Raw genomic sequence first — 72089 nt, forward strand, 5'->3', positions numbered from 1 at the left:
GTACAGATGCAGAGCACTGTGCACTAGCGCTGCAAGACCAAAAAAATTTCTCTATCTACTCCTATATAGTGTGTTTGGAACCAATTTAACTGAATACGGATGGAACCACCACACTAATAGGAGATATCAGGAAAAATTATGAATTGGCAAAAAAGGACAATGTATGAGGCAGTGACACACACTGAGTGCACTACAACCAGACGTGGTTGAAGCACACACTACAGGGTGAGCTGCACTCACACACAGAGACCTTGCAGAAAGCGGTGAACAGTACAGAGAACTGTGCACTAGCACTGCAAGGCACAGCGATTTATAAAGTAGCTTGGGTAAAGCAGAATAGACCAAATAGGTAGCTAAAACTGTCCCTCAGAACAACAGCGTCCTATCCCTAACTGAATTCACAGCAGAGTGAGCTCAAAATGGCGGCGGCGGCTTTTATAGTGCATCATGACATCATTTCAGCAGCCAATCACAGCCATGCCATTAGTTAAGATGCCTACATGCCTAACAGGATGTGCCCACACTTCTTAGGATCCTCATTGGCTGAATAAAATGAAAATGGCTCATTGCATTATGGGAACTTCCGATTCCGGTATACGATATTGCAAAAGTATCGGAATTAAGTATCGGAATTCCGATATCGCGAATATCGGCCGATACCCGATATTTCAGTATCGGAATGCTCAACACTAATCATAAGATATCCATTTTAACATGCAAAAAGGGGTGAATGGCTCTGGTAGTATTTTCCTGTTTTACAGATTTTATTGATCAGTAATAGATAACTGTCATCTTACTACTTTTTAATCATAGTGGTTAAAAAAAAACTAGCTGTCAACTCTCCCTGAATTTCAAAACGGTTCCTGGAAAAAAGAGGGCCTCTCAGACTGTCAAGCATTAAGACATCTCCAGGGCACATTTTGACTCTTCCTGAAGCCTATTGGTAAGCAGCATGAAAGAGGTATAGTGCAGGCATGGGAAAAGTAGAGTAGAATTATTGGATGGGTATGTAGATGCTGTGATGCCATGTCCTGAAAAACTGGCATGGCTAATAATAATAATGAAAATAATTAAATTATATTTATAGAGCACCAACATTTTCCGCAGTACTTTACTATTGAGCGGGGACATGTACAGACAATAAAGACATTATAAAGAAGTACGTAGTTCAACAGTTACAGGAGGAGTGAGGTACCTGCTCACAAGCCTACAATCTTTAAGGAGCTAGGAAAGGACACAATAGATAGAACATGCTTGTCATTTATAGTCCAGCCATCATTATAATAAATAGGGATTTTGATATAAAGCTGCATAAGACAGTCATAAGCAAGTTTCTCTCTAAGTACAGCTACCAAGTGCTATTTTGTGCATGGAGGATGTGTTGATAGATGAATAATAGGATCCACTTTCTGTGGAAAAATTAGAAGGGGAAACAGGCAGGAGTTAAATTGGTGAAGTGAGCTGCCTAAAGAGATGTGTTAAAAATGTGGGATCTAGGTATTAATCGGATCTTCCGGGGTCATGCATCCCATAAAACTGGTGCAGCATGAAAGAAGTCTGGGAGATTGAAATGAGAGGTTTAGATTAGTTTTAGATCAGCTGCTGAATGGAGAGCACAGGTAGGGTGATAGACAGAAATGAGGGTGGAATTGTATGGTTGTGGAGAACTTCTTGGGTGAGAGAGATGAGTTTATTATGTACTCTGTAGCATATGGGTAATCAGTGCAATGACAGGTACATTGTGGAGGCATCAGTGTACTGGACAGAAATACAATCCTGGCTTCCGCATACAGGATGGATTGAAGAATGTTTGGTAAAAGGTAGACCAATCAATAAAGATTTGAAGTTGCTCAAATTAGAATGAATAAGAGCAACAATAAGTTATTGCAGTTTAAAAAATGAGAAAAGGTCAGATTCTCGAGATGTTTTTTAGATGCGGTTAACATGAACTAGTGAGTTATCGGATGTGAGGAATAAAGGAAAATTCTGTGTCAAATATGACCCCAAGACAGCAAGCATGGTTGAACCACTGAAGGAAATTGCCATATTGAGTATAGGTATGTTAGTAGAAGGGGTAAACACAATAAGTTCAGTTTTGGAGAGATTCAGTTTCAGATAGAGGGATGACATGATGTTAGAGACATCAGGCAGACAATCCTTTGTATTTTGTAGTAATTCATGGGTTTTGTCATGAAAAGATGTGTATAATTGGGTATCATCATCATAGAGATGGTTCTGGAAACCAAACCTGCTAATGATTCGTCCAATAGGGGCAATATATAGGGAGAAAGGAGGGGGCCTAATACTGAGCCTTGGGGAACCTTGACAGTAAGGGGAAGAGGAGAGGAAGATGAGCCAGAAAATTATACAGTGAAGGAAGAGAGGTAGAGGAAGAACCAAGAAAAGCAGTTTCTTTGAGGCCTATAGAGCACAGCATAATGGGGAGGAGCTGGAGGTCCCTAGTGTCAAATGCAGCAAAGAGATGTAGGAGAGTCAGCAGGGAGCAGTGACCATTATATTAAGCTGTTAATAGATCCTTAGACACTTTAATGAAGACAGTTTCAGTAGATTGTAAAGATTGGAAACTGGATTGTAAAGGGTCAAGAAGAAAGTTATCTGAGAGAAGTTTAGCCGAAAGTGGATCAGTTGTTCCAAGATTTTAGAGATGAAGAGAAGATTAGAGACAGGTCTATAGCTGGCAGAAAAGTTCAGGGATTTTTTTTAGTAGAGGGGTTATGATGAAATGTTTAAATGAAGAGGGAAAGATTCTAGAAGAAAGAGAGGTTAAATAGTGTGGTGGGTAGTGACAACCGGGGAGAGAGACTGAAGGAGATGTGAGGAAATAGGGTCACCGATGCAGATTGAAGGGAGAAAAAAAAGTGAGGTGCCTGGTAGCTTTCTCTTCTGTGACAGGTTCATCAAAGATGGAAAGTGAACTTGAGATGCGTGAGGGAAGGGGATCCAAGCTCTGAGGGAGTGGGCAAAATTGTCCTGACTGATGTGGCTGAATTTTTCTTGGAAGTGGCCAGATAGTAAGCACTGGGGTTGGTGACAGGGGCTTGTACTTTAGGGCTCAGAAGGTAGTGGAAAGTTTCGACAAGTTGTTTTGGATGGTCGGGGTGGTGATGTAGGCTTGTTTGGCGAGATAGCGAGCAGAGTTATAAGTTTTGAGCATGAACTTATAGTGGATGAAGTCTTCTGCTGAAAGTAATTTTCTCGACTAACACTTGGAACACCTATAGCACTGCTGATGTTTGCAGCGTGTGCCAGGGTTGCTGTCATCTGTGTTGGATCTCTTTTCATGTGGATGGCATTACTTTATCCAGGGCATTTTCCAATGTCTTATTCTAAAGTGACAGTGATACCTCTGAATAGCAGAGGGAGGAAATTGAAGCTAAGGATGGCTGTAGATTGTTCATAAGCTGCTGGGTATTGATGGCACATAGATTTCTGAAGGGATGTCCTGAGTTGGGTGACAGTTCTTAACAGAAAAATAAAGAAAGTTGTAGTCAGAGAGAAGGGAGTTCGTAAAGTCATGCAATGAGCAGAGCCGGTAGAAGACCAGGTCCAGTGTATTACTGTACTCATGCATAGTAGAGTTAGTAAGTTGTGACAGACCAAGGGAGGAGGTTAGAGAAAGATGAGTAGTAAATGCAAAGAGTGGATTATTAATGGAGATTTTAAAGTCCCCCATGATCAGTGCTGGCATATCACCGAATAGGAAATGTAGAAGCCAGATGGCAAAGTGATCCAGGAACTCGTAGGTTTTGTCTGGAAGGACCCAATGCACAACTGCCACTTGCAGGGAGAATGGCTACAGACAGATTGCCAGAAGAAAAGGTTAAAATGGTCCATTGTGTTGCATAGATTTCTGCAATGTATAGGTGGAAAAAGATTATATCAGCCTCAATTTTAGTTAAATAATTTTTCTAAACCACTTTTTACAGTTTGGTCTTGGTCTCTGACTTTTCATTGGGAATTTCATGTAATATTACACATACCATATTATTATCTACGTAGCAATGCCCTAAGGTCAATAAGGTTTATATACCCCAGCTCATAATGGGTTTAAAATACAATTTTACAAATAAAGCAGAAAAATGGAAAACATTTCAGATAAAATCTGTTTGGAGATTTTATGTGCTGTAGTGCAGGATCAGCTATTATCCAAACAGTTATCACTGCTATCAGCTCTAATAGATTTTATCAGAATATGCAGTCTGTGTCCCCAAAGAAAGCATTATGTTGAGAGCTGTATACAGTCCACCAAGTTTAGAACTCACAAACACTGATTATGTTTAGTATTCATTAAACCTCAGAGAATTCCGATCATAAAAGTAATTATGGTATCATAAAGCTGTTTGTTTAAGCAAATCCGTGATGCTCAATTATAGAAATTGAGTAAGTCATTACTTTTCATTCTGTCTCGGTTTCACTAACTGGAAACCTTCATTTTGTTGATTCTTTTCATTCTTACTTCAGTTAGATCAGGTTGCAAGAAAACTAGTCAGGGGTGATTGCATTTGTGAAATGCTAGCCTGTCATATTTCAATGAGATGAGTCCCCCTCAGAACACAGACATTCCAAGCTTCAGTGACCTCATACCTTTCACCAAACCTCCTTCCCACACCGGAATTATTTTATTAACACAATCAGCTTCTCGTGAATTACAAGCTTTTCTAGCCTCATAATAGTATATGAAAAGTTCATCTACATTTCCTTCAGAAATAAAGATAACTGTGAACAATTGTAATAAAAAAGATAATGATTAGTAATGAGTATTGATATCCTAATATACTGAAACAATCAGTTATATGTATGCCAGCATATTGTTGCAGTTGATTGTGTATAATGCTCCTCAATACATTGCATTAAATCTAAAAGAAAAAAAAATAACATTTTATGTAAATGTAGCAACTCTGAGTGTAAGCGGAACTGCTCACTTTGGCGAGATGTGCTTAGAACAGGCACAACTCAGCAAAGCATTTGATAAAGCATCTCATACTATCCTTATTGAAAAAATTACCAAGTATGGGATTGACAAGGCTACGGTGAGATGGATTCATAACTGGCTCAGTGATTGTACTCAAAAGAGTGGTAATAAATGGTTGCACATCCAATATTTGAAGAGTGTTACAAGTGGGGTAACAGATGGCCCCAGCGTTCTTCAACATTTTTATAAATGATCTAGATAAGGGAACTAAAAGGTAAACTAATCAAATTTGCAGATGATGCAAAGCTAGGATGGATAGCTAACATTAGAGAAGACAGAGAAAAAATTCAGAAGGATCAAGATAAGCTTGAACAATGGGCAGCAACTAATAGAATGGTATTTAAACTAAGCAGAAATGCAAGATTCTACATCTGGGCAAGGAAAAGGAAAATTACATCTACAGAATGGGATGAATACAACTAAGCAACGGCATGTGTGAAAGAGATGCTTATACTAATAGATTACAGACTTCACATAAGTCAACAGTGTGATGCAGCGGCAAAAAGGCAAACACAGTTCTGGCATGTATTAGGAGAAGCATAAAGTTTAAATCATGTGAAGTAATTATCCCCTTCTAGTCCTCCTTGGTCAGATCTCATCTGGAATATTGTGTCCAGTTCTGGGCACCACATTTTAAAAAAGATGTCGAAAAGCTGGAGAAAGTTCAGAGAAGAGCTACCAGGATGGTGAGCCGACTGGAAACTATGTCCTACGATGAACATTTTAAAGGATCTGGGAATGTTTACCTTGCAAAAAAGAAGGCTAAAAGGAGATTTAATAACTGTCTACAAATATATGAAGGGATGTCACATCATTATTCTCATTTCCACATGGAAACACGAGAAGCAATGGCATGAAACTTAAAGAAAGAAGATACAGATTAGATATTAGAAAAAGCTTTTTGAAAGTGAGGGTGATCAATGAGTGGAACAGGCTGGCATGAGAGGTGGTGAGTTCTCCTTCAATGGAAGTCTTCAAACAGAGGCTGTACAGGCATCTCTATTAGATGGTTTAGTGAATCCTACATTGAGCATTGGGTTGGACACGATGACCCAGGTGGTCCATACCAACTAACATTCTATAATTCTATGAACTCTGTTTGAGCGTTTATAAAAGAGTGGCCCAACTCCTCCTTGTGCCAGCTATGCATGATGGCAGCCACATTGAGTAATGCCGGGTGTTCAAGAAGAGCAAAGTACCACTGGGCACTGCTGGAAAAAAGACAGCTCATGGGTAGAGGTACAGACACCTTATTGAGGCTATGCATTTCAGCACTGTACATGTGCCATAAGGCTGTATGAATGAAGAAATACAGACATTATATTTATATATACAGTGCCTACAAGTAGTATTCAACCCCCTGCAGATTTAGCTGGTTTGATAAGATGCAAATAAGTTAGAGCCTTCAAACTGCAAACGAGAGTAGGTTTTATGAACAGAAGCATAAATCTTACAAACCAAAAAGTTATGTTGCTCAGTTGAATTTTATTACATTTTAAACATAAAAGTGTGGGTCAATTATTATACAACCCCTATGTTTAATATTTTGTGGAATAACCCTTGTTTGAAATTACAGCTAATAATCGTCTTTTATAAGACCTGATCAGGCCGGCACAGGTCTGTGGAGTTATCTTGGCCCACTCCTCCATGCAGATCTTCTCCAAGTTATCTAGGTTCTTTGGGTGTCTCATGTGGACTTTATTCTTGAGCTCCTTCCACAAGTTTTCAATTGGGTTAAGGTCAGGAGACTGACTAGACCACTCCAACACCTTGACTTTTTCCCTATTGAACCAGGCCTTGGTTTTCTTGGCTGTGTGCTTTGGGTCGTTGTCTTGTTGGAAGATGAAATTACGACCCATCTTAAGATCCTTGATGGAGGAGCAGAGGTTCTTGGCCAAAATCTCCAGGTAGGCCGTGCTATCCATCTTCCCATGGATGCGGACCAGATGGCCAGGCCCCTTGGCAGAGAAACAGCCCCACAGCATGATGCTGCCACCACCATGCTTGACTGTAGGGATGGTATTCTTGGGGTCGTATGCAGTGCCATCCAGTTTCCAAACGTCACGTGTGTGGTTGGCACCAAAGATCTCGATCTTGGTCTCATCAGACCATAGAACCTTGAACCAGTCTGTCTCAGAGTCCTCCAAGTGATCATGAGCAAACTGTAGACGAACCTTGACATGACGCTTTGAAAGTAAAGGTACCTTACGGGCTCGTCTGGAACGGAGACCATTGCGGTGGAGTACATTACTTATGGTATTGACTGAAACCAATGTCCCCACTGCCATGAGATCTTCCCGGAGCTCCTTCCTTGTTGTCCTTGGGTTAGCCTTGACTCTTCGGACAAGCCTGGCTTCGGGACGGGAGAACACTTTCAAAGGCTGTTCTGGCCGTGGAAGGCTAACAGTAGTTCCATAAGCCTTCCTCTTACGGATGATGCTCCCAACAGTGGAGACAGGTAGGCCCAACTCCTTGGAAAGGGTTTTGTACCCCTTGCCAGCCTTGTGACCCTCCACGATCTCATCTCTGATGGCCTTGGAATGCTCCTTTGTCTTTCCCATGTTGACCATGTCTGAGTGCTGTTCACAAGTTTGGGGAGGGTCTTAAATAGTCTGAAAAGGCTGGCAAAAGAGATCTTTAATCCACACAAGTGAAGCTCATTATTCTTGGTGCCTGAACTACTTCTTAATACTTTAGGGGGACCAAACAGAATTCTTGTGGTTTGAGGGGTTGAATAATAAATGACACTCTGAATTAACTTTTTACGTTTTAAAAAAAAAGAAAAAATTTGCTGCAGTGCATTTCCCACTTCCAGGCTGATCTACAGTACAAATGTCACAATGCCAAGTTAATTCCGCATGTGTCAACCAGCTAAATGTGCAGGGGGTTGAATACTACATGTAGGCACTGTATATATAGCTCTGGCAAAAATTAAGAGACCACTGCAAAATTTTCACTTTCTCTGATTTTTCTATTTATAGGTATATTTCTGAGTAAAATGTACATTGTTGTTTTAGTCTATAAACTACTGACAACATGTCTCTGAAATTCAAAGCTAAAAATTTTGTATTTAATTGCAGCAAATGATAAAGCGTCAAAATACTAAAAAAGTAACAGTGCTTTCAGACCTCAAATTACTCATGTTTAAACTCAGCAACAGTTCAGAAATCAATATTTGGTGGACTAGCCATGATTTTTAATCACAGCTTTCATGCGTCTTGGCATGCTTTCTACCCGTCTTTCCATGCTTTCCAATAGAAAACTGTTCAGTGGTCTCTTAACTTTTGCCAGAGCTGTATAATAAATATAAATAAATAGATAAATATATATATATATATATATATATATATATATATATATATATATATATATATATATATATATACACAGGACACACCTTCTCATTTAAAGATTTTTCTGTATTTTCATGACTATGAAAATTGTACATTAACACTGAAGGCATCAAAACTATGAATTAACACATGTGGAATTATATACTTAACAAAAAAGTGTGAAATAACTGAAAATATGTCTTATATTCTAGGTCCTTTAAAGTAGCCACCTTTTGCTTTGATGACTGCTTTACACACTCTTGGCATTCTCTTGATGAGCTTCAAGACGTAGTCATCGGAAATGGTTTCCACTTCACAGATGTGCCCTGTCAGGTTTAATAAGTGGGATTTCTTGCCTTATAAATGGGGTTGGGACTAGAGATGAGCGGTGTTCGACTCGAATTGTTCGCCAATCTCAAATTAGAGCATTTTGAGCGGTGTTCGAGCCGTTCGGCGAGCAGGAACGATTTGAAAAAAATCCGGCTGTTCGAGGTTATGTTCGATAAATGTTCGTGCACCAAAATCATAACTGGATTTTTTCACAGTAATGCTGATAATCAATGTTAATACGCAGTTTGAGTGTACAGCGGGGCGGGGGGAGGGGCAGGGGATGGATCTCTGCATAAATAATGAAGATCTCCATTTTTTTTTCTCTTTCCCGCATTTACAGTGGGGAGGTGCAATCTGTCAGCCTATCAGCAGCGCACACACGGAGCAAAGTGCTTTTTTTCACACAAGCAAGGGCATGTGTCATTGGCTGTGTATGACACATGTACTTGCCCTATAAGACCCAGCAATTTTCCCCGTCGCCACCATTTTCTCACTGCTGCAGCAGCGTGTTAGACGGCACCGCTGTTGCTGTGTGCGCTATACTTTTAGTGTTAATTTCAAGCCAATTTTCTAAGAAATATACAGATAGCTTGGGAGTAGAGAATAGTTGTGATTGCAGTCCTTTTGAGGACTAGGTTACAGCATTTCCCACGACTTTCAGCAGGCAGGTCTGTGCTCTTAAATAGATAGGTTGGGAGTAGGGTCTACTTGTAATTGCAGTCCTTTTGAGGACTAGGTTACAGCATTTCCTACGACTTTTAGCAGGCAGGTCTGTGCTCTTAAATAGACAGATTGGGAGTAGGGACTATTTGTAATTGCAGTCCTTTTGAGACTAGATTACAGCATTTCCTAGGACTTTTTGCCAGGCAGGTCTGTGCCAGTGCTGTGCAAGTGTTTTTCACAGCATTTGGCTAAATCTAGCTAAGCAAATCCTTTTTGGCCTCTTGCAGTGTGTGTTAGTCAGTGGAGTAGCGTATCTGTGTTGCAAGCTACACCACCTGTGTATAGAATACAATTTTTTTTACTGCACCTAGCCAAGTAAAACCTTTTGGGCATAGCATCATTCTATTAGGTCATCTATACTAAGCTCCACCAGCTTGCAAATTACTAATAATTTTTATCTGCATCTAGCTCGGAAAATAATTTTGAGCTTGTAGCAGTGTGTGGGACTTATTCTATTAGTCCATCTATACTAAGCTCCACCTGCTTGCAAATTACAAATAATTTTAAGCTGCATCTTTTCTGGAAAATAATTTTGGGCTTGTAGCAGTATGTGGGACTCATTCTATTAGTCCATCTATACCAAGCTCCACCAGCTTGCAAATTACAAATAATTTTTATGTGCATCTAGCTCGGAAAATAATTTTGGGCTTGTAGCAGTGTGTGGGACTTATTCTATTAGTCCATCTATACTAAGCTCCACCAGCTTGCAAGTTACAAATAATTTTTAGCTGCATCTTGTCTGGAAAACAATTTTGGGCATAGTAGCAGTGTGTGGTACTCATTCTATTAGGCCATCTATACTAAGCTCCACCAGCTTGCAAATTACAAAATAATTTTTAGCTGCATCTTGTCTGGAAAACAAATTTGGGCATAGTAGCAGTGTGTGGTACTCATTCTATTAGGCCATCTATACTAAGCTCCACCAGCTTGCGAATTACAAATAATTTTTATCTGCATCTAGCTCGGAAAATAATTTTGGGCTTGCAGCAGTGTGTGGGACTCATTCTTTTAGTCCATCTATACCAAGCTCCACCAGCTTGCAAATTACAAATAATTTTTATGTGCATCTAGCTCGGAAAATAATTTTGGGCTTGTAGCAGTGTGTGGACTTATTCTATTAGTCCATCTATACTAAGCTCCACCAGCTTGCAAGTTACGAATAATTTTTAGCTGCATCTTGTCTGGAAAATAAATTTGGGCATAGTAGCAGTGTGTGGTACTCATTCTATTAGGCCATCTATACTAAGCTCCACCAGCTTGCAAATTACAAATAATTTATAGCTGCATCTTGTCTGGAAAATAATTTTGGGCATAGTAGCAGTGTGTGGTACTCATTCTATTAGGCCATCTATACTAAGCTCCACCAGCTTGCGAATTACAAATAATTTTTAGCTGCATCTAGCTCGGAAAATAATTTTGGGCTTGTAGCAGTGTGTGGGACTCATTCTTTTAGTCCATCTATACTAAGCTCCACCAGCTTGCAAATTATAAATAATTTTTATCTGCATCTAGCTCGGAAAATAATTTTGGGCTTGTAGCAGTGTGTGGGACTCATTCTATTAGTCCATATATACTAAGCTCCACCAGCTTGCAAATTACAAATAATTTTTATCTGCATCCAGCTCGGAAAATAATTTTGGGCTTGCAGCAGTGTGTGGGACTCATTCTATTAGTCCATCTATAATAAGCTCCACCAGCTTGCAAATTACAAATAATTCTTAGCTGCATCTAGATCGGTAAATAATTTTGGGCATAGTAGCAGTGTCTGGTACTCATTCTATTAGGCCATCTATACTAAGCTCGACCAGCTTGCAAATTACAAATCATTTTTAGCTGCATCTTGTCTGGAAAATAATTTTGGGCTTAGTAGCAGTGTGTGGTACTCATTCTATTAGGCCATCTATACTAAGCTCCACCAGTTTGCAAATTACAAATTATTTTTAGCTGGATCTTGTCTGGAAAATAATTTTCGGCATAGTAGCAGTGTGTGGTACTCATTCTATTAGGCCATCTATATTAAGCTCCACCAGCTTGCAAATTACAAATAATTTTTAGCTGCATCTTGTCTGGAAAATAATTTTGGGCATAGTAGCAGTGTGTGGTACTCATTCTATTAGGCCATCTATACTAAGCTCCACCAGCTTGCAAATTACAAATATTTTTTAGCTGCATCTAGCTGGGAAAATCATTTTGGGCTTGTAGTAGTGTGTGGGACTCATTCTATTAGTCCATCTATACTAAACTCCACCACCTCTGTATGTAATAAAATTGTTTTTCTGCATCTAACCCAGCCATTCCTTTTGGGCTATGACCACAGTTTGGCAACTCAGCTCTGCTCGGTTCCCATCCATCGTTTTTTGTGCAAACAACTCCAGAGTTGTCAATTAGTTAACCACCAAAATGAGTGGAAAAAGGCCTGCTGCTGGTGGAAAGGGGAATAGGCGTGTTTGGAAGGGAAAAAAAGGTTGTGTCCGTGGGGTAGGTGTTAAAGCAACAGTAACATCTGCAGAAGAAAGACCATCTTCCAGCCAAACTAAGATGTCTACTTCTTTTAGCGGACAATGTGATACGATCCCTTTCTTACAGCCACGCCAAAAGCTACAAATTCCAGATGAGGCACAAAAACAGCAGGTGCTCCAATGGATATCAAGTGCTACTTTAAGTGGGCTCTTCTCCACCTCAACTTCAACATCACAAATACTCCAGTCCTCAGAGGTGTCACCCCAATCGCACTTGCTTCTTCACAGCTCCCAAGTCTCCAGCTGCCCGTCTGAGTATGGGGTAGAACAGATGGTTGAGTCTGCAGAGCTGTTTACTCATACTATAGCCTGGGAATCAGAGGATGGCTCCAGATCTTCTGTGAATCCAGACGAGGAAATGATCTGCACTGATGCCCAGAATCTTTAGGAGTTGGATCCAGGACCAGACGCAGAAGGTTCTGACCATAATGTAGACCCTCGCACCTAAACTGTAACTCCTGTTGGTGGAGACAATGAGGAAGACAATGATGAGACTCAAATACCTGATTGGAGCGACAACTTGAGTTTTTTGTCAGGGCAGGAACAGTTTGGCTCTGAGGACGACGGGTGTGAGAACACACAGGGTGATGATGACGAGGTTGCAGATCCCACTTACTGTCAACCCACAGTCAGCCAGTCGATGAGGTCAGCAGAGGAGGTGGAGGAGGATGCTAGTGACGACGAGGTCAGGTTGTGATTTCCTGGACAGAGACGGAGTACTGGAAGCACGTCAACAACTGAATCCTCAAATACAACTCTGCCTCTGACCACAAGTCGTGGTGGCTCTTCAGGTCGCATGGGTGCTAAGCCTTGCATAGCCTGGGCTTTTTTTCAGATCGATAAGGATGAGCCAACTTGTGTTATCTGTAACATTTGTCACTAAAAGCTAAGTAGAAGCCATAAAATCCTTAGTTTGAGTACTTCATGCTTGAACCGTCACATGGATATGAAGCATAAGTTGCAGTGGGAAGCTCACTGTGCTACAATGCGGCCTAGCGGGCCGGGCCAACCACTGTTAGCCCCATCTTGCGCATCCACGGCCTCTTCATCCTCTGTGACTGGGGGGACAGCAGTCACACCTGTTTTGGGACGCAGACCTGCCATCTCTTTACCCGCAACAGCCAGCGTGATTGGCAGGTCATAATTTTCTTTGGAGGTGGAAACACCAGCTGGTGTTCAGCGCTCTCCGACATCGAGAGCACCACCTTTGGATCAAGGCAACCTAACATGTCCACCTGCATCTTCCTCACAGACCGGCAGTTTGCCGGGCACACCCTACTCAACCCCGTCTAAGCACAACAGACAGCCCTCGGTCCCTCAGATGTGGACAAGTAAAAGACCATTTCCTCCTAGCCATGAGAAAGCTAAGAGGTTGAATTTCACCATCTGCAAGCTCTTGGCTACAGAAATGCTGCCTTTCCGCCTGATGGACGCAGAGGATTTTCGAGACCTTATGTCCGTCGCAGTGCCCCAGTACCAGATGCCCAGTCAGCACTACTTCTCAAAGAAAAGTGTGCCTGCGCTACACCAGCATGTCTCACACAACATCACCGCTTCTTTGAGAAACTCTGTGTGTGACAGGGTGCATTTCACCACAGACACTTGGACGAGTAGGCATGGACAGGGGCGTTACATGTCGCTGACTGGGCACTGGGTAACTATGGTGACAGCAGGACAAAGGGCTGCTGTCCAAGTCTTACCGTCCCCACGAGTTGTTCAACAATCCTCCTTATCTCGAAGTTCCTCCACTGCTTCTGCCTCCTCAACCTCCTCTCGGTCCTCCACCTGCACCCAAAGCCTGTCTGGTCATGCCACAAGCTTTCTAACTGCGCAGAAGGGATCCTGCTCACCTCCTTACTATGCTGGCAGCAGGGCTCTACATCATCAGGCGGTTTTTACTTTGAAATGTCTGGGAAATGTGAGTCACACAGCTGAGGAGTCGTGGTCAGCTCTGGAGAACCAGTTTGATGAATGGTTGTGTCCACTGAACCTGAAACCAGGTAAGGCCGTGTGCGACAATGCTACAAACCTCGGTGCGGCCTTTCGCTGGGGCAATGTCACACACGTGCCTTGTATGGCTCACGTGTTGAACCTGGTTGTCCAGCAATTTTTAGGCCACTATCCCGGACTAGATGGCCTTCTGCAGAGGGCATGGTCGCTGTGTGCTCACTTCCACCGTTCGCATCCCGCAGCTCAGCGACTTACATCTCTACAGAAGTCGTTGGGCCTGCCACTTCACTGGCTAAAATGCGATGTGCCTACCAGTGGAATTCAACTCTGCACATGTTGCAGCGACTGTGGCAGCACCGACAAGCCCTGTTGCAATACATTCTGACGTATAGCCTGGGCCAACGGGATCCAGAGGTGTGGCAAATCACGCTGGAGGAGTGGTCTCAGATCAGGGACCTATGCACCCTTCTGCACAGTTTTGAAATGGCGATGAAGATGTTTAGTGCTGACGATGCCATTATCAGCATGGCTATTCCGGTGATTTACATGCTGGAGCACATGTTAAATAGAATTCGGAGTCAGGTGGTGCGACAAGAGGAGGTGGAGGAAGTAGAGGAGGAGGAGTTGTATGCGGAAGGGCAAACATCTGCAAGGTCCAGACGGTCGGCAGCACCAATCCGGCAGGCATGTGAGGGTGGGGGAGATGGATTTACTAGGGCGCAAGGTAGCAGCCAAACTAGTGAGGAAGGTGCAGGAGCCCAGGAAGAAGTGGAGGACGAACTGATGGAAGACTCATCAGATGAGGGAGACCTTGATCACATTTCTGTTGTGCGAGGTGGGGGGAGAGGGCAGAGGAAGGAAGCATGATTGTTACCTCGCCACCAACACAACAGGGACGCGCAAGACACATGAGTGCCTTCTTGCTGCACTACCTGCAACATGACCCTCGAATTGTCAGAATTCAAAATAATCCTGACTACTGGGTTGCCACACTCTTAGATCCCCGGTACAAAAGTAAATTTGCTTAAATAATTCCTGCCATAGAAAGGGATTCACTCATGCAGGAGTATCAGCAGTAGTGTTGATCCACCCCCGTAGTGTTCGAGTTCGGTTCGGTTCGTCGAACACTAGTGAGTTCACCGAACTGTTCGTCGAAATGTTCGTCGAACACCTTCGAACACCATTAAAACCAATGGCAGGCAAACAAAAACACATAGAAACACATAGAAAACACCTTCTAAGGTATCCAAAAGGTGACAATCTGCTCAGAAGACATAACTAACACATGGAAAAGTGACAAGTACATATAGTCATGTGAAAAGAAAAGAGGTGGAGGAGTAAAAGGAGGGGGAGACACAGATATAGGCATGTCATGCCCTTCTAAAATCCAAAAAGTGAGAAGCCGACACGGCCAGTCCGTTCCTGCCCGTGCTACCTCCGTTTCGGCGGGTTTGTGCCAGAGCCGCGGTGGACGTTGACGGTCAGCCCCCCTCTCCCAATACTGGTGCCTGTCTTCTGGTGGGTCGAGCGAGCCCACATGTGGTGGAGGCAGGTCTAAGCTTTTTAATTTAAATTGTCTCTCTAATTTGAATGAATACACTTTAAATCCTTTTACTAGAATCTATTGGAGGGCAAGTCTCATGCCAGCAGCCGCGTAATTCCAGCTCCACTAGCGTCCACTAAAGCTGCTGCAGTTAAAAAGCTTTTATAAGGATCGAGCTCGGCGGTCCACCGCAAGGCGTCCTATCGCCAGTCCCAGCCCCTATGCCTTGGGGTGCCTCCTGATGATCTTCACTGAGTATCCCAGGGTCGCGAAGCATTTCCTTTGAAAAAATTAAATGTCCATACTACAGGTGGAGTAGCTTGCTTAACAGCTGGGATAATCCGCTGACTAGCAGACACTGCTACTGTTAGAACCTTGCTGTTAGGTTTTTTTTCCTTTGCTGGTCACATGACCTTGTTGGCCTATTTAATCCTGCTCCGCCCTTCTGGCTTTGCTGGACTTCATTGTATATCTACTTTCTAGCTAGCCTGTGCTCTGTATCTAACTCTGTTAGTTTGCTTGGTCTACGGACCTCTAGGTTCTATCTATTTTGTTTGTTCGTCTGTCTGCTGCTATTTCTGTTAGGAGGTGTCCCATATTCCTCCCAGTCCTTAGTACTTGTAGGGATTCCCTCCCCAAATCTATAGGTCTCCGTACAGACTAGATTAGGACTTTAGCAGGTCTGATCGCAGGATCAGGTTCCCTGTTACATCGTAGGGATTCAGCTGAGTCTTATAGTAGGGACAGATCTCCTCTCTTTCCTTAGCTTTGGTAGCAGAACATAACAGTAAGTCCAGCCTGTAAATTCTCTAAGGAAAGATTTTTTTTTTGTTCCATCATGGTGTCGGTTCAGGATTTGGCTAAACACCTGCAGGGACTCTCTCTGGAAGTGGCCGAGCTCCGTCAGCACGTGAGTAACTGTCCTGGAGCATATTTCTTGGAGCCTAAGGTATGTTTGCCGGATTTATTTTTTGGTGAACATCGAGAATTTTTTTCATTTAAAAATGCTTGCTTATTGTATTTTCGTTTGAGACCCAAGTCCTCTGGGGATGAATCCCAGCGCGTAGGGTTCATAATGTCACTTTTGCGCAAAGAGCCTCAGGAGTGGGCCTTTTCTTTGCAACCTAGTGATACATGCTTCAGATCAGTGGATAGTTTTTTTTCTGCTTTAGGACTATTATATGATGATCCTGACCGTGTGGCATCAGCTGAGACTGAGTTGAGACGTTTAAAACAAGGATCAGGTAATATGGAAAAATATTGTACACATTTTCGTCGTTGGTCCACTCAAACAGGGTGGAACGATTCTGCTCTGAAAAGTCTATTTCTTGCTGGGCTCAGTGAAAAGGTTAAAGACCTGCTAATTGCTTATCCTACACCTGAGGATTTGCAACAGGCTATGCAATTAGCTATACGGGTGGACAGAAGACTGCGTGCTAGGGTTAATGAGAGCAAATCCTCTGCTATGTCAGTTTCTGGTTATGATAATGTGTGTACTAACAGTGGTGAACCGATGGAGATTGGATCGGTGGCACCTCGCTCTCAAGAAAAACACCGTCGTTTTTCAGAAGGCTTGTGTTTCTATTGTGGAAAATCTGGTCATTTGATTAAAGGCTGTGAGCTTCGTATGAAGAAAGAAAAAAAAAATGGTCAGTCACGCCCGTATTGCCTGTTTAAATTCCAAGGGTATATTTTTAGCTGCTTCCACGATTGCTCAGGAAAAATTAATGGAATTTCGGGTGTTTGTTGATTGCGGGTCTACACTGAATGTTATTGATGGGGGATTCGTGGAAAAACTCAATTTAAAACCTGAACCTTTATCATCCCCCATTGCTGTGGTTTCTGTGGATGGCTCCCCTTTGAAGAATATTACTCTCAAGGTCAGTGAATTTCCTCTCACTATTAATGGTGTTCACCATGAGAAATTGGATTTGGTAGTGTTGAATAACTTGCCTTCTCCAGTAATATTGGGTTTGCCCTGGTTAAAATTTCACAATCCTGTACTGGATTGGTCTACCAGTGAAATTAAATCCTGGAGCCATAAATGTTATGACAAGTGTTGTAACGGGCGTATTGCAGCTTTGGATAGGGGAGAATTGCCTGTTCCTATTCAGGATTTTTGGAGAGTTTTTTCTGAGAAAGAATCGCAGGTTTTGCCTCCCCATAGAGACTATGATTGTTCTATTGAATTTGTCCCTGGAGCGACTCTTCCTAAAAGTCGTTTATTTAACCTTACTATTCCTGAGAGGAAGGCTTTGGAGGAATACATACAGACAAGTTTGGCCGCCGGTCACATTAGGCCCTCTAAGTCTCCTGTGGCGGTTGGATTTTTTTTTTGTAAAAAAAAAAGGACGGCGGTTTACGTCCTTGTCTGGATTTTCGTGAGATTAACAAAATTACGGTACGCAATCCTTACCCACTGCCATTGATTCCTGATCTGTTTAACCAGTTATTGGGGGCCAAGTGGTTCTCTAAAATTGACCTTAAGGGGGCATACAATCTGTTGCGCATGAAGGAGGGTGATGAATGGAAGACTGCTTTTAACACTCCTGTGGGTCATTTTGAGAATCTGGTTATGCCTTTTGGTCTTACTAATGCTCCTGCATTTTTTCAGAATCTGATTAATGACATCCTTAGACCTTTGATCGGTAAAAATGTGGTTGTGTATTTGGATGACATTTTGATTTATTCGCCAGATCTGGAGTCTCATTGGCGGAGCGTGCGTGAGGTATTACAGTTATTAATGGACAATTCGCTTTTTGCTAAGCTGGAGAAATGTGAGTTCGCTGTACAGAGAATTAGTTTTTTGGGCTACATTATCTCCAGCAAAGGTTTTGAGATGGATCCGGTTAAGGTTCAGGCTGTGCAGGAATGGCCTAGGCCTATTGGTTTGAAATCAATACAGAGGTTTTTGGGTTTCGCCAATTACTATAGAAAATTCATAAAAAATTTTTCTAGTATTGTCAAACCTCTGACTGATCTCACCAGGAAAGGTGCTGATGCGGTTCAGTGGTCTTCTGAGGCCATTGAAGCTTTTGTGTATCTCAAGGAGAGGTTCACCTCTGCTCCCATCCTTATGCAGCCTGATGTTTCTAGGCCGTTTTTGGTTGAGGTTGATGCTTCCTCTGTGGGGGTTGGCGCAGTATTGTCTCAGGATAACGGGGATGGATTACATCCCTGTGCATTTTTTTCAAAAAAATTTTCGGAGACTGAATTGAATTACGATATTGGTAATCGGGAATTATTGGCTATTAAACTCGCATTTGAACACTGGCGCCACTTCTTGGAAGGTGCGGAATTTCCCGTTCAGGTTCTTACGGATCATAAAAATCTGATATATCTTGACGCTGCCAAGCGCCTGAATGCCCGTCAGGCTAGGTGGGCACTGTTTTTCTCGCGGTTTAATTTCTCCGTTACTTACATCCCTGGTACTAAGAATGTTAAGGCGGATGCCTTGTCTCGCAGTTTTTCTCCCATAGTCGGTGCTGAGAAAGAGGAAAACATTTTACAAGAAGGTGTTGTGATAGCTGCTTTAGACTCCGTTTTGGAAGATGAGATTCTTAAAGCTCAGGAGAATGCCCCATCTAACACTCCTCATGGGAGGTTGTTTGTGCCTCGGACCTTTAGGAGAGATTTGTTTGTTGAGTGTCACGAATCTCGGTTGGCAGGTCATCCCGGAATCTCTGAGACCAAGAGACTGGTGGGTCGCAGTTTTTGGTGGCCTGGATGGCAGAAGGAAGTCATTAAGTGGGTGCGCCAATGTACTATATGTGCTAGATCTAAGTCCTCACATACTCCTGCTGCGGGGTTGCTTTGTCCTTTGGAGGTCCCCAGTGCTCCTTGGACACATTTGGCTATGGACTTTATAACTGACCTTTCCCCCTCTGAGGGTTTTACTGTCATCTGGGTGGTCGTGGACCGTTTTAGCAAGATGTGTCACTTGGTTCCCTTCGTCAAACTGCCCTGCGCTAAAACTCTCGCTAAGGCCTTTGTCAAGGAAATTGTCAGACTTCATGGCGTTCCTACTGACATTGTTTCTGATAGGGGTCCTCAGTTCGTGGCTCGTTTTTGGCGTGCCTTTTGTGACAGGTTGGGAATTCATTTGTCGTTTTCGTCCGGATATCATCCTGAATCTAATGGCCAGACAGAAAGGAAAAACCAGGATGTTGAGCAGTTCTTGCGTTGTTTTGTGGCAGACAATCAAGAGGGGTGGTCTGAGTTTCTGCCACTTGCCGAATTTGCTCTGAACAATCATACATCTTCTTCTGCTGGTTGTTCGCCTTTTTTTTGTTGTTCTGGGAGACATCCGTCGTTTGGGTCGTTCTCCAAGTTGGGATCTGCCGTGCCTGAGGAGGAGAATTTTTCCGGTGATTTGGAAAGAGTTTGGACGGATGTGCGTGGTAATCTTCAGGAGGCCAACAGAAAATCTAAAGACTACTTTGATAGGAAACGACAGGAGGTTTTGTTCGCTGTTGGTGACATGGTTTGGTTGTCCTCTAGGAATCTGCGGTTGAGGATTCCTTCTAAGAAATTGGGTCCCAAGTTTGTAGGGCCCTTTAAGGTGCTTCAGGTTGTCAACCAATCTGCTGTTAGGTTGGAGGTTCCTACCTCCTGGAGAATTAATCCGGTCTTTCATGTCTCTCTGTTAAAAAAAGCTGTTGTGTCGGATGGTGACGCCTCTGCCTCTGTTCCTCCGGTGGTGGAGGACGGGGAATATGAAATTTCTCGCATCCTTGACTCTAGACGGTATAGAGGTAGTTTGCAGTATCTTGTGGCCTGGAAAGGTTTCGGACCCGAGGATAACTCTTGGGTGAGGTCAGATGATGTTTCCGCGTCCAGACTTATCAGAGCGTTTCACAGGAGATTTCCTGATAAGTCTGGTCCTAGGGGATCCGGAGGATCCTCTTAGAAGGGGGGGTACTGTTAGAACCTTGCTGTTAGGTTTTTTTTCCTTTGCTGGTCACATGACCTTGTTGGCCTATTTAATCCTGCTCCGCCCTTCTGGCTTTGCTGGACTTCATTGTATATCTACTTTCTAGCTAGCCTGTGCTCTGTATCTAACTCTGTTAGTTTGCTTGGTCTACGGACCTCTAGGTTCTATCTATTTTGTTTGTTCGTCTGTCTGCTGCTATTTCTGTTAGGAGGTGTCCCATATTCCTCCCAGTCCTTAGTACTTGTAGGGATTCCCTCCCCAAATCTATAGGTCTCCGTACAGACTAGATTAGGACTTTAGCAGGTCTGATCGCAGGATCAGGTTCCCTGTTACATCGTAGGGATTCAGCTGAGTCTTATAGTAGGGACAGATCTCCTCTCTTTCCTTAGCTTTGGTAGCAGAACATAACAGCTACTAGGCACAAAGTATTTCCTGGGCTAGATGCAGTTAAAAATTTGTAATTAGATACTCTCGTTGGATGCTGAGAAAGCATTCCATAGAGTCTCCTGGCACGCCATATATTATTCTCTTAAAAAGCATGGGGAAGGGGTCTAGGGGACCCTTTTATAGCCAAAATCACGGCCCTGTATCGCAATATGCCACCTAGGCTGAAGATAAATGGAACTGTACCACCCCGAGGGCTCGGTTGCTACAGAGGTATTGCACCTCACCCAGAGGTGTGATATCTCACTCTCAGGTAAGGATGGAGTGTGGATCAGGACCCCAACACCTGCATGCATTACACCACATTGCCGTGGGGCAGGGCGACCAATATGCCCCTGAGATGGGCACGACAGTCCCTGTCCCTGGCTGGAGTGGGGGGAGGGAATACTGAGGAAGGGGCACCCTGTAGTGCAGGAGCAGGGAGGAAGCAGTTCCTGGGTGCATTGAGAAGGGAGTATAAAAGGTGGGCACCATCTTAGTTCAGTGCAGAGAAGTCTGAGCAGAAGTGACAGGGAGCAGGGGCTCTGCATGAGCTCGGCTCCGGAGGCGGGCCTAGTAACAGAGGCCCAGGCCTGGAAGAGGGAGAAGGAAGGAAGAGGAGTGGAGAAGGCTCCAGGAATGAGGAACGAAGGGATCCCAGGCATGCGGACGGGGAGTCACCACCACACGCCCGAATCCACCTGCGTGGAGGGGTCAGGCCAAAGGGGGAGACCGGTCCCAGAAACTAGTGGAGGCGGGAAACGACCCTCAGCTAGAAAATGGAGGCTGTGACATTTTATGTGGCGCAGCCTCTCGCTACACCCGCTAGGAGGGCAGCACATACTGTCAGGGAAACTGGCGCCAAGTTTACCAAGAGGAGGCCCGAGGCAGCCGGACAGAAGGGTTGGTAAGAAAGGCCAGACAAAGGACACACAAAGGGGGTCCTGTGAAGCGCTCCAAAGTTATCTGGGAGTTGTCTGAGCCCCTCACCTGGTGAGCACAGTACGACGTGGGCAGCCGTTACCTGCAGACGTGGTCTGGATAATAAGAACTGTGAGTAAAGGCCCTGGACTGCATCACTGACTCCGTGTCGTTACTGCTGCTGCCCTGCACCATCACCCCCATCCTCCGCATACACTGCCCTGAGGCTAAACTCCTCCCGTGGGGAGTTATGCTACGCTCTGCTGCACCCACAACACCAGCCTCAGCGGTCTGCCCTGGAGCGGCGGTTCACACTGACCGCAATCCACGGCTGGCGCAGTCGGACATTTAAACATCAAAACCACATAAATAGTTCCGCCACTGGTTTTACCACCCTGAGCCACGGAACCGGGTCGCCGCCCTGAAGACTACAACCACCAGCATCCACCAAAAAGGGTCCGGCTCTGGGTGTCCCAAGGCCCAGGGGGTGCATCAGAACATTTTCATCACCTTTCACAATCACCAATGGGACAAGGCAGGGATGTCCTCTGTCCCCTCTCTTATACATCCTAGTGACGGAGCACCTGCTCTTATCAATTCGCCAGAACCCCAATATTAGGTGGATTGAGGTGGGAGGCACCGAGTACAAGTGCTCTCTATTTGCTGATGATGTCCTAGTATATATCACTCAATCACATATATCCATCCATGCTGTTATGGCTGAAATAGATCACTTTGTTACATGGTCAAATTTTAAAATCAATGCAGCGAAGTCTGAGGCCCTCGATGTCTCCCTCCCCAAATCCATACAGGATTCCATCCAGTCCAACTTTCCCTTTGCCTGGCCCTCACAGGGTATCAAATACTTAGGAATTCCTATTCATAGAGACCTCTCCCATCTATGTTATCTTAATTTTGGGCCCTTTATTGAACAACTCCATACAGACCACGGTTGGCAAGTTAGAACTGTAAGATTCACTACGTGAACCACTGGTGTTTTGTGGAAAAGCACATGTACACTGTGTTCCAAATTATTATGCAAAAAGTGTTTAGGAGTGATAAGGGAAGAATTTGTTTGTTTGTCAGTTAAACTCATTGATGGTGATGTGTGTCAGGGCTCTTTATATCACTGTAAGCAATTGCAGACACCTGTGCTAATTAGTTTGGCAGGTGTGTCCAATGAAAGGCAAGACTACTTAAGAAGGCTGTCTCACATTATTAAGCAGCCTACATTTTCTGCCAAAATGGGAAAGAAAAAGGATGTGTTGGCTGCTGAGAAGCAACAAATTGTGGAGTGTTTAGGTCAAGGCATGACTACAATCAACATTGTGCGATGATCAGGATGAAGTGTCTTGGCAATCAAGAAGTATGTAGCTGATTCACAGTACACACGTGTGCGTGCTGATAAGGGCAAATTGAGGACTCTTTCCTACAGGCAATTACGTCAGGTTAAAAGAGCAGCGGCAAAAAAGCCTTGTCATAGCAGCAGACAAGTTTTTGAAGCTGCTGGTGCCTCCAACGTCCCCCGAACAACAAGATGCAGGGTCCTTCAGAGGTTTGCAGCTGTGCATACGCCATCCTGTCGACCTCCTCTATCCACTTCACACAAGCAGAAACGGCTCCAGTGGGCCAAACATTACATGAAGACTGATTTCAAAACTGTTTTGTTCACGGATGAGTGCCGTGCAGCGCTCGATGGTCCAGATGGATGGAGTGAAGGATGGCTGGTTGATGGACACCCCATGCAAACACGGCTACAGCGCCAACAAGGAGGAGGTGGAGTAATGTTTTGGGCTGGAATCATGGGGAGAGAGATTGTCGGCCCCTTTAGGATCCCTGAAGGTGCTAAAGATGAACTCCATAATGTATGTGGATTTTCTCAAACAGCACTTCCTGCCATGGTTCAAGAAGAAGAACCGTGTATTTCACAGCAAGATCATTTTTTTGCATGATAATGCACCATCTCATGCTGCACATAAAACATCTGCATCTCTGGCTGATATGGGCATAAAAGGGGACAAACTTATGGTGTGACCCCCATGCTCCCCTGACCTCAACCCCATTCAGAACCTCTGGAGCATCATCAAAAGGAGTGTCTATGATGGCGGGAGGCAGTTCACATCTAAGCAACAGCTCTGGGAGGGTATTCTGTCCTCATGCAAAACAATTGAAGCAGAAACCATCCAAAACCTGACAAATTCAATGGACGAGAGAGTTCAGAAGCTCATTTCGAACAAGGGGTCCTATGTGAAAATGTAACATCACCTAGAATAAAGTTTTGAGTTGAAAACTGTTTGATTTCAGTTTCTAATAACCTGCTAATGCTTATAATTTCAAAAATGACCATTTTTTTGGTCTTTATTAAAATGAAAAGGTTGATCGAAAAGTTTGGGGGATCTAAGAGTGTGGCAACCCAGTAGTCATGATTACTTCGAATTCTGACAATATGAGGGTCATGTTGCAGGTAGTGCAGCAAGAAGGCACTTATGTGTCTTGCGCATCTCGGAGCCCCAAAATTATTTTCCGGGCTAGATGCAGCTAAAAATTGTTATTAATTTTAAATCTGGTGGAGCTTAGTATAGATGGCCTAATAGGATCAGTGCTGCACACTGCTACAAAGCCCAAATTATTTTCCAGTCAAGATACAGATAAACATGATTAGTAATTTTAAATCTGGTGGAGCTTATTATAGATGGCCTAATAGAATCAGTGCTGCACACTGCTACAAAGCCCAAATTATTTTCCAGCCAAGATACAGATAAACATGATTAGTAATTTGAAAGCTTAAAACGGTTGGTAGGGTGATTTTAACCAATCATCAAGCTTTTACTCTCCCCAGGATGACACAGGGGTAGAAAAGTCGTTTCGGATCCATGATTTGTTCATCTTTATGAACGTGAGTCTGTCTACATTATCAGTGGAGAGCCGCGTGCGCTTATCTGTCAGCACACCACCAGCAGCGCTGAACACACGTTCAGACAGAACGCTGGCTGCGGGGCATGACAAGATCTTCAAGGCGTAAGTGGCTAGCTCCGGCCATTTATCCAGATTGGAAGCCCAAAAAGAGCAAGGGTCCAGGAGATACTCCTGTACCATCGTCTCTAGGCGTTGACTATGTGTCAGACTTCTTGTCTCCTGTGGCATTGCAAAGGATGGGCTAAAAAAGTGGTGAAATGATTTTGCAAAATTGATGTTACCAGCAGATACTGTGGTTCTGTTACGGTTTGAGTGCTGAACACTTGACGGTCCCATGGTTGGCAAGTTGGAACTGTGAGATTCACTATGTGCACCACTGGTGTTTTGTGGAAAAGCACATGTAAGATTCTGCAACAGTCTCTGCTGATACTCCTGCATGCGTGCATCCCTTTCTATGGCAGGAATAATTTCTGCAAATTTACTTTGGTACCGGGGATCTAACAGTGTGGCAACCCAGTAGTCAGGATTATTTCTAATTCTCACAATTCGAGGGTCATGTTGCAGGTAGTGCAGCAAGAAGGCACTCATGTGTGTTGCGCATCCAGGAGCACCAAGTCCCTGTTGTGTTGGTGGCGAGGTAACAATCATGCTTCCTTCCTCTGTCCTCTCCCCCCAACCTCGCACAACAGAAATGTGATCAAGGTCTCCCTCATCTGATGAGTCTTCCATCAGTTCGTCCTCCACTTCTTCCTGGGCTCCTGCACCTTCATCACTAGTTTGGCTGCTACCATGCGCCCTGGTAAAACCATCTCCCCCACCCTCACATGCCTGCCGCCTTGGTGCTGCCGACCGTCTGGACCTTGCAGATGTTAGCCCTTCCGCATACAACTCCTCCTCCTCTACTTCCTCCACCTCCTCTTGTGCCACCACCTGACTCCGAATTCTGTTTAACATGTGCTCCAGCATGTAAATCACCGGAATAGTCATGCTGATAATGGCATCGTCAGCACTAAACATCTTTGTCGCCATTTCAAAACTGTGCAGAAGGGTGCATAGGTCCCTGATCTGAGACCACTCCTCCAGCGTGATTTGCCCCACCTCTGGATCTCGTTGGCCCAGGCTATACATCAGAACGTATTGCACCAGGGCTTGTCGGTGCTGCCACAGTCGCTGCAACATGTGCAGAGTTGAATTCCACCGGGTAGGCACATCGCATTTTAGCCGGTGAAGTGGCAGGCCCAACGACTTCTGTAGAGATGTAAGTCGCTGAGCTGCGGGATGCGAACGGCGGAAGTGAGCACACAGCGACCGTGCCTTCTGCAGAAGGCCATCTAGTCTGGGATAGTGGGCTAAAAATTGCTGGCAACCAGGTTCAACACGTGAGCCATACAAGGCATGTGTGTGACATTGCCCCAGCGAAGGGCCGCACCCAGGTTTGCAGCATTGTCGCACACGGCCTTCCCTGGTTTCAGGTCCAGTGGAGACAACCATTCATGAAATTGGTTCTCCAGAGCTGACCACAACTCCTCAGCTGTGTGACTCACATTTCCCAGACATTTCAAAGTAAAAACCGCCTGATGACGTTGAGCCCTACTGCCAGCATAGTAAGGAGGTGTGCAGGATCCCTTCTGCGCAGTTAGAAAGCTTGTGGCATGACCAGACAGGCTTTGGGTGCAGGTGGAAGACCGAGAGGAGGTTGAGGAGGCAGAAGCAGTGGAGGAACTTTGACATAAAGAGGATTGACGCACAACTCGTGGGGACGGCAAGACTTGGACAGCAGCCCCTTGTCCTGCTGTCACCATAGTTACCCAGTGCCCAGTCAGCGACATGTAACGCCCCTGTCCATGCCTACTCGTCCAAGTGTCTGTGGTGAAATGCACCCTGTCACACACAGAGTTTCTCAAAGAAGCGGTGATGTTGTGTGCGACATGCTGGTGGAGCGCAGGCACACCTTTCTTTGAGAAGTAGTGCCGACTGGGCATCTGGTACTGGGGCACTGCGACGGACGTAAGGTCTCGAAAATCCTCTGTGTCCACCAGGCGGAAAGGCAGCATTTCTGTAGCCAAGAGCTTGCAGATGGTGAAATTCAACCTCTTAGTTTTCTCATGGCTAGGAGGAAATGGTCTTTTACTTGTCCACATCTGAGGGACCGAGGGCTGGCTATTGTGCTTAGACGGGGTTGATAAGGGTGTCCCCGGCAAACTGCCGGTCTGTGAGGAAGATGCAGGCGGACATGTTAGGTTGCCTTGATCCAAAGGTGGTGCTATCGATGTCGGACAGCGCCCAACACCAGCTGGTGTTACCACCTCCAAAGAAAATTATGACCTGCCAATCACGCTGGCTGTTGCGGGTAAAGAGGTGGCAGGTCTGCGCCCCAAAACAGGTGTGACTGCTGTCCCCCCAATTACAGATGATGAAGAGGCCGCGGATGCACAAGATATGGCAGACGGTGGTTGGCCCGGCCGGCTAGGCCGCATTGTAGCACACTGAGCTTCCCACTGCAACTTATGCTTCATGTCCATGCATGAAGTACTCAAACTAGGTATTTTTTGGCCTCTACTTAGCTTTTGCTGACAAATGTTACAGATAACACGAGTTGGGTCATCTTTATCGATCTGAAAAAATGCCCAGGCTATGCAAGGCTTAGCACCCATGCGACCTGAAGAGCCACCACGACTTGTGGTGAGAGGCAGAGTTGTGTTTGAGGATGCAGTTGTTGACGTGCTTCCAGTACTACGTCTCTGTCCAGGAAGGCGCAACCTGACCTCGTTGTCACTAGCATCTTCCTCCACCTCCTCTGCTGACCTCATCTCTTGGCTGACTGTGGGTTGACAGTAAGTGGGATCTCCAACCTCATCATCATCACCCTGTGCGTTATCACACCCGTCGTCCTCAGAGACAAACTGTTCCTGCCCTGACAAAAAACTAAAGTTGTCGCTCCAATCAGGTATTTGAGTCTCATCATCGTCTTCCTCATTGTCTCCATGAACAGGAGTTACAGTTTGGGAATGAGGGTCTACATTATGGTCAGAACCTTCTGCGTCTGGTCCTGGATCCGACTCATAAAGATTCTGGGCATCAGTGCAGATCATTTCCTCGTCTGGATTCACAGAAGCACTGGAGTCGACCTCTGATTCCCTGGCTATAGTATGAGTAAACAGCTCTGCAGACTCAACCATCTGTTCTACCTCATACTCAGACGGGCAGCTGGAGATTTGGGAGCTGTGAGGAAGCAAGTGCGATTGGGGTGACACCTTTGAGGACTGGAGTATTTGTGATGTTGATGTTGATGTGGAGGAGAGCCCACTTAAAGAGCACTTGATATCCATTGAAGCACCTGCTGTTTTTGTGCCTCATCTGGAATTTGTAGCGATTGGCGTGGCCGTAAGAAAGGGATCTTATCACATTGTCCGATAAAAGAAGTAGACATTTTAGTTTGGCTGGAAGATGGTCTTTCTTCTGCTGATGTTACTGTTGCTTTAACACCTACCCCACGGACACAACATTTTTTCCCCTTCCCAACACGCCTATTCCCCTTTCCACCAGCAGCAGGCCTTTTTCCACTCATTTTGGTGGTTAACTAATTCACAACTCTGGAGTTGTTTGCACAAAAAAACAATGGATGGTAACCGAGCAGAGCTGAGTGGCCAAACTGTGGTATTAGGCCAAAACTATTGGCTGGGTTAGATGCAGAAAAAAATTATATTCAATTTGCAACCTGATGGAGGACAGTATAGATGGACTAATAGAACAAGTCCCACACACAGCTAGAAGCCCAAATATTTTTTCAGAGCTAGATGCAGACAAAAAATTATTTTTAATTTGCAACCTGATGGAGGTCAGTATAGATGGACTAATAGAGAAAGTCCCACACACTGCTAGAAGGCCAAATATTTTTTCAGAGCTACATGCAGATATAAATTATTTTTAATTTGCAACCTGATGGAGGTCAGTATAGATGGACTAATAGAGAAAGTCCCACACACTGCTAGGCCAAATATTTTTTCAGAGCTAGATGCAGAAAAAAATTATATTCAGTTTGCAACCTGATGGAGGTCAGTATAGATGGACTAATAGAACAAGTCCCACACACAGCTAGAAGGCCAAATATTTTTTCAGAGGTAGATGCAGATAAAAATTATTTTTAATTTGCAGCCTGATGGAGGTCAGTATAGATGAACTAATAGAACAAGTCCCACACACAGCTAGAAGGCCAAATATTTTTTCAGAGGTAGATGCAGATAAAAATTATTTTTAATTTGCAGCCTGATGGAGGTCAGTATAGATGGACTAATAGAGAAAGTCCCACACACTGCTAGAAGGCCAAATATTTTTTCAGAGCTAGATGCAGACAAAAAATTATTTTGAATTTGCAACCTGATGGAGGTCAGTATAGATGGACTAATAGAGAAAGTCCCACACACTGCTAGAAGGCCAAATATTTTTTCAGAGCTAGATGCAGACAAAAAATTATTTTTAATTTGCAACCTGATGGAGGGCAGTATAGATGGACTAATAGAGAAAGTCCCACACACTGCTAGAAGGCCAAATATTTTTTCAGAGCTAGATGCAGATAAGAATTATTTTTAATTTGCAACCTGATGGAGCTCAGTATAGATGGACTAATAGAGAAAGTCCCACACACTGCTAGAAGGCCAAATATTTTTTCAGAGCTAGATGCAGAAAAAAATTATATTCAGTTTGCAACCTGATGGAGGTCAGTATAGGTGGACTAATAGAACAAGTCCCACACACAGCTAGAAGCCCAAATATTTTTTCAGAGGTAGATGCAGATAAAAATTATTTTTAATTTGCAACCTGATGGAGGTCAGTATAGATGGACTAATAGAGAAAGTCCCACACACTGCTAGAAGGCCAAATATTTTTTCAGAGCTAGATGCAGACAAAAAATTATTTTGAATTTGCAGCGTGATGGAAGTCAGTATAGATTGACTAATAGAACAAGTCCCACACAGTGCTATAAGGCCAAATATTTTTTCAGAGCTAGATGCAGAAAAAAATTATATTCAGTTTGCAACCTGATGGAGGTCAGTATAGATGGACTAATAGAACAAGTCCCACACACTGCTAGAAGCCCAAATATTTTTTCAGAGCTAGATGCAGAAAAAAATTATATTCAATTTGCAACCTGATGGAGGTCAGTATAGATGGACTAATAGAATGATGCTATGCCCAAAAGATTTTACTTCACTAGGTGCAGTAAAAAAATTGGTATTCTATACACAGGTGGTATATCTTGCAACACAGATAGGCTACTCCACTGACTAACACACTCTGCAATAGGCCAAAAAGGATTAGCTTTGCTAGATTCAGCCAAATGCTGTGAAAAAAACTTGCACAGCACTGGCACAGACCTGCCTGGCAAAAACTGATAGGAACTGATGTAACCTAGTCCTGAAAAGGACTGCAATTACAATTAGTCTTTACTCCTACAATCTATCTATTTAAGAGCACAGACCTGCCTTATAAAAGTCGTAGGAAATGCTGTAACCTAGTCCTTAAAAGGACTGCAATCACAACTATTCCCTACTCCCAAGCTATCTGTAGATTTGTGCGAAAATTGGCTTGAAATTAACAAGGTATAGTGCACACAGCAACAGCGGTGCCGTCAAACACGCAGCTGCAGCAGTGAGAAAATGGTGGCGACGGGGAAAATGGCTTGGTCTTATAGGGCAAGGACATGTGACATACACTGCCAATGACACATGCCCTTGCTTGTGTGAAAAAAAGCACTTCGCTCCGTGTGTGCGCTGCTGATAGGCTGACAGATTGCACCTCCCCACTGTAAATGCGGGAAAGAGAAAAAAAATGGAGATCTTCATTATTCCTGCAGAGATCCATCCCCTGCCCCTCCCCCCACCCCGCTGTACACTCAAACTGCGTATTAACATTAATTTTCATCATTACTGAGAAAAAATCCAGTTATGATTTTGGTGCACGAACAGTTATTGAACATAATCTCGAACAGCCGAATTTTTCTCAAATCGTTCGTGTTCGCCGAACGGCTCGAACACTGCCCAAAACAGCTCGAATTTGAGATTGGCCAACAGTTTGAGTCGAACAACGCTCATCTCTATTTGCTACAAGAAAAAACTTTTGTGTAGTCTGCCTAGCAACAGAAAATAAAATATATTTTTACTGTGCATACAGCTAAATTTCACCCACCAAAAAATGACAAAGTGGGCTACTATAGCTTGCACTATCACATTAGCAAATGAAAAAAAAGGTTGTTGTGCTTTGCACTGAGAAGCTCTGCAGAGTCTGCATACAGCAGAATTTCAACCCCACAAAATCAAAAGGTGGGCTAAAAGGGCTTGCTTGATCACATTAGCAAGTGGAAAAATAGATTGAAGGCATACTTGTATGTAGTAGTGGGGAAGGGCGTAGCTTCCCTCTGGTACTGAAAGAGTTAAAAGAGATTGTTCCTGAGAGTTAGATCTCTCTGGGCTTCAGTTAAGTCCAGTTAAGGGGTTAGCTGTGATAATCCAGCCATGTAGAGTTAAAGGGAACCCAGTGCTTTGGTTAGGCATTAGATGTTAATAAATGCCTTGTTCACAATATGTTTCCTTGTGGGCTGTAGTATTGGTAACCAGCCACAAGATGCCACTTTCCTGGGTGCAGTTGACAGGTTAAGTCTGCCAGTAGGATTGCAGACATGAATGACAGTGAATGGGTTATTTGTGTGTCAGGACAGCCCATAGATGGTGGGCACTTTAGGAAACCTGTGGCGAGTTTGCAGAAAGAGTTCAGAGTGTTGTGTAGTACCTGGGACAGGCCAGACAGGCTCTGTATACTGGTTGCTAGGGCAGACGTGGGCCCCGTATCCCAGACAGTAGGATCACCAGAGCGATGACTCCCTCCATAAGAGTCCCCTTAGCCAGCCGGAGAAACTCAACAGAGCCATTGAGGACCCGGTGGCACATTCTTTCTGCAGGCTGCATAAGAAGCTAGGACTCTAGGATGTGGGGAGATCTAGGATCCAGATTTACTTTCTGGCACTGAGAGAACATGGCCACTTTTTATATAGAGAGGACATGTGATTTCAGCAGCCAACGGCAGAAGCCCTTGTGTCTGGATAGCGTGGATGCTTCCTGCACACTGATTGGCTAGCCGCGCTTTCCTGTCTTAAAGTTACCGCTTACAGGAAAAAAAAAAAGGTTACAAGCGCACCTGTTTTGAGTTCTCCCCAGCCCCTTCACTCATCTGTGTAGCGTCGGCGTCCCTGCCTCCTGCTAGGCAGGGACGCTGTTCCCCTCACCTCTCCGCTCTGTGCCCGGCGTCTTCCTCCCGCTGTGCTGGCAGCGCGCGCTCCTACCCGGTCACTGTGCTTAGGGCGCGCGCGCTCCCCCTCTCTTAAAGGGGCCGCGCGCGCCGTCCTAAGGAGTCCCTGGCCAATGGCCGGAGGATCTCTCCATATATAAGGCACCTCGTCCAAAATGGAGGTGCCCGAGCAATGTTGTAGCATAGTTCATCACTCTGCTTAAGCCCTCAGGTCCCGTTTCCAGTTACCTGCCAGTTACCTGCCAGCTACCTGCCAGTTTCCTGTCTGATACCTGCCTGACTCGTGTCTATCTGCTGTTATTCCTGCGGTCCGACAGTCTGCCTACCAGCCCTGCCAGTCTGTCTATGGATCCGTCTGCCCGCTCACCTGGGAGCGCTCACCTGCTACCTGCCTGCTAGCCTACCTGGAGGCTCTGCCGTCACGTACTGTGACCACCTGCCCGTCCAGTGTCTCTTGCCCGCTCACCTGGGAGCGCTCACCTGCTACCTGCCTGCTAGCCTACCTGGAGGCTCTGCCGTCACGTGCTGTGACCACCCGCTTGTCCAGAGACTCTCGCCCGGTCACCTGGGAGCGTTCACCTGCTACCTGCCTGCTGGCCTACCTGGAGGCTTAGCCATCACTTGCCGTGACCACCCGCTTGTCAAGAGACTGTCCCCGTCACTTGCCGTGACCTCCTGCCCTCTTACCCAGAGACTGTCCCCGTCACTTGCCGTGACCTCCTGCCCTCTTACCCAGAGACTGTCCCCGTCACTAGCCGTGACTGCCTGCCTGCCTTCCCTGGGTGTCACCCGCTTCCTTACAAGGACTGCCCCTTTGTATTGTTGCTCTGTGGTTCCACCTCCCAGACCCGTTACAATCTGACACGTCCCCCCGCTCATCATACACAGACACTATGCTAGCTAAACTAATAAAAACATTATAGTTGCCCCACAATCACGTTCCCGCACTTATTCGCCGAACGGTGCCGATTATTTCCGGATTTAAGTAAAAATGCTTGACTTTCCAATCATGAATCCGAATGTGCCACATTTGGGTCCAAGTTAACTTTAGAGATCGGATTTCGAACATATTTGCTCATCACGAGCAATAACAACAATCAAAGTACTTTTTCAATAAAGGCAAAGCAATAACAGGGTCTTATCCAGACAGCAATTCAGATTCTGCTTTAGGCTCAGCTTGCTCACATTAAATAACAGGGTCTCACCCAGACAGCAATTAAGGTCCTGTTTTAGGCTCAGTGTGCTCACCTTCACTGGTTACTCACCAGCTCCAACAGCTGACACTGCTCAGCTTCCCTGGGAGACAGAGACTCAAATGAACACCTGAACTGGTTCTAGTCATAGCTAACTAGGTGTACCTAATCAGGACCGCTAGTGCTAGGATTTAATTCTGACCTAATTGGCTCTCCTACAGTGTTAGCAAACCACATGCTTGCAGTATTGTGATTACAAACTGACACAGGAGTCACTAATGCATACATATACAGTGCTCAGCATAAATGAGTACACCTCCCTTGAAAAGTAAGATGTTAATATCTCACTGAGCACAAAAACATTTTCTAACATATTGATAAGTCTGAGTTTCATAGAACACTTTTTTATTCACAACATGAAAGTAAGGTTAATAATATAACTTTCATTGCAACATCTTCACTTTTACCCAAATTAATTAATGCAAAAATGAATACACCACACATCAAAAAAGAATACATCTAGTATTATATGCAGTCATGGCCGAAAGTGTTGGTACTCTTGAAATTGTTCCAGAAAATGAAGAATTTCTCCCAGAAAATTATTGCAATTACTACTCAAAAACAAACAGAGAAAAAAAGGCAAATTGGACATAATTTCACACAAAACCCCCAAAATGGTCCAGACAAAATTGTTGGCAATTTGTGAAAAACAGCTTGGTTTCAAGCATGTGATGCTCATTCAAACTCACTTGTGGCAAATAACAGGTGTGGGCAATAAGAAAATCACCCCTGAAACCAGATAATCTTTGCATTGTGTGTCTGTGTGTGCCACATTAAGCATGGATAACAGAAAAAGGAGAAGAAAACTGTCTGAGGACTTGAGAACCAAAATTGTTGAAAAATATCAACAATCTCAAGGTAATAAGTCCATCTCCAGAAATATTGATGATCCTTTGTCCATGGTGAGCAACATAATTAAGACGTTTACACCTCATGACACTGTAGCTAATCTCCCTGGATGTAGATGGCAGAGAAAAATGGATGAAAGGTTGCAACGCAGGATAGTCCTGATGGTGGACGAGCAGTCCCAATCAAGTTCCAAAGAAATTCAAGCTGTCCTGCCAGCTCAGGGTTAATCAGGGTCTGCAAGAACAATCCATTGAAACTTAAATGAAATGAAATGCTATGGCAGGAGACCCAGGAGGACTCTAGTGTTGACAAAGAGACATAAAATAAAGGTAAACTGCAGTTTTCCAAAATGTACCCGAGTAAACCAAAATCCTTCTGGGAAAGCATCTTGTGGACAGATTAGACCAGGATACAGCTGTTTATTAAAGCACATCATTCTACTGATTTTTAAGCGCAGCACCAAGTCTTCTAGGCACAGAATTAACAAGTTGGTGTCAAACTGCAATATCTATCTTTTCCATTCTTGAAGAATGACCTCTTTTAGAGTCTGGATGATGACTGAAGACTGATACTCAAATTTTCTCTTCAGAATTCCCCATAGGTGTTCGATTGGGTTTAGATCAGGAGACATACTTGGCCACTGAATCACTTTTACCCTATTATTCTTCAGAAATGCAAAAATGGTCTTAGATTTGTGTTTTGAATTGTTTTCATTTAGAAAAGTGCATATCTACCAAGGTTATGGATTGATGGTATCATCTTATCTTTGAATGTAGAGTAGTACGCTGTGAAATCATGATCCTATCAATGAAATGTATCTTCCCGACACCAGCAACACTTTTGCAGCCCCACATAAGGACACTGTCACCACCATGTTTCACTGCAGGCACCATGCATTTTTCTTTATACTCCTCCAATTTGCAAGGCCATTCAGTTTTGAAGCTATCAGTTCCAAAAACATTTATGTTGGTCTCATAACTCCAGATAAAGTTCCAGAAGTCTACATAATTTTCACCATGGGCCTTGATAAATTGTAAGTGAGCTTTTTTGGTGCATGGAATGTAGGAGAGGCTTTCTTCTCGGACGACACCCATGCATACCATTTCTCTGAAGTGTACACCGCATTGTGTCATGGGAAACACTCAACCTGATTTGGCTTTCTACTTCTTTGGCTCACGGCTGTGAACTTGCATGTCGATTTCTTTTAACCATTCTCATCAAAAGATGCTCCTGTTTAGATGTTAACTTCTGTGGTTGGCTTGGATGTCGCTGTGAGATGTTTGCAGTTCTCTCTTTGAATTTTTGTATCACTTTTTCTAAAGTATTCTGACTGTGCAAAGAAATTATTTTCTTTCACAGGTAATATTTCTTTTCTATGTGGTGCCATTGTTGACAGAATGAAATGGGAATGTAGTTTTCTTTAAGTAATACCCTTTTATTGTGAATTAAACGTTAGCTTTGCACCTAAGACATTCATTGGGGTGCACTCATTTTTCCAATATGGTCTTGAATTAATTTGTTAGAAAAAATACTTTTTTTGTTGTGCAAAATAATAAATTGTGTTTGCACTCTATTGTCCATATTTTTAGGAGCATTTTGTTGATAATGTTGATAATGTAAGCAAACTAAAGGTTTTCTGTCAAATCTGTTGGGGTGTACTCATTTATGTTGAGCACTGTACAAGTCCCTAATCATGCTACAGTTAGCATATGTAGTGCAGCATGGGGTGGTAGCTGTGGGCGAGGCACAAGTAATCTTTTTCGACCCCAGCACGATACATGAACGTATGGGTCCAGGCTGAGTGCTGTGAGGCCATCACATCTGTTACTTTTGGTATTGCAAGCTCGGGGGTTCATAACTCGACATCCTATCCATGGATGCCTCCTCCGGAAGGCAGCTGTGACTAATCAGTCACCTCTTCTTTAGGATCTCGCTATCCCTGGCCTTAGTCTCCTCTTACTGTGGATCACCACAACAGTAGCACTGCTCACGTTACACTCCAAACTCCCGCTCCAACTAACTATATCCAGGAAGCAGTCATTTGCCCAAACACTTATCCCCTCCCTCTTTGGGCTAGTCCAAAACATTACCGGTATTTTACTTTAATGTCATCGCCCCACTCCTGCTGCCGCCAGCCTCCTAAAGCAGCGACACTGCCTTCTAGGACCCCACTTCACCGCTACCCAACCCCAACTCCCTTCATGGTAAGCTACCATTAAAACAAACTATAAGACACCATTTTATTTAAAAAAACATCTCTAATACATAAGTAAGCTGAATTGACACTTTTTCTGCATTTTACACATATCATATTGCCTGGTCTGAAATTGGCTTTCATGTAATCATTTGTGCTTAAATTTATAAAAATATTTTTATTTTTGTGTGTTCTGCCTTATTGAATTTGTGTTATGTTGAATCTAATAAAATATTTCTATTTTTTGGTAATTGGTGTATGCAACCACTTTACATTTATTTGTTACGCCTATGCACTTTGACCCTGCCTAACCTGCTAAATATACACACGTGGTCAAAATTGTTGGTACCCCTCATTTAATGAAAGAAAAACCCGCAATGGTCACAGAAATAACTTGAATCTGACAAAAGTAATAATAAATTAAAAATCTATGAAAATGAACAAATGAAAGTCAGACATTGCTTTTCAACCCTGCTTCCACAGAATTTTAAAAAAAATTAAACTCATGAAATAGGCCTGGACAGAAATGATGGTATCCGTGAAAATAATGTGACGAAAGGGACATGTTAAATCAAATTGTGTCCACTAATTAGCATCACAGGTGTCTACAATCTTGTAATCAGTCAGTGGGCCTGTATATAGGGCAATAGATACTCACTGTGCTGTTTGGTGACATGGTGTGTAACACACTCAACATGGACCAGAGGAAGCAAAGGAAACAGTTGTCTCAGGATTTTAGAAAGACAATTATAGACAAGCATGTTAAAAGGAAGAGGTTATAAGACCATCTCCAAGCAGCTTGATGTTCCTGTGACTACAGTTGCACACATTATTCAGAAATTTAAGATCCATGGGACTGTAGCCAACATCCCTGGACGTAGCCGCAGGAGGAAAATTGATGACAAATCAAAGACACGGATAATACGAATGGTAACAAAAGAGCCCAGGATAACATCTAAAGAGATTAAAGGTGAACTTCAAGCTCAAGGAGCATCAGTGTCAGACCGCACCATCGTTGTTTCATCCAAAGTGGACTTCATGGGAGACGACCAAGAAGAACACCATTGTTGAAAAAAAATAATTAAAAACAGCCAGACTGGAATTTCACAAACTACATGCTGACAAAGACACAAAGCTTCTGGGAGAAGGTCTTACTGACAGATGAGACAAAAATGGAAGTTTTTGGCAAGGCACATCAGCTCTATGTTCACAGAGGGAAAAATGAAGCATATCAAGAAAAGAACACTATCCCTACTGTGAAACATGGAGGAGGCTCTATTATGTTCTGGGACTGATTTTCTGCATCTGGCACAGGGTATATTGAATCTGTGCAGGGTACAATGAAATCTCAAGACTATCAAGGGATTCTAGAGAGAAATGTGCTGCCCAGAGTTAGAAAGCATGGTCTCAGTTGCAGGTCATGGGTTCTGCAACAGGATAATGACCCAAAACACACAGCTAAAAACACGCAAGAATGGCTAAGAGGAAAAACATTGGACTATTCTAAAGTGGCCTTCTATGAGCCCTGACCTAAATCCTATTGAGCATCTTTGAAAAGAGCTGAAATGTAGTAGAGGCAAGAGAGCCTTTAAGAGAATTCTTACAGGATGCTTCAAAGATGGAGAGGGATTGCCATCTGCTGGTCAGGTACAGACAAGCGGAACCAAAATGTGCAAGGGAAGTTGAAGGGGGAGAAGATTTAGACCCTGGACCCAGTCAGGTGACTTCCAGGAAGGAGTTCCTGGGTATAGGAAGCCAGCGTGCCAAGTCTGAGGTGGTTTTGGAGCCAAGCAGCAGAGAGGAGCAGATGTGCTCCCTACAGGCTGAGAAGCCCCGCGTGGCAGGCCTAAGCCAGAGGCCTGCGAGGTGCCACAGCCGGACACCGGTGGATGAGCTCCGGATCCCTCACAGATGTGTCCAGAGTGCTGTGCCTACTGAGGAGTGTCAGAACCTGCTTGCGGTGCTGAGTGAGTTCGCAGAACCAGACGTCGCCCGCCGACCCCCCCCTATCCAAGGCTAGAGAGACTGCCTCCAAAGGCCAGGAAGAGAGGAGTTGGGAGACGGCTGCACCAGGAAAGTCATGTCAGTGAAAGCAGAGGAGATGCATATGTGAACAGGGCCGTCACTTCTACTGTTCACTCACGGTGCCGGGGCCAGTTCTGCTTAGGTACTCAGGTTGGGAGGGAAACGGTTGGGACGGGAGAAGCTAAACATGATTTAATTGACTTTGTCCGGAAAAGACTTTCGGCCTAGCGGGAATAACCGGGTGAACCCCGCTAGGGCTAGATACAGAGTTAAAGAACTGACGTGGGGATTCCCATGACTGGGTGCACCACACTACCTTGAGAGACTTCGCATTTTGTTGCCATTCCCTTGTTTAGAATGCCTGTTATATCTAAATATAAACTGTTTATATTCATCTCTGACTGTCTTCGCCTTGTGTATCTGTGTGTTGAATTCCGACACCTGCATTACAGAAACATGCCATCTGTAAAAGGCAACCTTCAAACACGAGACAACTGGAGCAGTTTGCTCATGAGGAGTGGGCCAAAATACCTGTCGAGAGGTGCAGAAGTCTCATTGACAGTTACAGGAATCGTTTGATTGCAGTGATTGCCTCAAAAGGTGGTTCAACAAAATATTAAGTTAAGAGTACCATCATTTCTGTCCAGGCCTGTTTTATGAGTTTCATTTTTTTTTAAATTCTGTGGAAGCAGGGTTGAAATGCAATGTCTGACTTTCATTTGTTTATTTTCATAGATTTGTAATTTATTATTACTTTTGTCAGATTCAAATTATTTCTGTGAACATTGTGGGTTTTTGTTTCATTAAACGAGGGGTACCAACAATTTTGACCACATGTGTATATATTTTTAAAGGAGATGGGGCAGTTGGCGGGCAATTAGGGCTTTTACTAAGGGGCCCCATGGTTAATATGTATGCCCCCAGAGTGACTGTGGATATGTGAAAGTGTGAGTGTATATATTTGATTTTTGCATATTCATTAGTATCCTTTTACTGATTGGGAGAGTATTGAAAAAGTAAGTAAACACACATATACACATATATATTTATTTACTTACTTACACACATAATTCCATATACTGTAACATGCAGGATCTCCTTCTCCCGCCACTTTTTAGGTTTTAATTTTCATGTCTGTTTGTCAGAGTCAGAACAGTTTTATTTTTCTATTGACAAAGCTGTTTGAATCGTCGTTTATGGAATCACCGGGCTCGGAGGATGTTCATTCAGTTGTTTAATGTTGTTGAAAAAAAGCAGATCACAGACATGGCACAAAACTAAAGTCATTTCAAATGGCAACTTTAGGGCTTTAAGAAACACTAAAAGAAATCAAGATAAAAAATGTGGTACTCAGTAAGGGTAATTTTTTTCAGACTAAGCCGAGGGAAAAAATTATGGAATCACTCAATTCTGAGGAAAAAATTATGGAATCACCCTGTAAATTTTAATTTCCAAAACTAACACCTGCATCAAATTAGATCTGCTCGTTAGTCTGCATATAAAAAGGAGTGATCACACATTGGAGAGCTGTTGCACCAAGTGGACTGACATGAATCATGGTTCCAACACAAGAGATGTCAACCGGTGATTTCATAATTTTTGCCAGGGGTTGTATTAGCTCATATAATACACCGCAATACCTCTGTATTGCAATATATTATGTCTATTAGTGTAAAGCAGCCTGCAGCAGTAGTTATATGTTTTAATATAACACAGAGGACATGCTCAGGTGATGTATCGATGGAACCCCAATCCAATTCTGCAAAGACAGATGGTTTCTGTGACCTAATGAAAAATTCTAAGTGTTCAACAATCCACTACATGTGTCATTTATAGTGGAAATTGTATTGTTCCCTAAGTATAAAAATGAGAACCATGTATGTGATACATATTTTGTTGTGTAATAGTTAAACTATAATGTTGTTGGCGGAAATTGGATCAATATTTTCAGTCTATTTCTATTATGTTAACTACTTTCGAAGTAAGTGATTTAAATTGATGAGAAGCCTATAATCTTAATGAGACCACATGAAAAAAAGCAGTTCACGCTGAAGAAACATGACTGTTAGGCTGTGTGCCCACGTAGCGTTTTTCAAGCGTTTTTGATGCGGAATTTCCGCAGCGGAAACGCTTGTAAAACGCTTGGTAACCCGCACCCCATGGTCCCCAATGGGATTCCGCAAGTTCTATGCACATGCTGCGGATTTTTCCGCAGCGTTTATGCTGCGTTCAAAAATCCGCAGCATGTCATTTAATTTTGCGTTTCCGCAAGCAGAATTGCCTTTGTCCAATGCATAAAAAACGCAAGGCAATTCCGCATGTGGAAAACGCGTGATAAACGCGCGAAAAATGCGCGATAAACGCGTGCGGAATTCCGCATGCGTTTTTCCGGGAGAGGACTTGCAGAAATGAAGCAGAAATTTTCTGCTTCATAAATGCAACGTGGGCACATAGCCTTACATTTCTAAAATTGTAATCACAAGCAATACACCACTGTCTCCAGAAACCTCACAACTAGCATGACTACCAAGGCACATTAATGAATATTTAAATAGAAGAAGACAGCAAGAAATAATTGAAACTAATGTCAGGGGACAGAAAGAGTTTAAACCAAGCAGCAAGGAAAGAGAGCACAAAAGTCATTTTTGCTAAATAGTGTCCATTGAACTTTGAGAGGCAACTGTCCAAGGATGATATTACCCCTGTCAGGCTGCCAAACTTTGTGTCAGGTTGGTTTATCTGCGATTTACAGTAAGCACTGCTCATTTAAGCAAAGGCAGCCCAAGGCAAATTTACTTGCCTATTCTGACTTTTCTGAAATGTCCTCAGTGTTTCATGCATGAATCTATATAATTTTCTGATATATTCATTTTTCCCTCTATTTCCTTTTTACCCTGACCCACTTATCTAGCACCCTATTATGTATGCTTGCATTTTGACAAGCTGCATCAGTTAGTAATGTTAAACTAAAATAAAAAAGGTATAAGCTCTGCGTCTACTCTACTGTAAAAATCTGATGTCCAGTTATTTTATTTGTAGCATTTGAACCATAAAGTACGGTAATAGCTCATTGAACTAGCATCTACAAGAAATGATGATGAACAAATAAATAATAATTTTGTAAAAAAAATCATTGGCTTAAATATTTGCATTCTCAAATTAATGTGGACTATCTTCATCATTGTTTTTATTTTATTCATACCTTTTTTCACCTTTTTTATTTTTCCTTCATTTTACATGATCGATTACTAATTACAGGAACCCACAAGGGCAGCTATTTCATTAAACTAAAGTTGGTAGACAATTTCTATTATAACCAATATTCATATTACAAGATTTAACAGCAAAAAAAATGTTTTATTCTTACCAATGACACATCATTATGGTATGAAAGCCCACGGTTTTGCTTTAGTTTCTTCTGCTTTGTATATACAGGGATGTGACTGCCCCATTTTTGGACTGTGCATTCCGTCTATACAGCTTTTCACGGGCAGGTGTTGAAACAGTGAGGTCTGGGTCCTGCTTTGCCAGGTCTACTTAGAGGCCTGCTGGCTTGTAGTGAGGTGAACTACAAGAGTTAGGGATCCTTCCGGATTCTGTAGACCTGTCGTGGTGGGATGATTTTTACACTATTTTGATCAAAATAGTGTCAACTAAGTAGCCTATGTTATTTACATGTGCTATTTACTTATTCAGTTGTTTTTTTCCTAGTTTCTGTCTGTTAAATGGCCACATTTTGAATGTGCACCTTAACATTGCACTTAGGCTGTGTGCCCACGTAGCATTTTTCAAGCGTATATGCTGCGGAATTTCCGCAGCGTAAACGCTTGAAAAACGCATGTATATCCGCACCCCATGGTCCCCAATGGCATTCCGCAATGTCAATGCCCATGCTGCGGATTTTTCCGCAGCGTTTATGCTGCGTTCAAAAATCCGCAGCATGTCATTTAATTTTGCGTTTCCGCATGCAGAATTGCCTTTGTCCAATGCATAAAAAACGCAAGGCAATTCCGCATGTGGAAAACGCGTGATAAACGCGCGAAAAATGCGCGATAAACGCGTGCGGAATTCCGCATGCGTTTTTCCGGGAGAGGACTTGCAGAAATGAAGCAGAAATTTTCTGCTTCATAAATGCAACGTGGGCACATAGCCTTAGACCAACATGTGTGCCTGCCCATTTCTTCGGTTTAACTATGTAACTACGTAAAAACAGTACAAGGAATGAACACAAACAACTGTACTGCATGATGTTGATGCACTTTAGTTTCTGGATCTGAACCTACATGTAAATACTAGCAGCATAGTATTAGAGTTGCATTGCATTTTTGTTCAAGAGGAGAATATTGTTAAAATGAAAATAAAACAAATATAAATAAAATCAAAATAACTATTATGGTTGTGACGCGCCCCCTGGGCCATATTCTTTAGGGGGAATATCCGGAGCCGGATCAGATGGGAGTTGTAGTCTTCCGAGTGGCTGTGACCCGGTCCGTGCCCAGGGTGTCAAACTCAGTTGTATGTGGCAGTCCTACAGATGTTATTAAGTTCTTAATGTCGACTACGCCACCCGTTGTATTGCGGTCACTATGGCCGCCGCTGCAGCAGGGTCCGCTGAGGCTGATGGTATAGGTGCAGCTTGTGATGGTATAACCCCCAACGGGTGGGGTATAGCCTCAGGGGGTCAGGTGCAGAGGATGGGGGTTGTGGTGGTGCAGCGGAGATGTAAAATGAAGACAGAGTCGGGTAGTGCAGTTTAGGGTATTTACTCACTGCTGATGTTCCGGTCACTCCAGCTTCAAGTGACCACCCGAGCCGTGCTGCGTCCACCAGGTCCTGGATCCAGCCAACCCCCAAACAAGTCCGGAGCGTGACCCTGAGCTCTTCTTCTGTCCTTTCTCTGGCCGTCCCCACTAGTGATCCACCCAGGTCCAGCTCCCTCGGGCCTTCTGTTGGGAGACCCTTGGCCTTGGGTTCCCTGACCCTCCACGTGGTATGCCTTCGGGGTGGATGTGGTGGGTGGCCGTGGCAGACACTGCCCACGGCCTCCGGTCTCTGGCTAGGGTGTGCTTTTGCCCCCACCAGCTTGGGATCCGGTACCCTAATGCCAACTCTTCACCCGCTGATGGACTTTGGGTTCTCAGAGTTCCTTTTCTGTTTCCCCCTCTGGGTCTTTCTGGCTTTCTCCTCTCTCTCTCTGGCTCAGGCCGCTCTGCTCTTCTGCTCTCCTCCTCTGGCTTCTCACAGACTGACTGACTCTGATCTTAGATGGTGCCCACCTTAAATACTCCCTCTATGTGTGAGCTCAGGTGACCAGCACCCAATGAGCTCCTAACTTTACCCAGGCTGCTCCCCCTATCTGCCCCTACACTACTTGGGATGTTCCACCCCCCTCCCACTCCAGCCAGGAACAGACTCGGTCGTACCTGCACATTTCTAAGTGGGAGTACCGTCGGTCTGCTCCTCGGAAATGGGATGTGTGTAGTGCATGCAGCCTACCGAGCTCAGATCCACACTCCATCCTTACCCGGGAGTGGAATACCACACCTCTGGGTTGAGGTGCAATACCCCTGTAGCAGCCGAATCCTCAGGGTGCTACAGTTGTGCATCTGTTTTACTAGTGGAATATAACAATCGGATATGCTACAATATTGCTGTCTGTCGCATAAATTATTTTCTACGTGTGCATACCTAGCAACATAGCTTTTTTAGGTATAAGCGATTTTTACTAAGTGGTGGGAGTATTTTAAACATCAAGTATTTATAAAATAAAACCAAAAAAGGGTATTTTTTGAATGACTGTTTTCCTAGTACAATTTAATGAGCATACGCGCCACAAAAATACTGCTGCCCTTGTGCACCTACTAACCAACACAGCATTTCGGGTTATATTTTTTTTTATCAAGGGGGATGGATAATAATATTTAAATGCTTAACAGTGCCTGAAGCTGTGGTTGTGTCGTGGTGGTGGCAATTCCATTGTGCAATCATCTTGGGAGTGGGATTTTTTTTCCACGTTGCCGGTGGACCAAGCTATTGCAGTGTGCAGGCCGTGCTGTTGGAAAAAAGCCATGTACATCTTGGCACACATAAACTAAGAACTAAGTCACTCTCTCAGCACATGAAACAGCATTGACTGCTTATGTGGGGAAAGTAAAAATGACCAGCTCAAGGCTCAAGCTGTCCTTCCTCTCCTCATGATTAACTTTTTGGTAACCATTCTGCAAGTACTGCTTTATCATTATCCTCATCATATTCCTCATCAGTTGCTTTTCTTACTTTTCCTCCTCTACAGAGCTTCCACGTGTCCAAGTTCACCACAATCTATGCCAAATCACCTGGATAGTGTTGTCTTTTTCCAGAGAATCATGTGTGCTCAGTCTGAATGTAAGATACATAGCCATAATTATTTAGTAAAAAAAAAACAAATAACATTCCTGCCGGGTTTGGGCACAAAATGCAATTTTTTTTTTTCAAAACAAAATTTATCGTTTTCTGTGATTCACATTTTCAATATGCCTCACAACTCTCTCCTCTTTTCTAATTTTTCTGGAAATTACAATTTATTGTGCCTTCATCTGGGGTGACTGTCCCCAATAGCACTCTTTGCAGGATTGGATCTCTGCGCAGCACTGGGCAAAATTGTTTCAACTTATCAAACAAAAATTCTTCAAATTCTGCAAATGCAATTTTATTTAACAAAATTCAAAATTTTTGTCAAAATTGTTAATAATGTTTTGAGGTGAGTGAATTAGCAATAGTGATTTAGTGATTAGCGAGCACTGAAATGCTTGAGTGCTCGGTACTCGAATCGAGCAGGTCAGATGCTTGGACCCGCTAGACTCGAGTACCGAGTATAATGGAAGTCAGTGGGAAACTCAAGCATTTTTCCGTCAGACCCTACCAGAAGGGCTTGGGGGGAGGCGTAAAATCACTGAAATAGATGGAAATAGCGCTCATCTGTACTGCCCGGTTAAGCAGATGTAAATTGAAAATGAATATTCATTGCTCCCCAGGCCCAAAGAACTGACACCTGTCAGCATGATCCCACAGTGCTCTGACCATGGTAAACAATGTTACTGCTGATCAGAGCCCATGTTTCCTGCACTGTCACTCAGATGACAAGGAAGTCCGTGTTCGGGGTCCGTGCCTGAACAGTAGGTGTTCGGAACGGACCCCGAACTTTAATGTTCGGGTTCGCCCATCACTACTTGTTATCAGTTACAACTGATGGCACAATTATTGGAAAATGGAAGAAACACAAGATGATGATCAATCTTCCTCAGTCTGGGGCTCCATGCATGATCTGGTCAAGTGGGGTAAGGATGATTCTGAAAAAGGTCAGAAATCAGCCCAGAACTACACAGGAGGACCTGGTCAATGACCTGAAGAGAGATGGGATCTCAAACATTACCGTTAGTAACACACTACTCCATCATGGATTAAATCCTCCACGGCATGCTAGGTCTCCCAGATCACACCACCTCATGTTCAGTCCTGTTTGAAGTTTGCCAATGACCACCTGGATGATCAAAAGGAGGCATGGGAGAAGGTCATGTGGTCAGATGAGACCAAAATAGAACTTTTTGGTATCAACTCCACTCGCTGTTTTTGAAGGAAAAAGAAGGATGAGTACAACCCCAAGAAAACAGTCTCAACCGTGAAACATCGAGGGAGAAACAGCATAGTTTTGGAGTGCTTTTCTGCAAAGGGGAATGGGCTACTGCACTGTATTGAAGGGAGGATGGATGGGGTCATGTATCATGAGATTTTGGCCCACAACCTCCTTCCCTCAGTAAGAGCATTGAGGATGGGTCGTAGCTGGGTCTTCCAGCATGACAACGACCTGAAACACACAGTCAGGGCAACTATGGAGTGGCTCGGTAAGAAGCATTTCAAGGTCCAGGAGTGGCCTACCCAGTCTCCAGACCTGAACCAAATAGAGAATCTTTGGAGAGCTGAAACTCAATGGTACCCAGTGACAGGCCTGAAACCTGAAAGATTGGGAAAAAAATCTGTATGGAGGAGTGGGCCAAAATCAATGCTGCAGTGTGTGCAAACTTTGTCAAGAACTACAGGAAATGTCTGACCTCTGTAATTGCAAACAAAGGTTTCTGAACCAAATATTAAGTTCTGTTTTTATATTGTAACAAATACTTATTTCATGCAATAAAATGCAAATTAATTATGTAAAAATCATACTATGTGATTTTTTGGATTTTTTTTAAGATTCTATCTCTCACAGTTGAAGTGTACCTACTATAAAAATTAAAGACCTCTCCATTCTTTGTAGGTGGGAAACTTGTAAAATCGGCAGTGTATCAAATACTTATTTTCCCCACTGTACATGACGTCAGGCACGAGGCAAGAGAATCAGACAGTGAGCTATCAATCAAGCTAAAGAGGCTGGTGCTCTTTGAGAAAATAACCAGGGAAGGCAGATGCTCAGGAAGTCTTCTGCTATATTCAGAACACTTAAGACCTTATTTGCATATGAATGAAAGTGCTAATTAAAGGGGAATATAATAAAGATGGAATGTATAAAGGTGTCAATGGATTTAAATTTCAAATACCTGCATGTCTGCACAGGTGGATTGGGGTGGGGAGTAGGGTGTTAGCTGATCTTACTGAAGGATTTCCTTTAAGTAATTGATGGAAGGACAATGGAATCAGCATTTTAGTACAGTACGGCTGTGTGCCCATGATGCAGATTTAATGCATTTCAGCGACTGCATTTCCGCCGCGGAAACGCATTAAAATCGCTTGTTAAGATGTCTGCAATGTTTCCCAATGATAATCCACATGTGTTGAGCACATGCTGCGGATATTTCCTCTGCAGATTATAATTGCAGAAAAGTCCGCAGCACAACCAATTTGGGTGCGATTTCGCAGCGAAACTGCGCCCATTGACTTGCATTGAACCGCTTAAGATCCCCATGTATACATGCAGTTATTATTCTGTTCAATGCGTGGATGGTACCCGGGTTGGGAGAAGAGGAGACTCTCATCCGACCCCGGTACCATCGTACCTGCAAGTTAAAAAAGAATTATAAAGTTTAAAAATAAAAAAAATATTCATACTTACCTCTACGGCGGCCGCCGGTCTCCTCCCGGCGGTGATCCTCTCTCCTCGGCAGCTCACGGTGTACTGGCAGGACCTACGGTGACGTCATTTAGTTAGCTGATGGTCACGGGACCATCAGCTGACCATTGACGTCAGCGGTCGCGAGGCCATCAGCTGACTAAATGAAGTCACCGCAGGTTCTGCCAGTACACCGCGGGCCGCCGAGGAGAGAGGATCGCCGCCAGGAAGAGACCAGGGGTTGCCGGAGAGGTGAGTATAAGGTTTTTTTTTCTTTTTACTTTTTAATTCTTTTTATTTACACTAGATGCACGATTTGAAGCAGAAATCTCCTCATAAGTTGGTCACACAATATAAATCCATGCCAGTTGCATGGATTTATATTGTGTGACCAACTTGTCAAGCCCTTTTCCAAGTGATGCTCAAAATCACTTGAAAAACGCTGAAAAAACACATGTAAAAGCGACACCAGCTTGTCCAGTTGGTAAATATATTCATATTATCATCTCAACTACAGTGCCTACAAGTAGTATTAAACCCCCTGCAGATTTAGCTGGTTGACACATGCGGAATTAACTTGGCATTGTGACATTTGTACTGTAGATCAGCCTGGAAGTGGGAAATGCACTGCAGCAAATTTTGTTTTTTTTTTTTTTTTTTTTTCTTTTTTAAAACGTTAAAAGTTAATTCAGAGTGTCATTTATTATTCAACCCCTCAAACCACAAGAATTCTGTTTGGTCCCCCTAAAGTATTAAGAAGTAGTTCAGGCACCAAGAATAATGAGCTTCACATGTGTGGATAAAAGATCTCTTTTGCCAGCCTTTTCTGACTATTTAAGACTAGAGATGAGCGGTGTTCGACTAGAACTGTTCGCCAATCTCAAATTCGAGCTGTTTTGGGCGGTGTTCGAGTTGTTCGACGAACCCGAACGATTTGCAAAAAATTCGGCTGTTCGAGGTTATGTTCGATAACTGTTCGTGCACCAAAAGCGTGTCCTGCATGTCTGGCGCTATTTAGAGCACCAATCATGCAGGGATTGTCTGCCACTCACTGTAATGCCACAGCCATGGTGGTTGTGGCATTACAGTGATTGCCCAAATCGATGGGAACAGTGCCAACAGTGAAACATGAAAAGCCGGCAATTCAGCAGCGGCATACACCGGTACCCGACAATTTAGAACCGAAAGAATAGAGCTTCACACATAGATTAGATAGATATAAACATGTCAGCCACATATATACGAAGTACAGTGAAAGTGCTGCTTACTGTACTTGTCATTTAGCGTAAAGGATTTATCAAAAAAAATAATAGTGTTTTCATGCACCGTCTCTTTAAAAAAGCCGGCCGGCAATTCAGCAGCGGTACCCGACAATTTATAACAGACAGAATAGAGCTTCACACATAGATTAGATAGATAGAAACATGTCAGCCACATATATACGAAGTACAGTGACAGTGTTGCTTACTGTACTTGTCATTTAGCGTAAAGGATTTATCAAAAAAAATAATAGTGTTTTCATGCACCGTCTCTTTAAAAAAGCCGGCCGGCAATTCAGCAGCGGTACCCGACAATTTATAACAGACAGAATAGAGCTTCACACATAGATTAGATAGATAGAAACATGTCAGTCACATATATATGAAGTACAGTGATAGTGTTGGTTACTGTACTTGTCATTTAGTATTAAAATAAAGGATTTATTATTAAAAAAATTGGCGTGGGGTTCCCCTTAATTTTAGGCTCTAGCGGAGGTTAAGCAGACGGCTGGGGCAGATGTTTGAAGCCTGGGAAGGGGGTAATACCCACGGAGCTTCCCAGGCTACTAATATCAGCCCCCAGCTGAATACATAGCCTTTACTAGCTATTAAAATGGGGGACCCCCCCAAAAAAATGACGTGGGGTCCCCCCTAATTTAATAGCTAGCAAAGGCTAGGCAGACAGCTGGGGGCTGATATTAATAGCCCAGGAAGGGAGCCATGAATATTGGCCCCCTCCCAGGCTAGAAACACCAGCCGTCAGCCGCCCCAGAAATGGCGCATTCATAGGATGCGCCAATTCTGGCACTTAGCCTCGCTCTTCCACGCTGCCCTGGTGCGGTGGCAGGGGGTAATAGGGTTGGGGTTGATGTCAGCTTATAATGCCAGCTGACATCAAGCCCAGGTTAGTAATGGAGAGGCGTCTATAAGACACCCCCATTACTAACCCCATAGTCAAAGTTAAAAAAAACACAAACACCCAGAATAAAGTCCTTTAATTGAAATAAAGACACAATCCTTTATTGTTCTAAATTAAACCATACTTACCGTCACGCCCATTCCAGCTGAAGCCAACGATCTCCTGCAATAAAAGAAAAATAATAAAGCAACCTCATCCTTACCTTTCCATGGTTCCCACGACAGCTTCAGCTCTGCTACATCGAGATGACAGGCTGGACCGCAGCAGAACGCTGCCATCCAGCCTCTCATCCCGCAGACACTGAGAAGCGCAGGCTTGCTTGCGCTGCTCAGCGTCTCTCTGTGACGACATCCAGATGAGCCGAGTTCATGTCCAATGAACTCGGCTCACCTCATGCACGTCACTGACAGCGTGGGAAAATTCTCACGCTGAAGCGGTGAGTGCAGGAGAATTCTCCCACGCTGTCAGTGACGTGCATAAGGTGAGCTCATGTCCAATGAACTCAGCTCACCTCCTGCACGTCACTGACAGCGTGGGAGAATTCTCCTGCACTCAGCGCTTCAGCGTGAGAATTCTCCCACGCTGAAGCGCTGAGTGCAGGAGAATTTTCCCACGCTGTCAGTGACGTGCATAAGGTGAGCTCATGTCCAATGAACTCAGCTCACCTCCTGCACGTCACTGACAGCGTGGGAGAATTCTCCTGCACTCAGCGCTTCAGTGTGAGAATTCTAACACGCTGAAGCGCTGAGTGCAGGAGAATTTTCCCACGCTGTCAGTGACGTGCATGAGGTGAGCCGAGTTCATTGGACATGAACTCGGCTCATCTGGATGCCCTCACAGAGAGACACTGTGGAGCGCAAGCAAGCCTGCGCTTCTCAGTGTCTGCGGGATGACAGGCTGGATGGCAGCGTTCTGCTGCGGTCCAGCCTGTCATCTCGATGTAGCAGAGCTGAAGCTGTCATGGGAACCATGGAAAGGTAAGGATGATGTTGCTTTATTATTTTTCTTTTATTTCAGGAGATCGTTGGCTTCAGCTGGAATGGGCGTGATGGTAAGTATGGTTTAATTTAGAACAATAAAGAATTGTGTGTTTATTTCAATTAAAGGACTTTTTTCTGGGTGTTGTGTTTTTTTTAAATACTTTACTAGAAATTCATGGTGGTCATGTCTAATATTGGCGTGACCCCATGAATTTCGGGCTTAGGGCCAGCTGATAATGCCAAGCTGGCCCTAACCCCTTTATTACCCAGTGAGCCACCGCATCAGGGCCCTGGATGAGTTGGGTACAGCGCCAGAAGATGGCGCTTCTATGAACGCGCCATTTTCCGGGGTGGCTGCGGACTGCAATTTGCAGCGGGGGTGGCCCAGAAAGCTTGGGCCTCCCTGCGCTGCGGATTCCAGCCCCCAGCTGCCTAGTTGTACCTGGCTGGACACAAAAACAGGGCGAAGCCCCACGTCAATTTTCTTTAAATTATTTCATGAAATAATTAAGAAAAAAAGGGCTTCCCTATATTGTTGTGTCCGGCCAGGTACAAATAGGCAGCTGGTGGTTGGGGGCAGCCCGTTCCTGCCTCCTGTACCTGGCTGGACACAAATATAGTGCGAAGCCCCACGTCAATTTTTTTTAAATTATTTCATGAATTTCCTGAAATAATTTAAAAAAATTGAAGTGGGGCTTCGCACTATATTTGTGTCCAGCCAGGTACAGCAGGCAGGAACGGGCTGCCCCCATCCACCAGCTGCCTATTTGTACCTGGCCGGACACAACAATATAGGGAAGCCCTTTTTTTCTTAATTATTTCATGAATTTCATGAAATAATTAAAAAAAAAAAGTACGTGGGGCTTCGCCCTATTTTTGTGTCCAGCCAGGTACAACTAAGCAGCTGGGGGCTGGAATCTGCAGCGCAGGGAGGCCCAAGCTTTCTGGGCCCCCCCCCGCTACAAATTGCAGTCCGCAGCCACCCCGGAAAATGGCGCGTTCATAGAAGCGCCATCTTCTGGCGCTGTACCCAACTCATCCAGGGCCCTGGTGCGGTGGCTCACTGGGTAATAAAGGGGTTAGGGCCAGCTTGGTATTATCAGCTGGCCCCAAGCCCAAAATTCATGGGGTCACGCCAGTATTAGACATGACCGCCATGAATTTCTAGTAAAGTATTTAAAAAAAACACAACACCCAGAATAAAGTCCTTTAATTGAAATAAAGACACAATTCTTTATTGTTCTAAATTAAACCATACTTACCATCACACCCATTCCAGCTGAAGCCAACGATCTCCTGCAATAAAAGAAAAATAATAAACCAACCTCATCCTTACCTTTCCATGGTTCCCACGACAGCTTCAGCTCTGCTACATTGAGATGACTGGCTGGACCGCAGCAGAACGCTGCCATCCAGCCTGTCATGCCGCAGACACTGAGAAGAGCAGGCATGCTTGCGCTCCTCACTGTCTCGCTGTGACGGCATCCAGATGAGCCGAGGTCATGTCCAATGAACTCGGCTCACCTCATGCACGTCACTGACAGCGTGGGAAAATTCTCACGCTGAAGTGCTGAGTGCAGGAGAATTCTCCCACGCTGTCAGTGATGTGCATGAGGTGAGCTCATGTCCAATGAACTCAGCTCACCTCCTGCACGTCACTGACAGCGTGGGAAAATTCTCCTGCAATCAGCGCTTCAGCGTGAGAATTTTCCCACGCTGTCAGTACGTGCATGAGGTGAGCCGAGTTCATTGGACATGAACTCGGCTCATCTGTATGTCGTCACAGAGAGACGCTGAGCAGCGCAAGCAAGCCTGCGCTTCTCAGTGTCTGCGGGATGACAGGCTGGATGGCAGCGTTCTGCTGCGGTCCAGCCTGTCATCTCGATGTAGCAGAGCTGAAGCTGTCGTGGGAACCATGGAAAGGTAAGGATGAGGTTGCTTTATTATTTTTCTTTTATTGCAGGAGATCGTTGGCTTCAGCTGGAATGGGCGTGATGGTAAGTATGGTTTAATTTAGAACAATAAAGGATTGTGTCTTTATTTCAATTAAAGGACTTTATTCTGGGTGTTTGTGTTTTTTTTAACTTTGACTATGGGGTTAGTAATGGGGGTGTCTTATAGACGCCTCTCCATTACTAACCTGGGCTTGATGTCAGCTGGCATTATAAGCTGACATCAACCCCAACCCTATTACCCCCTGCCACCGCACCAGGGCAGCGTGGAAGAGCGAGGCTAAGTGCCAGAATTGGCGCATCCTATGAATGCGCCATTTCTGGGGCGGCTGACGGCTGGTGTTTCTAGCCTGGGAGGGGGCCAATATTCATGGCTCCCTTCCTGGGCTATTAATATCAGCCCCCAGCTGTCTGCCTAGCCTTTGCTAGCTATAAAATTAGGGGGGACCCCACGTCATTTTTTTTGGGGGGTCCCCCATTTTAATAGCTAGTAAAGGCTATGTATTCAGCTGGGGGCTGATATTAGCAGCCTGGGAAGCTCCGTGGGTATTACCCCCTTCCCAGGCTTCAAACATCTGCCCCAGCCGTCTGCTTAACCTCCGCTAGAGCCTAAAATTAAGGGGAACCCCACGCCAATTTTTTTAATAATAAATCCTTTATTTTAATACTAAATGACAAGTACAGTAACCAACACTATCACTGTACTTCATATATATGTGACTGACATGTTTCTATCTATCTAATCTATGTGTGATGCTCTATCTTTCTGTTCTAAATTGTCGGGTACCGCTGCTGAATTGCCGGCCGGCTTTTTTAAAGAGACAGTGCATGAAAACACTATTATTTTTTTAAATAAATCCTTTACACTAAATGACAAGTACAGTAAGCAACACTATCACTGTATTTATTATATATGTGACTGACATGTTTCTATCTATCTAATCTATGTGTGAAGCTCTATTCTTTCTGTTCTAAATTGTCGGGTACAGATGCTGAATTGCCGGCCGGCTTTTTTAAAGAGACGGTGCATGAAAACACTAATATTTTTTTTAATAAATCCTTTACACTAAATGACAAGTGCAGTAACCAACACTGTCACTGTGCTTCTTATATGTGTGACTGACATGTTTCTATCTATCTAATCTATGTGTGATGCTCTATTCCTTCTTGTCTAAATTGTCGGGTACCGGTGTATGCCGCTGCTGAATTTGCCGGCCGGCTTTTTTAAAGAGAGTGTCTTCTGAGCAGTTTGTCAGCTTTTGGACACCTTTGCAGGTGTTTTCTATGTGTTTCTATGTGTTTTTGTTTGCCTGCCATTGGTTTTAACGGTGTTCGACGGTGTTCTAAGGTGTTCGACGAACAGTTCGACGAACAGTTCCTCGAACATCCCGGTGTTCGACGAACCGAACCGAACCCGAACACTACGGGGGTGGCTCAACACTATTTAAGACCCTCCCCAAACTTGTGAACAGCACTCCGACATGGTCAACATGGGAAAGACAAAGGAGCATTCCAAGGCCATCAGAGACAAGATCGTGGAGGGTCACAAGGCTGGCAAGGGGTACAAAACCCTTTCCAAGGAGTTGGGCCTACCTGTCTCCACTGTTGGGAGCATCATCCGTAAGTGGAAGGCTTATGGAACTACTGTTAGCCTTCCACGGCCAGGACAGCCTTTGAAAGTGTCCTCCCGTGCCGAGGCCAGGCTTGTCCGAAGAGTCAAGGCTAACCCAAGGACAACAAGGAAGGAGCTCCGGGAAGATCTCATGGCAGTGGGGACATTGGTTTCAGTCAATACCATAAGTAACGTACTCCACCGCAATCGTCTCCGTTCCAGACGAGCCCATAAGGTACCTTTACTTTCAAAGCGTCATGTCAAGGCTCGTCTACAGTTTGCTCACGATCACTTGGAGGACTCTGAGACAGACTGGTTCAAGGTTCTATGGTCTGATGAGACCAAGATCGAGATCTTTGGTGCCAACCACACACGTGACGTTTGGAGACTGGATGGCACTGCATACGACCTCAAGAATACCATCCCTACAGTCAAGCATGGTGGTGGCAGCATCATGCTGTGGGGCTGTTTCTCTGCCAAGGGGTCTGGCCATCTTGTCCGCATCCATGGGAAGATGGATAGCACGGCCTACCTGGAGATTTTGGCCAAGAACCTCCGCTCCTCCATCAAGGATCTTAAGATGGGTCGTAATTTCATCTTCCAACAAGACAACGACCCAAAGCACACAGCCAAGAAAACCAAGGCCTGGTTCAATAGGGAAAAAGTCAAGGTGTTGGAGTGGCCTAGTCAGTCTCCTGACCTTAACCCAATTGAAAACTTGTGGAAGGAGCTCAAGAATAAAGTCCACATGAGACACCCAAAGAACCTAGATAACTTGGAGAAGATCTGCATGGAGGAGTGGGCCAAGATAACTCCACAGACCTGTGTCGGCCTGATCAAGTCTTATAAAAGACGATTATTAGCTTTAATTGCAAACAAGTGTTATTCCACAAAATATTAAACATAGGGGTTGTATAATAATTGACCCACACTTTTATGTTTAAAATTTTATAAAATTCAACTGAGCAACATAACTTTTTGGTTTGTAAGATTTATGCTTCTGTTCATAAAACCTACACTCGTTTGCAGTTTGAAGGCTCTAACTTATTTGCATCTTATCAAACCAGCTAAATCTGCAGGGGGTTGAATACTACTTGTAGGCACTGTATGATTCTGATAGGAGGTATGAAATTTATAAAGGAGGTTTGTGGCATCCTTTGGGGACTAAAAAGCATTTTTGCGAGCAGCCATACAGTACATTCTTGGTTAATTGCTTCTGGCTTCCATTGCCATACAGCCTACAATACTTTAATAGCCAGACTTCTCAAGCTCTCCACTATTAACTGCATTTTCATAGTATCAGTGCACTGCGGTTGATTTAGAGACTTCAGGGCAACATTTCTTCATGAGTCCTACCCTTCTTGTCCAGTCTGGATAGGGGTGACACCTGAAAAGATTCTCAGGCTGCATCTTTGCAATTGATTGACTAGCCTTTACATGATCTCCATAAGCATATCAATAAAAGCAGAAGTTCACTTAGATTAAGCTTGAGGCGGAGTAGGTAGTAGCCATCTACCTGGCCTCCTGTGCTGCAGGACTGACATAAAATCTCTACTGCAAGACTCATAGACCTAGTGATCTTCCATTCCCACCCATTCTCTGGATGCACACCTGTGATAGAAAGGGAGTATTCCTTATCCAGGGTCCCCTCAGTGGTAATTAGTGCTGTGGACAACTTATTTCCCTCATCATTTTGGCGATCCACCACTCTGGGATGGACAACTCCATGGAGTTGGATCAATAGTTCATCATCAGATACTTCACTGAGTTAATCACACACTGCAAATATGTATTCTTCCATTCTGTTCATCTGCCCCTACCATGTAAACGTGTGGCGCCCCCGAGGGTCCAGTTGCCACAGAAGAACTGCATCTCAGCCAGAGGTGTGGTACCCCACTCTCAGGTGAGGAGGGAGCACTACCCGGGACCCAACCACTCACTTCCAACACTACACCACTTCATAAGGGAAGGTCCAGATAGCTCCTAAGGGAGAGCACAGGCCTGGTCGCCTTCCTGTTAGGAAGGTGGAACTAAGTAGAGGAGGTAGGTGGAGGAAGTAGTTTAGGGGAGCACTGAAAAAAATGTAAAAAAAGAAGGGTAGAAACATCTAGAAGGGTCCATTTTCCTGGTTATAGTCCTTGGAGCAGGAGTTCAGTTGGTTGTTCAGAGGACCGTGAGGAGTAAGGTCCTGACGGCGAAGGGGCTCAGTAAAAGGGGCCCAGGAGGAGAGTGAGGAGAGAACACCGGAGCAGTGCGAGGGGCTCCAGAGATAGAAGGGATCCTAGGGGCATGGCGAGTGCATGATGCCACCCGTGCGCCCGAGTTCACGCTGATCATGAAGGGATCAGGCCGCAGTAGGGGACCGGCCCCAGACTAGTGGAGTACTTTAAGGCTCAGCTAGCAAACCGGAGGTTGCGGTATCTTCATGTGCCATAGCCAAAATCCACACAAAATCGTTGAAAAGGTGGTCATATAGAACAAAAGGGGACAGACCGAACGTCGCCCATCAAGGCCCGGGGCCACTGGTTTACTGTGTGTGAAGTGCAGGGCAGGAGAGAGAGAGAGCCAGCGCAGAGAGAGACGACCTGGGAAGGTACATAAGAAAGGGGTCCCGTTCAAATATACCTAAGTTATCTGAGATTTGGCTGGATCACTTCCCCGGAGGACACAGGGCGACGTGGGCGGTTATAATCCGGCAATAGCAACCTGGAGCATCTTGATAACTGTGAGTAAATACTTGAATACTGCACCCCGCTGTGTCCTTGACTTAATTACTATGCCACCTGCCTTGCACTACACCAACAACATCTACTTCATCAAGCACTATAAACTACCCTGAGGCCTAGCTCTGCCCATGGAGAGCTGAACCATCTTTGCTGCGTCACCAACAGCCCCAGTGGATCTGAATAGCAGCGGCGGCCACATATAGCCGCATACCACGGGTGGCGTCACGAACTTTATTCCCTCAATTGATTTTTCATTGATTGACCACCCTGGGTCACGGACTGGGTTGCTGCCGCCATGACTATCCCAAAAAGGACCGGCCCGACTACCGAGTACCCCATGGCCCCAGGGGGCGCGTAAAATGCTCAACAGTGCCTCCACTGTAATTACATTTTGATCCTGCCTGTGTAAACAGGATGTCTTGTACTTTTATCTCAAAATTGCACAGTGCCTTCATCCAAATCTTGCTGAGAGCTCTTTAAGAATGCAAGAAAGTCTTCTTCTCTCAGGAGTTGTCTCGGGAGACACCTGCTTAAGAAAAGAACACACTAACAAGAGATTAGATTAAAAAAACTTAACAAGATTTCTTTAAGAGTTTAAAATGGAGAATTAAAAGATGGCAGGGAATTGAAAAGCGGAATAAAATAACAAATGGATGGTACAATCAGCAAAAAAAGCACAAAATTCAACATTAGTGTATCTAGTAGTACTGTTACTAGTGTAACAGTAAAGAAGATTATCCACATCACTTTGCAACTAGTGAGACAGTACGGCAGATGTCTCTCGTACCCGATGAGGTGAAGGCTGGGCCTCGGGTCTTGACTGGCGCAGGTCTGGTTTTTGGGCCTGACCTGGCATAGATCGGGTCTTTAGGCCTTGACCAGGGTCGTCTGGATTCTGGGACTTTTTTGGCGCCGCCTTGTTTCTGCTTAGAGATGCTCCATAAGCCGCTGCCTCAGGCTTTTTGTCATGGCTTGTCACCTCAGCCTCAATGTCTCCCTTGACACATGTCAAGTCCACTCCTTTACTTGCCTCCAAATCTGCTACCGTTTTTGCGTGCTGGATTTTTATATCGAGGAACTGCATCATCAAGGTCCCCTGACCGCGTGCTCCATCCAAACTCTTCCTTTCCAAAACTCTCCCCATTCCAGTCACCTGCACAGTGTCCCACTTGGACAGTTGATGGCAGTCTTCTTGCACAAATTCTGCACAGCGCTAAGGGTTCTTGCTTTTTATGACACACCTTCTTACATATCAGCAGCACAAAAAGCGCACAGTCTGGGTGTGGCACTGCTGCATATGCTCTTCGATCCTCCCACAACATAACTGTGGGGTGCTAATGGGTTGCCATAGCAGCTGAGGTCCTGCTTAAGGCCCCTATGTCTGTGATGATGGTGATTCTATGAAGTCCAACCTAAGTTATAGCACTGTATATCACAAGCAATGAGATTCAGGTTCCCTAAACGGACTAAAAATTAAAGTAAAAAAAAATGTTTATAAAAATATTTTTTAAAAAAAAAATTAGAAAAAATTAAATCCTTTATCCCCATTAAAAAAAAAGTAACAAAAAAAACATGTAGTATCCCTGCATCCGTCTGATGTATCCAATTATAAAATTAATTACAGTAACTGAATTGGTAAATGCCATTTAGCAAAAAAAAATTAAATGGGCACTGCAACTTCATAAAAAAAAATGTGATCAAACCATTACATTGTTAAAAACGTTACCTCACAATGCAAAAGACAAGCCCTCACACATTTCTATCAACATAAAAATGGAAAAGGCACAGGTCTCAAAAAATGGCAACACAAAGGAAATTTTCAGAATTTTATTCACCACTTAATTATAAATAAAACTAGAGAAGTTTAGTATTGCCATAATCTTACTGGTGGAGAAATAGAAAAGTTATATCTCTTAGGATAAGGGGAAAAAACAAAATCATAAAGATGGACGAATCCAAGTCGACAAGGGGTTAAGTTATCAAAACATAATGTATAGGACAGTTATTTTACAATTGGTCAATCGTATTGTATTCTAGAAACACAGACTGCAAACCGAGCATATTAATATTCAAGAAATGGGGGTTTTCTCATTGAAAGTGGAAACTAGGGAGATGGAAACTGGTCTCTCATCTGAAAATCCTTGTAGCTTGCGGCAATGTCATTGTCGATCAGTTATCTACGAAAGTAAAGAGGTTTAAGAAAAAAGTGCGCAAAGACTTAAAGGAGAGCAATAATTATCAGCAGGATGGTAGTAATTAACATGTTGATATTGAACTATTAAAGGTAATAAACATGTGGGCAGCTAGGACATGTGTAAATTGCGCTATCCATATAGAATGCAATAGATACAATATAGCAGAATGGTGAAGACTCATCAAAACTCTGTATTTATAGCATATTGCAGATATGGACAGCAGCGTAGATACATATTTTAAAAATGTACAATTTAAGCAACGAGCTTATGTGAAAATCTGAGTCTATTCATGGAATGCCTCAACATTATATCATACCTAACCCTGATTCATCAAGACTGGCGATTTTTCTTGCTGGTCTTGATGAGGAAGCATATTGGAGTCAGACGCTCCAAATTCCTTAAGAGGTGCACACCTTAATAATTAATTTTCCATGTCTTAAACGAACTGGCATGCTTCTCAATGTGCACCTTGCCAAAAATCTTACTTCAGTCCAACACTGGAGTAAGATTTGTGGCATTAGGAATGTCGCCGCTCGCCATGAATTTGACAAGTGGGGGTTGCCACACCAGAGCTGTACCTACTTTGCTAGAACTGGGCAAAAATGGTCTGAGAACACCAAAAGTCACAAAGGTTTGACATAACCTCACATTTCACTAAAATTTTGCAACTTTTCAAAACTTTTTATGTCAGAAATCTGACTTAGAAGTTTTGATGAATTGGGGCCAAAGACTTCATGTAAGTAGAGTAATTGAATTTACTGTATTTAATTAAAACCTGTATTTTCAAACAGAACAAATCATTGCTTTTAAGGTCATTTGTATAGTAATAATTGTGTTTTTAGAATCAAATTCTGCATTGTTTGCATCCTATTGAACCATTTCCAAACACGAACATTCTATGTACAATTGTAATAGTAATACAATGAAATCATATCAGACCATACGACCATCTCATGCTTCAAGTGCAGCAAGAGGTCAGAGGGGAATCTTTAGAATGGCTCCATTTTGTTGAATGAACTTTTAGGGGTAAGACGAACCACAGAAAATTTACATTGTTCTTCCCTGAAGTTAGATTTTATCAGAACTATAGTGAGTAAGCAGAGCATTTTCCATTTGCTGGAGGTGGATATAGACAAAAGATAATTGTCCTCATACTTTTGTACATTTCAAAATATAATAGAAAATATTCAAGGTTACTTCATACAGCAGCTATTCAACTCCCTGTATTAAATTTTACAGTAACCATACATGTTTAGTTTATCACTTCATATACTTCTAGTTGGGCTCAAGGATTTGAAGACTATTATACAAATTAACTTTTTAAATAATAGACAATACCCAACATGACCTGGTCCTGACTCCTGAGGCCCCAACCTATTGCTCAAAAATGTACTGTGGAACACTGAGTTTGTCAAGCATCGTCAGCTATTGTCTGAGCACATGCACATAGCAGCGTATGGGCTTTATAAAACATTTATATGCCTGTACATGGAGTGGAGTACCGGCTCATTGACTTTCTATTGAATCCCTACATTCCCTCATGTGTGCATTCAGGCTGAGGATGATGAACTGTGCATTTCAGAGTGTCTTTTAGAGCAATCAGTTTTTCATGAACCAGACTGCCACTGATCTCCTGGAAGTCTGTTCTAGAGAAGGAAAAGGAGAGGGAGCCTTTTGCAGCCCCCCGACCCACCCAGCCCTTGCTACGACCATTTTGCAGCATCAAAGTTTGGGTTCCAAATGACTTCTATGGGGTTCGGGTTTGGATTAAAGTTCAGTGAAGTTCTGATACCTCAACCAAACTAAAGATTTGGAAGTTCTGATACCTGAACCAGACTAAAGTTCGCTTGAACCCAACAAACCCGAACCCTGTACGGGTCAGCTCATCCCTAGTTATAGATTAAATTCTTACACATAGATTTAGCAATACTTATTCCCAACTGTTGCAACAATAGAACAAGAATATTACTGTATGCATGCCGTACACATCCAATGAAAGTTGGTGAGGTTTTGCAAATAAATTTAAATGGGAGTAATAGTAAAAGAAATACTTCATACAGTAAATATGATTTGTGTAAAGTAAGAAAACAATGCACACAAAGTATTAAGTGTGAACTAGCTTTTTCTTTAGTACTATAGACAGCTCTTAAGTAGTATAGATAGTTGGCAAGTAAACCATAGGGATAAAGAAAAAGTGAAAAATTGGAGCAAAGAAAAAGGAAATGTGAAACAGTAAATGTTATTTGTACTCAAAATATGAAAAAAAAAATACAAAAAGGATGAAGTATTAGCGCATGTTCTCCCTTTTTAATTCACTAAAATGGATAGTGTGATGTTATCATAGAAAAGGAAAACAGTAAAGGTTTTATTCTATTTTCAATGTTTCCATATGTCTAAATATATGGACTCTAGTGATATTGTAAGTTTCTTTCAATGTCATTTTTGCAACAGAGCAGCATAATGGGAAAAATAATCAGCATGGGGTTTTGTGTGCACAGAAAAGATCTCTGAACAACAACTCTTCCCAAAAGACCCAGCATTACGTACATCTTGTGACCCATTATCTACAGGACATGTGCCCTGATGCTATAATACCATTTGTTAACTCATTCTACTCCAAACGCAAAACCAATTCTGTATAATTCCAGGGCAGATTTCCATTTTCTCGTATATTCATACGGATACATTTGAAAAGTAATTTTCTTCTACATAAGTTCTTATTCTTTTTCTTGTGCAGATTAAAAATGTAAGTCTGATGGTACATCAGCTAGAGAGTCTAGATAAGAACAATGTCTTTGCAATCCGCTGAGAAATTGTTGCTGTGAAGATTTGTTTGAAGGAATGTCAAGAGCACAGCAGTGAGGAAAATGCATATAGCCCAGCTGGTGAGCATCTCTTACGTCCGCTTTAGTAGATAGTGAAGAAAATAAGAGGAAGAAGTAGAATACAAAGTGGAGAGGGGAATAACAGATCGAGAGAAACCAAGGTGAATGAATGAACTATATTTTAATCGTGTTAAATTCCTGGGATTCCTTTTGTCATTAGACAAAAGTGGAGACATTGCTGGGACACAAAGCCTTCTCAGTTCATATGTCTTTTTAAACTACGCACTGTAGATCAATGACCATTGCCTATGTCTGTGCCGCTGGGATTTAGAAGGACCATTGAAACTGGGTCTACTACTAATTAGATAGCCTCAGTCGCAATCTTGCAATTGCCAGCACCAGAAATAAGAATTTCGGTAAAAAATTGAATGCACATACTGCACATCATGTCAAATCTAATATGCTAAGTGAATGGTAAAAAGAAAAAAAATAAAGCAACCCTTAAAGTGGTTTTCCCACGAATAACAATTCATTTTAATCAATAGATCTTGGAATAATAATAAGTTCCACAATTGGATGTGTTTAAATAAAATGTTCCTGTGCTGAGACAATCTTATAAATGTTCCATTGTGTAATGGCTGTGCCTGACCGTGCAGGAAACACGGTCTGATCATACCACATCTCCTGGGCAGGGGAGGACACAAAAGAGTATACAGACATTACAGGAGGGGATCACAGCTGATTCTTTCTGTGAGGTAAAACATTTCCCTGTCTGTTTTTAAAAAAGTTTTACTTCAAAGAAAGAATTCTTTGTGATCCCCTGCTGTAATGTCTTTAGGGTGTTTTTCTCCTCCTCTGCCCAAGAGCTGTGGTATGATCAGACCATGTTCCTGCAGACACAGCCATTACACAGCACATAGCAGGGGCACATATATTAGATTATATCAGCATAGGAACATTTTTTTTAAACACATCCAATCGTGGAACTTATTATTATTGCAAGATCTATTGATTAAAATTAACTTTTGTTCATGGGAAAACCCCTTTAACCCCTTAACAACATCTGACGTACTAATACGCGTCTGTGCCCTGGGACTTAAGAGCCAGACTCGTATTAGTACGTCATGGCGATCGCGCGCGCACACAGGCTGTGCGGGCGCGATCGCCGCCGGGTGTCAGCTGATTGTCACAGCTGACACCCGATACTATGTGCAGGGAGTGGTCCTGCACCGCTCTCAGCACATTAACCCCCGCGATGCTGCGATCGAATTCGATCGAAGTCGATTGCAGCATTGCGGTGGGAAGGGGAGGTGATCGCAGATACTCACCTCCTCTTCCGGCTTGCAGCGCTGTCTCACGCGGCTTCCCGGGTGTTCCCATGATGACCCAATGTCGTCATGACAACATCCGGGTCACCAGACAAGCAGGAAGATTGTTTGGACATGCGCAGTGCATCTCCAAACAATCTTCTCCCTGTCCAGCGCTGATAGCCATAGTGGGACAAAGTAATAAAGCATATAAACTTTCAGAAAGTGAAAAAAAAATATATAAAAAAATTGCAAAAATATTAAAAAAAAAAAATAAATAATCCACCAAAAATAAAAATATAATGTACCCATCAATAAATATTATTATAAAAAAAAAAAAACAAAAACCAAACAATAAAAGTACACATATTTGGTATCGCCGCGTCCGGAACAACCTGACCTATAAAACTGTCCCACTAGTTAACCCCTTCAGTAAACATGGTAAAAAAAAAAAAAAAAAAAACGAAGCAAAAAACAATGCTTTATCACCATACCGCCAAACAAAAAATTGAATAACACGCGATCAAAAAGACAAATATAAAAAAAAATGGTATCGCTGAAAACGTCATCTCGTCTCGCAAAAAACAAGCCAACATACAGCTTCATCAGCCAAAAAATAAAAAAGTTATAGCTCTCAGAATAAAGCTATGCTAAAAATAATTTTTTCGATAAAATTGCTTTTATTATGTAAAAGTTCAAAACATAGAAAAACGATATAAATGTGGTACCGCTGTAAACGTACTGACCCGAAGAATAAAGCTGCCTTATCAATTTTACCACTCGCGGAACAGAATTAAAAAAAAACAAAAAAAACAATTCCTGAATTGCTGGTTTTTGTTTATTCTGCCTCCCAAAAATCGGAATAGAAAGCGATCAAAAAATGTCACGTGCCTGAAAATGGCACCAATAAAAACGTCAACTCATCCCGCCAAAAACAAGCCATCACATGACTCTGTCGGCCAAAATCTGGAAAAATTATAGCTCTCAAAATATGGCGATGCAAAAACTAGATTTTACAAAAAATGCGTCTTTTAGTGTGTGACAGCTGTCAGTCATAAAAACCCCATATGATTCTGCTATTGCTGTAATCACACCGACCCGAAGAATAAACTCGTCTAATCACTTATACCGCACGAGGAACGGCGTCAAAAATAAACTTTCGGGTTAGGGTTGGGCTAGGGTTAGGGCTGGGTTTGGGGTTAGGGTTGTCATGGGGTTGGGATTTCTTTCAAAAGTAAGAAAAACAGATGACGATATGGCGACTAGTGTTGAGCGCAAGTGCTCGCTATTTGAGTTTGCATCGGGTGCTCTGGTATGCATTGAGCATCGTGGGTATTTGATTGACATGCCCGAGTCTCCATCCCATATGCTTCGCGGCCAAAAAAACTTTACGGGGATTGCCTGCCATGCACGAGCGATCCCCGCATGTTTTTTTTTGGGTGTCTAATAACCGTGAAACATGCGGAGCAGGGACTCGAGCATGTCACTCGAGCAAACGCTGTACATGGTGCATACCTGAGTACCCGATGCAAACTCAAGTAGCGAGCACTTACGCTCAAGACTAATGACAACTTATTCAATATGATGACTAGAGATGAGCGTTGTTCTACTCGAACTGTTCGCCAATCTCAAATTCGAGCTGTTTTGGGCGGTGTTCGAGCCGTTCTGCGAACACGAACAATTTGAGAAAAATTCGGCTGTTCGAGGTTATGTTCGATAACTGTTCGTGCACCAAAATCATAACTGGATTTTTTCTCAGTAATGATGAAAATTAATGTTAATACGCAGTTTGAGTGTACAGCGGGGTGGGGGGAGGGGCAGGGGTTGGATCTCTGCAGGAACAATGAAGATCTCCATTTTTTTTTCTCTTTCCCGCATTTACAGTGGGGAGGTGCAATCTGTCAGCCTATCAGCAGCGCACACACGGAGCGAAGTGCTTTTTTTCACACAAGCAAGGGCATGTGTCATTGGCAGTGTATGTCACAAGTCCTTGCCCTATAAGACCAAGCCATTTTCCCCGTCGCCACCATTTTCTCACTGCTGCAGCTGCGTGTTAGACGGCACCGCTGTTGCTGTGTGAGCTATACCTTGTTAATTTCAAGCCAATTTTCGCACAAATATACAGATAGCTTGGGAGTAGGGAATAGTTGTGATTGCAGTCCTTTTAAGGACTAGGTTACAGCATTTCCTACGACTTTTATCAGGCAGGTCTGTGCTCTTAAATAGATAGGTTGTGGGAGTAAAGACTAATTGTAATTGGAGTCCTTTTCAGGACTAGGTTACATCAGTTCCTATCAGTTTTTGCCAGGCAGGTCTGTGCCAGTGCTGTGCAAGTTTTTTTCACAGCATTTGGCTGAATCTAGCAAAGCTAATCCTTTTTGGCCTATTGCAGAGTGTGTTAGTGGAGTAGCCTATCTGTGTTGCAAGATATACCACCTGTGTATAGAATACCAATTTTTTTACTGCACCTAGTGAAGTAAAATCTTTTGGGCATAGCATCATTCTATTAGTCCATCTATACTGACCTCCATCAGGTTGCAAACTGAATCTATTTTTTTCTGCATCTACCTCTGAAAAAATATTGGGCTTCTAGCTGTGTGTGGGACTTGTTGTATTAGTCCATCTATACTGACCTCCATCAGGTTGCAAACTGAATATATTTTTTTCTGCATCTACCTCTGAAAAAATATTGGGCTTCTAGCTGTGTGTGGGTCTTGTTCTATTAATCCATCTATACAGACCTCCATCAGGTTGCAAACTGAATATAATTTTTTTCTGCATCTAGCTCTGAAAAAATATTTGGCCTTCTAGTAGTGTGTGGGACTTTCTCTGTTAGTCCATCTATACTGACCTCCATCAGGTTGCAAACTGAATATATTTTTTTCTGCATCTAGCTCTGAAAAAATATTTGGCCTTCTAGCAGTGTGTGGGACTTGTTCTATTAGTCCACCTATACTGACCTCCATCAGGTTGCAAATTCAAAATAATTTTTTGTATGCATCTAGCTCTGAAAAAATATTTGGCCTTCTAGCAGTGTGTGGGACTTTCTCTGTTAGTCCATCTATACTGACCTCCATCAGGTTGCAAATTAAAAATAATTTTTATCTGCATCTACAGTACCTCTGAAAAAATATTTGGGCTTCTAGCTGTGTGTGGGACTTGTTGTATTAGTCCATCTATACTGACCTCCATCAGGTTGCAAACTGAATATATTTTTTTCTGCATCTACCTCTGAAAAAATATTGGGCTTCTAGCTGTGTGTGGGTCTTGTTCTATTAGTCCATCTATACAGACCTCCATCAGGTTGCAAACTGAATATAATTTTTTTCTGCATCTACCTCTGAAAAAATATTGGGCTTCTAGCTGTGTGTGGGACTTGTTGTATTAGTCCATCTATACTGACCTCCATCAGGTTGCAAACTGAATATATTTTTTTCTGCATCTACCTCTGAAAAAATATTGGGCTTCTAGCTGTGTGTGGGACTTGTTGTATTAGTCCATCTATACTGACCTCCATCAGGTTGCAAATTGAATATAATTTTTTTCTGCATCTAACCCAGCCAATAGTTTTGGCCTAATACCACAGTTTGGCCACTCAGCTCTGCTCGGTTACCATCCATTGTTTTTTTGTGCAAACAACTCCAGAGTTGTGAATTAGTTAACCACCAAAATGAGTGGAAAAAGGCCTGCTGCTGGTGGAAAGGGGAATAGGCGTGTTGGGAAGGGGAAAAAAGGTTGTGTCCGTGGGGTAGGTGTTAAAGCAACAGTAACATCTGCAGAAGAAAGACCATCTTCCAGCCAAACTAAAATGTCTACTTCTTTTAGCGGACAATGTGATAAGATCCCTTTCTTACGGCCACACCAATCGCTACAAATTCCAGATGAGGCACAAAAACAGCAGGTGCTTCAACGGATATCAAGTGCTCCTTTAAGTGGGCTCTCCTCCACATCAACTTCAACATCACAAATACTCCAGTCCTCAAAGGTGTCACCCAAATCGCACTTGCTTCCTCACAGCACCCAAATCTCCAGCTGCCCATCTGAGTATGAGGTAGAACAGATGGTTGAGTCTGCAGAGCTGTTTACTCATACTATAGCCTGGGAATCAGAGGTCGACTCCAGCGCTTCTGTGAATCCAGACGAGGAAATGATCTGCACTGATGCCCAGAATCTTTATGAGTCGGATCCAGGACCAGACGCAGAAGGTTCTGACCATAATGTAGACCCTCATTCCCAAACTGTAACTCCTGTTGGTGGAGACAATGAGGAAGACGATGATAAGACTCAAATACCTGATTGGAGTGACAACTTTAGTTTTTTGTCAGGGCAGGAACAGGTTGGCTCTGAGGACGACGGGTGTGATAACACACAGGGTGATGATGATGAGGTTGGAGATCCCACTTACTGTCAACCCACAGTCAGCCAAGAGATGAGGTCAGCAGAGGAGGTGGAGGAAGATGCTTGTGACAACGAGGTCAGGTTGCACCTTCCTGGACAGAGACGTAGTACTGGAAGCACGTCAACAACTGCATCCTCAAACACAACTCTGCCTCTCACCACAAGTCGTGGTGGCTCTTCAGGTCGCATGGGTGCTAAGCCTTGCATAGCCTGGGCATTTTTTCAGATCGATAAAGATGACCCAACTCGTGTTATCTGTAACATTTGTCAGCAAAAGCTAAGTAGAGGCCAAAAAATACATAGTTTGAGTACTTCATGCATGAACCGGCACATGGACATGAAGCATAAGTTGCAGTGGGAAGCTCAGTGTGCTACAATGCGGCCTAGCCGGCCGGGCCAACCACCGTCTGCCATATCTTGTGCATCCGCGGCCTCTTCATCCTCTGTGACTGGGGGGATAGCAGTCACACCTGTTTTGGGGCGCAGACCTGCCACCTCTTTACCCGCAACAGCCAGCGTGATTGGCAGGTCATCATTTTCTTTGGAGGTGGTAACACCAGCTGGTGTTGAGCGCTGTCCGACATCGATAGCACCACCTTTGGATCAAGGCAACCTAACATGTCCGCCTGCATCTTCCTCACAGACCGGCAGTTTGCCGGGGACACCCTTATCAACCCCGTCTAAGCACAATAGCCAGCCCTCGGTCCCTCAGATGTGGACAAGTAAAAGACCATTTCCTCCTAGCCATGAGAAAGCTAAGAGGTTGAATTTCACCATCTGCAAGCTCTTGGCTACAGAAATGCTGCCTTTCCGCCTGGTGGACACAGAGGATATTCGAGACCTTATGTCCGTCGCAGTGCCCCAGTACCAGATGCCCAGTCGGCACTACTTCTCAAAGAAAGGTGTGCCTGCGCTCCACCAGCATGTCGCACACAACATCACCGCTTCTTTGAGAAACTCTGTGTGTGACAGGGTGCATTTCACCACAGACACTTGGACGAGTAGGCATGGACAGGGGCGTTACATGTCGCTGACTGGGCACTGGGTAACTATGGTGACAGCAGGACAAGGGGCTGCTGTCCAAGTCTTGCCGTCCCCACGAGTTGTGCGTCAATCCTCTTTATGTCAAAGTTCCTCCACTGCTTCTGCCTCCTCAACCTCCTCTCGGTCTTCCACCTGCACTCAAAGCCTGTCTGGTCATGCCACAAGCTTTCTAACTGCGCAGAAGGGATCCTGCACACCTCCTTACTATGCTGGCAGTAGGGCTCAACGTCATCAGGCGGTTTTTACTTTGAAATGTCTGGGAAATGTGAGTCACACAGCTGAGGAGTTGTGGTCAGCTCTCAATGCTGCAAACCTGGGTGCGGCCCTTCGCCGGGGCAATGTCACACACGTGCCTTGTATGGCTCACGTGTTGAACCTGGTTGTCCAGCAATTTTTAGCCCACTATCCCAGACTAGATGGCCTTCTGCAGAGGGCACGGTCGCTGTGTGCTCACTTCCGCCGTTCGCATCCCGCAGCTCAGCGACTTACATCTCTACAGAAGTCGTTGGGCCTGCCACTTCACCGGCTAAAATGCGATGTGCCTACCCGGTGGAATTCAACTCTGCACATGTTGCAGCGACTGTGGCAGCACCGACAAGCTCTGGTGCAATACGTTCTGACGTATAGCCTGGGCCAACGAGATCCAGAGGTGGGGCAAATCACGCTGGAGGAGTGGTCTCAGATCAGGGACCTATGCACCCTTCTGCACAGTTTTGAAATGGCGACAAAGATGTTTAGTGCTGATGATGCCATTATCAGCATGACTATTCCGGTGATTTACATGCTGGAGCACATGTTAAACAGAATTCGGAGTCAGGTGGTGGCACAAGAGGAGGTGGAGGAAGTAGAGGAGGAGGAGTTGTATGCGGAAGGGCTAACATCTGCAAGGTCCAGACGGTCGGCAGCACCAAGGCGGCAGGCATGTGAGGGTGGGGGAGATGGTTTTACCAGGGCGCATGGTAGCAGCCAAACTAGTGAGTAAGGTGCAGGAGCCCAGGAAGAAGTGGAGGACGAACTGATGGAAGACTCATCAGATGAGGGAGACCTTGATCACATTTCTGTTGTGCGAGGTTGGGGGGAGAGGACAGAGGAAGGAAGCATGATTGTTACCTCGCCACCAACACAACAGGGACTTGGTGCTCCTGGATGCGCAACACACATGAGTGCCTTCTTGCTGCACTACCTGCAACATGACCCTCGAATTGTGAGAATTAGAAATAATCCTGACTACTGGGTTGCCACACTTTTAGATCCCCGGTACAAAAGTAAATTTGCCGAAATTATTCCTGCCATAGAAAGGGATGCACGCATGCAGGAGTATCAGCAGAGACTGTTGCAGAATCTTACATGTGCTTTTCCACAAAATACCAGTGGTGCACGTAGTGAATCTCACAGTTCCAACTTGCCAACCGTGGGACCGTCAAGTGTTCAGCACTCAAACCGTAACAGAACCACAGTATCTGCTGGTAACATCAATTTTGCGGAATCATTTCACCACTTTTTTAGCCCATCCTTTGCAAGGCCACAGGAGACAAGAAGTCTGACACATAGTCAACACCTAGAGACGATGGTACAGGAGTATCTAAAAGTAAACATTGAAGCCACGACTGTGTCACTGGACCCTTGCTCTTTTTGGGCTTCCAATCTGGATAAATGGCCGGAGCTAGCCACTTACGCCTTGGAGATCTTGTCATGCCCCGCAGCCAGCGTTCTGTCTGAACGTGTGTTCAGCGCTGCTGGTGGTGTGCTGACAGATAAGCGCACGCGGCTCTCCACTGATAATGTAGACAGACTCACGTTCATAAAGATGAACAAATCATGGATCCGAAACGACTTTTCTACCCCTGTGTCATCCTGGGGAGAGTAAAAGCTTGATGATTGGTTAAAATCACCCTACCAACCGTTTTAAGCTTTCAAATTACTAATCATGTTTATCTGTATCTTGGCTGGAAAATAATTTGGGCTTTGTAGCAGTGTGCAGCACTGATCCTATTAGGCCATCTATACTAAAGCTTCACTAGATTTAAAATTAATAATAATTTTTAGCTGCATCTAGCCCGGAAAATAATTTTGGGGCTCCGAGAAGCGCAAGACACATAAGTGCCTTCTTGCTGCACTACCTGCAGCATGACCCTCATATTGTCAGAATTCGAAGTAATCATGACTACTGGGTTGCCACACTCTTAGATCCCCCAAACTTTTCGATCAACCTTTTCATTTTAATAAAGACCAAAAAAATGGTCATTTTTGAAATTATAAGCATTAGTAGGTTGTTAGAAACTGAAATCAAACAGTTTTCAACTCAAAACTTTATTCTAGGTGATGTTACATTTTCACATAGGACCCCTTGTTCGAAAGGAGCTTCTGAACTCTCTCGTCCATTGAATTTGTCAGGTTTTGGATGGTTTCTGCTTCAATTGTTTTGCATGAGGACAGAATACCCTCCCAGAGCTGTTGCTTAGATGTGAACTGCCTCCCGCCATCATAGACACTCCTTTTAATGATGCTCCAAAGGTTCTGAATGGGGTACAGGTCAGGGGAGCATGGGGGTCACACCATAAGTTTGTCCCCTTTTATGCCCATATCAGCCAGAGATGCAGATGTTTTATGTGCAGCATGAGATGGTGCATTATCATGCAGAAAAATGATCTTGCTGTGAAATACACGGTTCTTCTTCTTGAACCATGGCAGGAAGTGCTGTTTGAGAAAATCCACATACATTATGGAGTTCATCTATAGCGCCTTCAGGGATCCTAAAGGGGCCGACAATCTCTCTCCCCATGATTCCAGCCCAAAACATTACTCCACCTCCTCCTTGTTGGCGCTGTAGCCGTGTTTGCGTGGGGTGTCCATCAACCAGCCATCCTCCACTCCATCCATCTGGACCATCGAGCGCTGCACGGCACTCATCCGTGAACAAAACAGTTTTGAAATCAGTCTTCATGTAATGTTTGGCCCACTGGAGCTGTTTCTGCTTGTGTGTGAAGTGGATAGAGGAGGTCGACAGGATGGCGTATGGACAGCTGCAAACCTCTGAAGGACCCTGCATCTTGTTGTTCGGGGGACGTTGGAGGCACAAGCAGCTTCAAAAACTTGTCTGCTGCTATGACAAGGCTTTTTTGCCGCTGCTCTTTCAACCTGACGTAATTGCCTGTAGGAAAGAGTCCTCAATTTGCCCTTATCAGCACGCACACATGTGTACTGTGAATCAGCTACATACTACTTGATTGCCAAGACACTTCATCCTGATCATCGCACAATGTTGATTGTAGTCATGCCTTGACCTAAACACTCCACAATTTGTTGCTTCTCAGCAACCGACACATGCTTTTTCTTTCCCATTTTGGCAGAAAATGTAGGCTGCTTAATAATGTAAGACAGCCTTCTTAAGTAGTCTTGCCTTTCATTGGACACACCTGCCAAACTAATTAGCACAGGTGTCTGCAATTGCTTACAGTGATATAAAGAGCCCTGACACACATCACCATCAATGAGTTTAACTGACAAACAAACAAATTCTTCCCTTATCACTCCTAAACACTTTTTGCATAATAATTTGGAACGCAGTGTACATGTGCTTTTCCACA

This window comes from Phyllobates terribilis, unplaced genomic scaffold (assembly GCF_046119375.1).
Source record: "Phyllobates terribilis strain yellow unplaced genomic scaffold, ASM4611937v1 Scaffold_2__4_contigs__length_985480577, whole genome shotgun sequence".
NCBI lineage: Eukaryota > Metazoa > Chordata > Amphibia > Anura > Dendrobatidae > Phyllobates > Phyllobates terribilis.